At 36.9% G+C, this 61,084-nt stretch overlaps 2 protein-coding genes across 12 annotated transcripts in view; one reads left to right on the top strand and one right to left on the bottom strand.

Moving 5' to 3' along the window:
• Positions 1 to 22,808: 22,808 nt before the first annotated feature.
• ABRA (actin binding Rho activating protein) lies at positions 22,809 to 32,909 on the top strand. Its single transcript, XM_017528997.2, has 2 exons — positions 22,809 to 23,535; positions 32,310 to 32,909. The coding sequence occupies exons 1-2, from the start codon at positions 22,877 to 22,879 to the stop codon at positions 32,785 to 32,787; spliced, it is 1,137 nt and encodes a 378-aa protein (XP_017384486.1). The 5' UTR covers positions 22,809 to 22,876; the 3' UTR covers positions 32,788 to 32,909.
• An 8,635-nt stretch (positions 32,910 to 41,544) lies between these two features.
• Positions 41,545 to 61,084, bottom strand: part of OXR1 (oxidation resistance 1) — a 479,036-nt gene continuing 459,496 nt past the window's right edge. For 8 of the 11 annotated variants that reach the window (XM_017528983.1, XM_037738704.1, XM_017528989.2 and 5 more), the window contains 6 exons: positions 56,028 to 56,108; positions 54,057 to 54,182; positions 53,112 to 53,264; positions 51,299 to 51,394; positions 47,710 to 47,783; positions 41,545 to 43,413 (listed from right to left, as the gene is read on the bottom strand). In XM_017528983.1, the coding sequence (XP_017384472.1) occupies positions 43,278 to 43,413; positions 47,710 to 47,783; positions 51,299 to 51,394; positions 53,112 to 53,264; positions 54,057 to 54,182; positions 56,028 to 56,108 (666 nt within the window). In that variant the 3' untranslated portion in view covers positions 41,545 to 43,277. The remainder of the gene's footprint in view (positions 43,414 to 47,709; positions 47,784 to 51,298; positions 51,395 to 53,111; positions 53,265 to 54,056; positions 54,183 to 56,027; positions 56,109 to 61,084) is intronic. The other 3 variants (XM_017528986.2, XM_017528987.1, XM_017528996.2) reach the window with 1 other exon arrangement.

The following is a 61,084-nucleotide window of genomic DNA, read 5'->3' as shown; positions in this document are numbered from 1 at the left end:
CACAGATCTTGGCTTATATCTTGAATTGTATTATAAGATTTGGTGCACTGCTATTTCCTTTCCATATTTCATGGATGTCCCACCTGTAACCTGAGAGTCCCAGAGGCACCCAGGAGCCTGAGTGAGTATGAATCCCACACGACTGAGGTTTCAAATGACAAGTTCTGGACATGCTTAAGACACATTGGGTGTACAGAAAATGTCTGATTGAAGTTCACTATGGTTGTAGGTTAGCCCCAGAGGTTACTTTTAGCTAAATAAGTAGTCAGTCTATGAGAAGGGCACCTTTTCGAACCACAGCATAGCTGCCTGAAGCTGGTAGCTAGAAAAGCAACGAATAAGAACATATTCTGCCTGTTGCTATGAAATGTGAAAGGAGGTAGCTGATAGCTCAATTTGCTCCAAGAGACCTTGAAGAATAGAAAGGTTAAGCAGCTCAGCTTTATTTTTAGACTAAAATGAAACTGAGTTGTTTCGCAAAGCTTAGTCTAGTGGGGGAATGTAATAAGAGGGAAAAATGAGATCATATTGTCCCTCTATGAACTGAAAAGTCAGGCTGTGGTCTTAGGGTCTGCCACGGTATCAGAATTGTCAAGGTTTTACCAATATCATTCAGTTGTGGGACCTGGAAAGCCACTTGCATAGGGAGAGAAAGGTCATGGGGAGTGTGTATTTCACTAAAGCAGAGTGCAGGTGCCCCTGGAAAATAATAAAATAAACCTGGTCATCACAACATATACATCTGTGAATGTGGGCTGGCCATTACCAACTAAAATAAAGTTTTGCTTGGAAAATGGGGATTAGGGATGCAAAAGAATTAAGCTCATAATGAGAAAATAATCGGCTTGACTCCATAGAGAATACAGGTTGAAATAAACCTATCCTAACATGGCATTTCTGAACAAGCTTTAAGATGGACACTGATGTCTAAATATTTAATCTTCAGTCTGCCTCCCTGTGAACTAGTCTTGACTTTGGAGCGATTTAGATATGTTGGAAAACTAAGGTGAATCTTTACTACATGAAATGTTGCTTTAACCTTGTCACATTATTGCAGCAAAAAGATGAGTGATTCATTTATAGATATTTGAAACTTCAGTTACCAGTCATCCCTCACTTAAAGAAAAATAACTCACAAGGTTTATCTAACTCAATTCACAGACTGTCTTTGTTTAACTCCCCGAGAAGATCAAACTGTTCTTTATTCCTGTGTGTTTGAAGCCAGCTTTTCATACCAGCAAGGTTTGCTTCTATGCAGCCAAATCCTGGCATTCTCCAAGAAGTCATTCTGATAAGATTTTTGGTCTCATCAGATTACCATCTTAAAGCATTCAGAGGGACTCCATTCCTATTCTATCTCCCTTTCCTATCTCAGCAAGCGATTTTTAGCAGCTCCATTGAGGTATTCATTTTTCCAAATATCAGACCCCATGAAGAAGTTTTCCAGGTTGGAACTTTACAGAGCAAAGGCAGATTAGTTGACATTTTTAGATTTTGACATGAAAAAATAAGGAAACACGCTACAACAGAAAGAAGAGGAAACACATCACAATTCTTTGTAATACTGCTCTAGGTCTTAAAAAAGTGAATCACTGAAACTTGGCCAGCATCACAACTAGTTTTTAAACAGTGTTGTCCATGGGACAGCCTGAGCACTGAGCTGAAGCTTCAAGGTGTCACTATGCACCAGGTGTGGACCTTTAAATGCTGAATCTGGGGTATCCAGGTGGGGTGTTGAACATGGGTACATATTTTAACACTTTAAGCAACTCTGCTGGCTGTGACTGTGTTTACCTGAATCATATTATTGCTATTTATATCACATGCTGCCCCCCAGATTGTTTCTTACAAGATACAACAAGAAACAAGGATGAGAGTATAATCTAGATTCTGTACCTTTGTTGTGATTTCTTATGTGATTGCACAATTTACTTAATCTCTTCATGTCTTAGTTTCCCTTCCATAAGATACTTTTTCCCACCCTAGTCAAGGCATTGTGAAAATACGAGACGAGACTGAAAACTTTCTGATGGAAAATCTGTCATCTAAAAATATTTCTATTACTCTCTAGTATAGCTTGCCATTAAAAAGTTCTTTAGGAATTTTTGTCTTATAACTTTCCTAACACAGTCCATTAAAAATGCCTACATACCAAAGAAGGTCTACCTGTTATCATCAATATTATCATCATTATTATATTGTGTGTGTATTAGATATCTTCAGCCTCTAATAATGCTATGAAGAAAAGTTTATGTTCACTTTTATCACTATCACCAAATCAAGTTCTTTGTTTGTTTTTGGTTTTAGAGATGGAGTCTCGCTCTGTCGCTGGACTGGAGTGTAGTGGCATGATCTTGGCTCACTGCAACTTCCACCTCCTGGGTTTCAGTGATTCTCCTGCCTCAGCCTCCCAAGTAGCTGGGACTACAGGTGTGCACCACCATGCCCAGCTAATTTTTGTATTTTTTTTAGTAGAGATGGGGTTTCACCATGTTGGCCAGGATGATCTCAGTCTCTTGACCTCGGGATCCACCCGCCTCAGCCTCCCAAAGAGCTGGGATTACAGATGTGAGCCACCACATCCAGCCAAATCAAGTATTCTTAAGTAGGTTAAAAACATACTCCATCATGGCTCTTGTCACCAAAAAAAAAAAAACAAAAACAAAACCCATAGTTAGTGATGTTGATTTCTTATATTAGGAATCCAGGGACTTATAATACAAGGATGTGTTAGGTTGGTGCAAAAATAATTGGCTCACGTCTGTAATCCCAGCATTTTGGGAAGCCGAGGTGGGTGGATTACCTGAGGTCAGGAGTTCAGGATCAGCTTGGCCAACATGGTGAAACCCCATGTCTACTAAAAAATTAGCCAGGCGTGGTGGGGAGTGCCTGTAATCCCAACTACTTGGGAGGCTGAGACAGGAGAATTGCTTGAACCCAGTAGGCAGACGTTGCAGTGAGCCAAGATGATGCCATTGCACTCCAGCCCGGGCAACAAGAACAAAACTTAGTCTCAAGAAAAAAAAAAAAAATTTCTGTTTTTGCCATTAATTTTAATGGGATAAACCACAATTACTTTTGTAAGAACCTAATGAATACATATTTATGTATATGCAGACACCTATAACCTGTATATTAATTGAAACGTGACTTATAAACATCAATACTGGCACATTAAATTAATTAGTGAATATGAAATACATACATGTACATATGAATAGTCTATTATATTATGCACATCTGAGGACAACATATGATTTCACAATTCAGCCACTTCAGCAAGCAAAGTTGAGAATAACACATTTGCATTAGCAGCAAAACCTAAAGCTTTAGTGGATAAAAGAATGAAAAGTAAAACATGTACTGCGAGAGATAAACCTGCTTCTTTATCATATCCTTTAGTGGCTTAAGAAAGATTTCTGTGGGAAGAAAAGGTTGTGGGAATTTGGTTGCACATAGCGAAGGATGATTTATGAAAGTTCAATTATAAAGTGACCCCATCTGTGGTATTTGCCAAGAACCAAATGTAGAGTAGAAGAATAAGCACTCCTAAATGAATATTGAGCTTCAAAACAAAGAGTAATATCACAGGAGGCTGCCAAATACAAGTATCTTGGAAGGGTATGATAATTAAATATATCTAAACAGAATTCTAAATACAACATACAAGGTCATTCCAATGAGAAGGTAACCCAGGCATTGACAAAGAATGACAGGGATACTAAGAATGTAGGTGACTGGTTCATGCAGAGGCTAAAAAATTAAGTGTCAGAAGGAAAGATTGAATTCATCTTCCATTCTAATTTTATTGTCGTGACAGCAGTTGTACTGCCACTCAACGGCTCAGAGACCTGCCCTCGCTTCTGCATTGTTGATACCTGCAAGTGGTGATGTATAATCAGAAGTAACACTTTGCAAGTCTCCAAAGTTTCTGTCAAAGAGAGAAAAAGGAATTTTTCTTGATTGCCAGGTTAGGAGGAGTAGACCCAGAAAAAAGACACGAGAGCTGAAATTTGCCCTAAGAGATGTCCATCCTCCACCTTAATTTGTCTTTTGACACATAGCAAATAGCTTATGATGTAAGAACCCAGGCATGAATCAAGATGCATGACTTCAATTCCATTTATTGAATTTCCTCCATGACATGCACAAATCCTTTCCTCTGCAGCTCCACCTAACTGTCTATAAAATGAAGGTAATGGTACATTTTCCCACTTTGGACTGTAACCAACAGATGCTTCAATAGATTCTTTTAGGTGGAGAAGCCTGATACAAATAGTGACATAGACTTTAGCAGTGCTTACCTAGATCTTTAGTGAAGCTAGTTCAATAGTCACATTTAGGTTTCATGTCCTACAAGCTCATATGCACGAAATGCAACATAATTTTTTAATCTTCATTCATTTTCCCACACTACTTCAGCTCCTTTAAAAAGCAGTTTTTGAAAGGCAAAGAATTAAACCATGTAATTCTTTGTATCCGATAAATGCTATAATAATACAATTTATTGAGTACATACCATGGGTCAAGCACAGTTTTAGGTATTTTACACATATTACTCATTAACCTGTAAAATAACCCTATGGCTGATAATAATTTATCCTCTTTTTATATTTAGACAAAACTGTCAAAAGCAGATAAACAAATTGCCCTAGAGGTACTGGTTTTCTATTGCCTTGGAACAAGTTAGCATAAGTTTAACAGCATAGAACAGTATTCATTTATTAATTTATAGTTTCTGTGGGTCAGAAGTCCAGGCATATCTTAACTGGCCTTTTGCTTGGAGTCTTACAAGACTGTAATCAAATTGTCAGTTGAGCTACGTTCTCATCTGTAGGCTCAACTGGGGAATAATCTGTTTCTATGCTCCATTAGGTTGCTGGCAAAAATCCTGTCTTTGCAGCTATATGGTGAAGGGCCCCACATTTTCCTGGCTATTGGCTAGAAGTCACCCTCGGGTCCTATAGGCTACCAGCAGTTCCATGTAGGTTTCTCTAACACAAAGCCATTTATTTCATCAAGCCTGAAAGGAGAGTCTCTCACCTCAAGGAAGGTCCAGTCCCTCTTTTAAAGGCTGTTCATGTCTGGGCATGGTGGCTCATGCCTGTAATCTCAGCACTTTGGGAGGCCGAGGCTGGCAGATCTCAAGGTCAGGAGATCAAGACCATTCTGACCAACATGGTGAAACCCCGTCTCTGCTAAAAATACAAAAATTAGCTGGGTGTGGTGGTGTGTGCCCGTAATCTTCACTACTCAGGAGGCTGAGGCAGGAGAATCATCTGAACCTGGGAAGTCAGAGGTTGCAGTGAGCCGAGATTGCGCCACTGCACTCCAGCCTGGTGACAGAACAAGACTCCAACTCAAAAAAAAAAAAAAAGCTGTCCACTTGATAAAGTCAGGCCTGCACAGAGTACTCTCACTTTAACTCAGAACCAACTAATTTGGGAGGATTAATTATATCTGCAAAATCTTTTCACCTTTGCCCTCTTCCATTGGGTAGAAGCAAGTCACAAGCCCGCCTAGGCTAAAGGGGATGGAGTACACAGAGGCATAAACAATAGGAGGCAGGAATTATCGGAGGTCACCCAGGATGTTTCTGTGACACTAGGTTAGTGCTCCTCAAACTTTAATGTACCTACAAATTATCCAAAGATTTTGTTAAATGAAGATTCCCATACAGTAGATCTGGGATGTGGTCTGAGAGCCTACATATCCAACAAGCCCCCCCGTAATGCTAAGGCTACTGCCTTGTCTGGGAACCACCAACACCACATAAAGTTGGGACTGGAACCAGTAGTTTCAGCTTCAGGCCAGATACTCTTAACTACTTCCCCTATACTTGTCAAATCTCCCAGGACTTCATCTAAGGTTGTTACTAATAATGGATATCGTTTTATTTTTGTTCCACATTTATCCTAAGGTAGTCAATGTGGTTGACATCTGATTGTCTTTTTTCACATCTATGGGGTTTAACAGAACAAGCTTTGCACAGTCAACAAGGCCTTTGAATCAAAGCTCAGGCATTCTCCAGTTGCCCCTAATGCCCTCTATCCCTTTCCTTAGGCAAGTGAACATCTGCCCCGGGCTAGGTGACACTCCCTAGGGGGAAGACTTGCCTGCTCTGGAGGTCCCATGGTTTTTTTTTTGTTTTGTTTTGTTTTTTGAGACAGAGTCTTGCTCTCGCGCCAGGCACCAGGCTGGAGTACAGTGGCACGATCTGGGCTCACTGCAACCTCCGCCTCCCGAGTTTAAGCAATTCTCCTGCCTCAGCCTCCCGAGTGGCTGGGACTGCAGGCACACACCACCATGCCCAGCTAATTTTTGTATTTTCACCATGTTGGCCAGGATGGTCTCCATCTCTTGACCTCGTTATCTGCTCGCCTCGGCCTCCCAATGTGCTGGGATTACAGGCGTGAGCCACCGTGCTTGGCCAGTCCCAGGTTTTACCTGCTGAGTGTTGAAAAATCGTGGCTTTGGATGAAGAGACCTTCCAAACAGGCTTTGTGTGAGCAGCATGGCTGTTTATTCACCTGGGTGCAGGTGGGCTGAGGCCAAAAAGGGCATTAGCAAAGGGCAGTGGGATAGGAGTTGGTTTTATAGGCTTGGGTAGTTTTTTGGGGGGTGGGGGTGTTGCAGAGTAAGATCAGTTACAGTGGTGGGGGGTAAGGGCAAGGGAGTATACATGACCACAAGTTCAGTTACAATGGCAGGGTTGGGTGAGAAGTATTTACATTATCATAAGAACAGTTAAGGTGGCAGGGTTGGGTGAGGAGCTTTGAGGCTGGGCAATTAGGGACAATGGCAAACGCAGGTAGGGGTGGGAGACATCAGCCTAGGCAAGCAGGACTTCAGACTTTCAGGCTCCAGGACTGCATATAGAGACCTGACACTGAGGAGTATTGGACAAGTGTCTTAAACCATCACCTCCTTTCCCTAGATGTAGGAAATTTCTTCTTTTCAAATTGATTTTTCATCATATATATTGGAGATATATGTACAACATGATGTTTTGACATACGTATAGTAAAATGATTACTACAGTCAAACAAATTTACGTATTCATCAAAAGAAGTTTCTTCTTGATTTAGAAATCGGATCTCTTAGGGACTTTTCATTTGACCTGTTTTTACCAGAAAAACATTTCCTTTTTTTAGAAAATAAAAGAAGTGAAGGTTTTAAACACTACTTGGCTTTTGAAGAGAATAAATATTTACTTTGAAGAAAAGACTTACAAGGACTTAAAACATCTTACTTAACTAGCTACCAACAGCTCCTCCCTGGACTGTATGTAGGGGAGAAAATCATTCTCACCAAAAGAGTAAGGAAATGTTGAATCAAATTTTCCCTTTCAGTAATCTCTCCCAGACAGGAAGCTGTTATCTGACTTGTTTTAAAAGTGCTGCGTATACCCTTGCAATTTAAATTTAGCTCTGAGGCAGCCTCTCCTTTCTCCCTGTGGGGTACAAGTGGTGCTAAATGGCAGACAGATGTTAAACAAAGATACCGTCCCACACAGCTTCCTTTGACTCTCTAAGTAAACTCCAATCTCTACTTTTTAAGAAAATTGCAAGATAAGACTGTCAGAGGGCTTGCAATTAACATGATTCAGACCTCCTGCCAGTGTCCTAAATCCTAAAATAGTGAATTACCAATTGTCTGCTAGCAAGCTGCAAGGCTTTCAAAGCAAAGCCAGTGTTCCAAGGTTGGAGTAAGCCCTCAATGCTTACCTTAACACTGGGAACCTGAAGGCAGAGGAACCAAGATAAATACTTCCTTGTATAACTTATATAACTACACATTGAAAAGCGGGAGTCCTCCTAGTCTCTACTGTTAGAGATTGCTAACCACAATGAAATAATATCTTCACATATTTATTGAGCTGCTCTAAGAACTTTTCGTTCCATGCCTCATTCAATCCTTACAACAATCCTGTCAAACGCTTATTTACAACTTCCATTTGGATGGATAACTCAAGCAGAGAGAAGTCAAATAACATGCCCAAAGTCACACAGCTAGCTGCTAGGTTGAATTTGATCCAAAGTAAAGAAGATTAAAAGCACAATAAGATGACAGGAGAAAGAGGACAATTGCTTTCTTCTGAAGTGGTTGAGTGATGTTCCCCTAAAAGACATGTCCACATTCTAACTCCTGGATTCTATGAATGTGACCTCATTTGGAAAAAGTGTCACTGCAGATATAATTCATTGAAAGATCTCAGGATGAGACTGTCGGAAAGTTTACATATGTGTTTATTTATTTTTGTATTCCTGCACAACCTATTTGGGTAGCTATGTAGTAGTTCATTTCACTTTTTCCATAAGATAGAATTTAGGTAGTTTTCATTATTTCAAGAGATGTTGTAATGCCTGACTGTGTACAAATATCATTTGAATCCCTTGGACAATTTCCTAGAAGAGGAATTTCTTGGTAAAGACGTCTGAATAAATTATTTTGACAAATATTGCCAAATTGCCTTCTATTGGGGTTTTACTACTGTCTGCCTCCCCAAAATGATGAAGAAGAGATCCTGTTTCTCACAGGTTACCAACAGAATATGATGTCAAACAAAAACGTGTGGGGTTTCTAGCCATTGTGATTAGAAAAAACATGATAATCTCACATAATTTTAAATTGTCATGTCTTATTTCAAATAAGTCAACATTTTTCATGTATTTAAAAGCCATTTTTATTTCTTTTCCAATAAACTTTTACTTATATATTTTCCCCAATGTAACTTGTAACCAACTGGGAAGTTGGTCTTTCTCTCATCAATATTTATGTACTTTTTACACATGATGGAGATTATTCTGTTTTATGAATTACAATTTTTTTTTCTTGTGTGTTGTCTTTTTAAAACAATTTTCTTTTCTCCTTTCTCCTTTTTTGTTCTTACAGATTTTTAACATATAGTAACATTTACCAATTTTTTTATGGCTTCTGGATTTTTAGTCATATTTTAAAAGACTATACTCACCCCAAATTTAAAAAGCAATTTTATTTTCTTCTAGTAGGCTTATTATTTCTGATTTTATATTTAAGTTTTTGATCTATTTAGAATATATGCTGGTACACAGTGTGAAGGATGAATCCAACTTTTCTTCCAGATGGCTCTCTAGCTTTTGTTTGTGACCATTTTTTGAATGGTGTATTTTCCCTAATGATTTCAGATGACACCTCTATCATATATTATGTTATTATATGTCATTGGGTTTATTTATTAATTTTTTATCTTGTTCTGTTTTCTGTTTGTCTGTTCATATGTCAATATAATACTATAAGATAATTTAGCTTTCTTCCTTTTAATGTTTTCTTTTTTTGGTTGTTTCATTTTTTTATGCAAACTTTAGTATTGGTTTGTCTCTTTCTAAGGAAAGAAAAAATTGATACTTTTCACTGGAATAAAGTTTAACTTACCACAGACAGAAATAGTGTTTCAACTATGTAGAATTCTACTATCCAAGATTATGGCTTTATCTTTTCTTTGTTCGATTGAATTTAGTATCTTTCAGAAGTGCTTCAAATATTCTTCATACAGTTTTTGAACATTTACTAGTGAGTTCATTCATAGGAATTTTATTTTTATTGTTGATATTGTAAATGGTTAATTCCTTTCATTATATAATCTAAATGATTTTGTCAAATATATGGATAATATTTTCTGCATTCTCATTTTCTACCCTCCTATTCAACTAAATTCTCTTATTGATTTTAATTTTTTGGTTTATTCTTCTTCTTATTATTATTGAGGCAGAGTCTTGCTCTGTGGCCCAGGCTGGAGTGCAATGGTGCGATCTCAGCTCACTGCAACCTTCACCTCCCAGGTTCAAGCAATTCTCCTATCTCAGCCTGCCGAGTAGCTGGGATTACAGGCATGTACCACCACACCTGGCTATTTTTTTTTGTATTTTTAGTAGAGATGAGGTTTCACCATATTAGCCAGGCTGGTCTTGAATTCCTGACCTTGTGATCTGCTGCCTTGGCCTCCCAAAGTGCTGGGATTACTGGCGTAAGCCATTGCACCTGGCCTGGTTTATTCTTTTGTTTTTGTTTTTGTTTTTATTAGAGTGTCTTGGGTTGATATTACACTCTGAAAAAAGTTTTCATCATTGAATGAGTTAACTTTTTCTGGACTAGCCATTTAAATAAGTTTCCATGGCAAAGGAAGAAGGACCAGAGTAGCTTCCAGGTGTCAAACTAAATAACCTTCCACTGCAACCACACAGATAGCTTTTCCACCAATATGACACATCCATGTCATGCATTGTGTGATTTTACTGCCTCTGCATCGTCAAATCCACTGCTTTTCAAAGGTGACGTCCAGGAGAATTTTTATCTTGAGTCTGGCCACCAGATTTCTTCACTCACTGTAGCAAACAAGCCATGCAGCCACTAGAGGGTGGACCTCTTCCTTTTAGAAAATGTGTTTTGATAAAATCCACTAAAATCCATCACTTCCAGGACTTCTGAGTCCTGCTTTTGACTTCCTTCTAGATGAACTCTAACCAATCTGTTAGTTTTAGTGGTCATTGTTAGAGTCTGCAGATTATCTGTGTCCTATTTTACTGAAGATGGAATTTGAGAGTTTTTTTTTTTTTTTTAATTCTACTTATTATCTTTGTATGGTTTCCAGAAGAGGAGAAAAATCTGGTATATAAACCCATGTTCAATAGGCTATCTCAACTACTTCTCAAAATGACACCCCTGAACTGAAAGGGATACTTCTAGAACAATCAGTTTCAGGATTGGGAGTAGATGATAACCAGATATGAAATATACATGCTTATGTGCAGGCTGCATGAGTGTGGCATAATTATGATTGGCCATTTCCTTCTGGTTTTACAAACTTTCAGTTTCTACCATGAATCCTTCTCCCTCAATACACACACATAAACACACATATGAGTGTGTGTGTGTGTGTGCGTGTGTGTGTGTAGAAAAGGGCGTGTACAAAAATATCCAATACTGTACTATAAAGTTAAAATAAGTGAGAGGTAAAAATCCTCTTGGATTTGGCAATGAGGAAGTCACCTGTGTGACCTTGATCAAATTGAGTTTGTAGGCAGAAACCAGAATTTTTAATGGAGTGAGTTGAAAGGTGAGCAGGAGGTGATAAATTAAGGAGTGTAGACTACTTTTGCAAAACTCTTGGCTATTCAGGAAAGGACAATTTTATGAAATCAAATAGAAAGTCACTGCTGAGAAATTCTATATTTAGATCCTTGTAAGAAGCTTGTTTAGAGACTGATGTCATAAGCTTGTAAAGTCCTGCCCTTCAAAGTGGGGGTAGGGAGGAAGGAGGAAGGAAGGAATTTGTGTTGGAGCATAGTTGTTAACAGCCCTAAACCTAGAGCCAGAGTGCCTGGGTTTGATCCCTCCATAACTCTTTTTTCATACACACACACACACACACACACACACACACACACATATGTACATAAAAGGAAATATATATATATGTGTGTGTGTATATATATATATTTTTTCATTTTTTATTTTTTTGTTTTTTGGAGACAGAGTCTCTCTCTGTCACCCAGACTGGATGGCAGTGGTGCAATCTCCTGCTTACTACAACCTCTGCCTCCCAAGTTCAAGCAATTCTCCTACCTGAGCCACCTGAGTAGCTGGTATTACAGGCCCCCACCATCACACCTGGCTAATTGTTTTAGTAGAGACGGGGTTTTGCCATGTTGGCCATGCTGGTCTGGAACTGCTGACCTTAGGTGATCCACCCGCCTCCCAAAGTGCATGAGCCACCGTGCCCGGCCCCTCCCTAACTCCTGTTGGCATATGATTTGGCATGACTTAGTCATTCTGATCCTAAACAATGCCCTAATCTATGGAGTACCTCAGATCTTTTTCCAGTAGAATTTCAATCCCTGTCCACTGGATACTTTCCCATGGATGCCCTACAGGCACCTCTGAGTCAAAATGTCCAAAATATGATCTCATATTTTGTTCAATCCCCAAGCTTGACCCTACTCTTTGTATTTTCATTCTTTGTGAATAAAACCACCAATGACCTAGAAATCCAGGCCAGGATGAACATATTCATCCCAAATGCCTTCATCTCTTTCATATCTGACATCTAATTGTGACTAGTTCATATGAATTCTTTCTTAGTTTCACCTGTAGGACTCATGTCCTCCATTCCAACTTTACGTAGTACCATTTTAGAACTGGTTCTAATTATCTCCTACCCAGATTGGTGCTATCACTTCCTAATTCTTATCTCAGCTTCTACTGTTGCCCACACATCATTCCTGAATCATCTACACCATAAACAAAGCGAATGTATTAAAGTTCTATGTTCATCCTGCCATTCTGCAGGTGAAAACCTATATTTCTTATCAGGATATTAATGTTTCTTAACAATCTGATCCTAGCTATGTGACTCTCCAGCCTCAAACCATACTGTATCTCCTTACTCAGTCTCCATTGCAGACAGACAAAAGAAAAGAAGGCACAATTCCACCCCCAAAACCCTATTCTACAGAAAAGGAAGCATTCCTCCTAAGAGGAGAACTTCCCTTGTTTAGAAAAAAGATTTTAACAAGTCTTTTGAATATGTAGAGGCAAGGATGCCAAGTCTGGTGGGGAATAAGGAGGTTAAGGGGCTAGAGCATAAGTCCCTAAGCCGGTGCCAATGTGGAGATCAGTATGACTGGGGAAGGACAAATAATGGGGTGGAGGAGGTGACAGCAGAGATAGAAAGTCAACAAGGCGGGGGAGTTGCAGGATTTTACAGACCATTATGAGGGTTTTGGCTTTTACTCTTAAGTTAAATGAAAGCCACAGAAAGGTTTTGAACAAAGTAATGTGATCCGACAATGTTTTACATGATCTGGCTAATGTTGGAAGCAGCCTGTGTGGATAAGAGTGGAAGCAGGGAGACCAGTTAAGTAGACTGTGCAATAATCCATGCAAGGCTTGATGTGGCCTGAGCTATGGATGGCCAGGGTGGGTGGGGTGGAAGATGGTAGATGGTGAGAAGTAGTCAAATTCTGGATGCATTTCAAGGCAGATTCAGGATATATTTGCACTGTATCTGGGATACATTAGAAGAAAAGGAGTCAAATATTATTATAAGATTTGTGACCTGAGCAATGGACAGAACAAAGTTGACTCCAGGCTGAAAAGAAGAACACTATGAAAAGCTCAAGCTGGAAAGAAGATTGAGAGTTCATTTTTGTGCACATTAGGGTTGAGCTAGACATTAGACAGATATCTTACAGAAATACCTAGCACGTTGTTTAGTATACAAGCCTGAATATAAAGGACAGGTCAGTGTGTGGGAACTGTCATCATAAAGATGGTATTTAAAGACTGACCCCACCAAGGAAGTGAGTATAGATTGAGCAATGAAGAAAACTGAGGCTCAGCCCTGCCTGCTCCAATGTTAAGAAGTTGAAGAGAGCAAGGAATGACAAAGGCTGAGAAGGAGCATCCAATGATATAGAAAGAAAGCCAGAGAGAGCTTTGACCCAGAAGCCATGTGAATAAAGCATTTACAGAAAAGGTAAGTGTTCTGATGTGTCCAAATACTGCTGATAGGACAAGTAAATTTAGGACCAATAATTGATCATTACATTTAGCAATGTGGAAGTTATCACCGATAGGACAAGAGGAGTTTTAGTGAATCATGAAGGTAAAACCTGTTTGGATTGGGTTCAAAAAAAATTGAAGCAGGCAGTACACACAATTCTTCCTTGGAGCTTGCTGCTGTGGGGTGGGGAGAGAGGAACAGGATGGACCATGGGGTCAAGGGAGTGTAGTTTTTAAGACAGAAGAAATTGCAGTATTTTTGTCTGATGGGAAAGATAAAGATAGGTTGAAACTGTGATGAAGGAGAGCAAAAAAGACCGATTACAGCAGTGTCCTGATGGGGGGAGGGGATGTGCCAATGTAAGGATGCCCTTCGTTAGAGCTCTGACCATTCAGCCATAACATCAGGACTAATGGCAGGCTCCATGGACACATGCAGGAAGGTGGGTAGGCTTCAGAGTGGGAGTTCTGGGGTGCTCTTGGTTCTATGTGAAATGGACAGCAAACTGACTAGGTGAGAGTGATGATGGTAGAAGCAGCATTGAACATTTAGAGAAGGGAAAATGTAAAGTAGTCATCCAGGACACTGGAAGAATGAACAGACAAGGGAAATACAGTACTGAGCTGAGCAGCATCTGAGGTTGGAGGTCAACAATTGTAAAGTGAGACAGCAAATTTCCATGTTTCTCTAGTCATTTATTCAGTTGTGTGAGTGTGGGCATGAAGGATGTGGTACCACAATGGGGGTGTTGTGCTGTGCAACTCAATGAGAAAAGAAATCAGAAGTCAGCATAGTGCAGGTTTAAGGCGCTCCTCAGTATTATGAGATACACATTTAAGTTAGTGCAGCGTGGAGTTAACTGGGCATAATGAACCAACTTAGTGTTACTAACATAGCGAAGGCTAAGCAACTGCTATTGAAAGAGAAGTGAGTTTGAGTCATAGTTACAAGACCGGCTTCTGAGACACCATTTTTTCATTTTAAATTAGGTATGCCAAACAATTATGTGTTCATTTCCTGAATTAAGTCAATGTGAGTATATTTTGATAGACCATGGGATCTTGTGGCATTTGTTCCTTGAAATTTTCTTTAGGTTCTAACAATGTATGTTAAATGGCTGTTGTTTATAACATAAAAGTTTACAATGCGTTATTCATACTGAAGTTTAGCATGATGTCAATGAATCTAGGTCATTTATTTACAAAGTGGCATCATTACCCTCAATAATAGCATAAAAAACAACATCATTAATAGCTTCCATGTGGTGCTCCTTTAAGGGTACTAAGCACCAGGCTTGTCATCACAGACATGGACTCATATAAACCTGATAGCAATACGTTGTGAGGAGGAGGTTGATATGACTACTATTTTCAGGTAAGTCAATCAAGTATCAGAGAAGTTAAATAACTCCTCCAAGGGTAGACGCCTTCTAGAAGAATATCCAGAATGCAAAACCAATCTTCCTGAACTTACATCAGGCTACACTCTTGAAACCTGCATGTCAAGTGTCTGCTAGACCCACAGCACTCCAGCAGCTGGAACCGTGGTTCTCAACCCTGCTGCTATGTTTAGATCAAGCTGGTGCCAGAATCCCATGCAGGACTCATCTCCAGAGACAGCATTTTACTATCTGTAGCTTTGAACGTGCCACAGTGATCCTAAGGTGATTTAAGATCTCAAATTCTCAGTGATCCCCAGTGACTGGAAACCACTGAGCTCTATATTCCAGGAGGTTCTAGGAGAGACTCTGTGTACAACACTCCCAAGTAATTGAGACCTTATCTGACCTCATCCACCAGGCAGAGAGAAACCTTTTAGACATAGCCTTAAAAGCCACACCATAAATTACCTTAAAATAAAACACTATAAATAAGTTTTCCCTTGGTGCCTCCAGTCCCTACAGGTGACCCTACATGACTTTCCTAACCTGAAGACTCATCCCTGCCCTGGGTCTGGTATAACTTTGTCCTTGGTCAAAGAGAGTTTAAGCAGTCTTAGTTTGCTACTCCCATGACTTGACATCAAAATATTAATAGTAACCATGTGTCAAGAGTCAACATCTGCCAGGCGTGGAGCTAAGTGCTTTACACGTATTAACTCATAATCCTCACACAGGCCCTATGAGCTAGGTGCTCTGCTAGTGCTCATTTTACAGAGGAAGAAACAGAACCTTAGAGAAGTTAAATAATACACCCCAGGTCACTGTGCTAACCAGCAGAGCCTGGATTTTTCCTGGTTCTGCTTGACCACGTGGTCCAGGTTCCTGGTTAATCTTGCTACTTAACACCTCTGCATGCAAGTCCCAGAGATTCCCTAATTCAATACGACAACTTTGCCCTCTGGCCACAAATCTTCTTCCACTGCCCTCTCCCTGGTGTCACTTAACTCAGAAGCTTCTGGATCACCTCTCAGTGACCTCACTCTTGGCGACTTATCAGTTTCTATGTCGTTTTGGTGTTCTTTGCAATGGCTCTCAGATCTCTTCTTTCAGAGCTTCATTTGTTTCTTTGCAAGATTATTTTAGTAATTCCTGTGAATAGTCTTCCTATCCTAGTCTTACCTTTTTCAAATCCAAACCTTACTTTGCTGGCTCTAGATTGATCATTTTGATAACTCAAATTTGATACCACATCCAGGCTTAAAATCCTTGAGTGATTCAATGAGCCCTACTTGATAAAACACTAATTTCTTAGCAAGATCCTCACAAAATAGCTCCAACTTACCACTTTAGAGGTATCTCTTACCACTCTCTGTTCCTTGTCTTTACCCCATAAACACTACATTCTCCAAAGGTCATAAATGGAGAGCACACAAGCAGGATCCAGCCCAAAGACATGCCCCTCAATACCAGTGCACACGTGTGTGTGTGCATGCGTGAGTGCACAAGTCTTATCATTTAAGTAAGGAATGGGAGCACTCAGGTAAAAATACACATCTCTTACTTCTTTGAAATATTATTTTACCAGCTGTCCACAATTCTCACCATGCCCTGTTGTGGCTCCAACCTAACTCACTTTGCATCTTTAAGTGACCTGCCTGACATTTGAGACTGTGATCTCTACTCTGGACCATTAGAAAGCCTCTAAGTATACCAGGTATCTTGATACCTTTGTAACATTTTTTGTAGTATTTCTAATGTAGCTGTCTCCTAAGTACTAAAAGTAGTTATATGGATGTCTTCTCCTGGCTAGATTGGGAAAAATCATGAAAGTAGATTCTGTTTTGTTCCTCTTTATATCCTATCCCACCTTGTTTACTATCAGGCTTCACCCATTGTATACATTCCAGGAACATTGAGCATAGCAAATTCTATTGCAGTAAAAAGCTCTTTTTACTCTCTCTATTAAAGTCTTTTCATGATCAACTGTATGAAACTAAACAAGTTACTTGTTTACCAAACAAATAGGTCCAAACAAGTAAAGGACTTATTTACTTAAGGACCTCATATTAAAAAAGATTAATAAAATTATCCTTCTCAAAAAAAATTAGGAAACAGAATTCAACAACACATCAAAAAGATTATACATCATGATCAAATGGGATCAATCTCTGGCATACAAGTCTGATTAAACATATGTAAATCAAAGATACATCACATTAACATAATGAAAGATTACCACATTATTGTCTCAACTGATGCAGAAAAAGCATTTCCTAACTCTCATTACCTTTTCTTGATAAAAATTCTTAACAGTTTAAGTATAGAAGGAAAGTTTCTCAACATAATAAAGGCTACTTAAGAAAAATCCACAGCTTACATTGTAATCAACAAGGAACAACCGAAAACTTTTCCACTAAGATCCAGTGCAAGGCAGGGATGCCCACTATCACCACTTCTATTCAACATAGTAATGAAAGTACTGGCAAGAACAATCAGACAAGAAAAAAAGAAAAAGGCACTCAAACTAAAAAAGAAGAAGTAAAATTATCTCTGTTTGTAGATTACATTATCTTATAGGTAGAAACCCCCCAAAGTTTCGTAAAAAGCTATTAGAACTAATAAATGAATTCAGTAGTTGCAGAATACAAAATCAGCATGCAAAAAGTAGTAGCATTATCTATACACAAATAACAACCTAGCTGAAAAAGAAATCAAGAAAACAATCCCGCTTATGATAACATAAAGAATGAACAAAATAAATTTAAACAAAGCAGGTGTAAGATTTTTACAATGAAAACTATAAAACATTGCTAAAAGAAATGGAAGAATACACAGATAAGTGTAAAGATATCTCATGTTCATATATTAGACGAAGTAGGATTGTTAAAATGTCTATACTACCCCAAGAATATACAGATTCAGTGCAATCACTATTAAAATTCCAATGACACTATTCACGGAAACGAACAATACAATTCTAATGTTTTTAAGGAACCACAGAAAAACCCAAACAGCCAAAGCTATACTAAGAAAGAAAAATAAAGTTGGAGGCATCACACTTCCTGAATTAAAATTATACCACAAAGCTATAGTAATCAAAACAGTAAGGTATTGGCATAAAACAGAAACAGACCAATGGAACATAATACAGAGCTCAGAAATAAATATAAATATATACAGTCAATGAATTTTTGACAAGGTCACCAAGAAGACACAATGGGGAAACACTAGTCTGTTTAAAAAATGGTGCTGGGAAAGTTGGATTTCCACATGCAAAAGAATAAAATTGGACCCTTATGCCATACACAAAAACCAACAGAAAGTGGATGAAAAACCTACATGTAAGATCTAAAAGCATAGAAATCCTAGAAGTGAACATAAAAATAAAGCACTTGGACATTCACTGCCCTTGGCAATAATTTTTTAAAAATATACTAAAAGCTCAGGCTACAAAATAAAAAATAATAAAATGGGACTATATGAAACTAAAAAGGCTGAACAGCAAAGGAAACAACACAATGAAAGGGCAACCAATGGATTGGGAAAAATATATGCAAATTACATTCTGATAGAGTTAAGTATTTTAAAGTTATAAATAAAACACAAGTCAATGGCAGAAAGACAAATAACCTAATTTAAAAATAGACAAAGGACTTAGACAGTTATCCAAAGAATATATAAAAATGGCCAATAGGCATATGAAAATGTGCTCAACATAAATAATCACCTCAGAAATGCAAACTGAAACCACGATGAGATAACACTTCATATCCATTAGGATGACTATCATCAAAAAGTCAAGAGACAACAAATGTTGGCAATGATGTAGAGAAAGGCACACTGTTGGTGAAAATGTAGAGTGGTGCAGTCATTACGGAAAACAGTATGGAGGTTCCTAAATAAATTAAAAATAGAACTACCATATGATCCCACAATCCCTCCTCTGGGCATATACTCAAAGGGAATGAAATCATTACCTCATAAAGATATCTGTACTCTCATATTCACAGTGATATTTTTCACAATACCAAAATATGGATACAACCTACATGTTTGTAGATGGACAAATGGATAAAGAAAATGTGGAATATGTATATATGTGTATATGTATGTGTGCATATATATAACATATTTAATATACACATTATATACGTGTGTGTGTGTGTGTGTGTGTGTGTGTGTGTGTGTGTGTATAAAGAAAGAATGGAATATTAGCCCAAAAAAAGAATGGCGTCCTGCTATTCGGTACAACATGGATGGACAAGAAGGGCATTTTGTTAAGCAAAACAAGCCAGATACAGAAAGAAAAATATTGCATATTTTTTTAAGAAGGTCAAATATACGGAGTATAAAATAGTGGTTACAGGTGTCAGGTTGGGGGATGAAATGGGAAAGTATAGGTCAAAGGATACAAAGTAGTAGATACGTAGGATGAACAAGTCTAGAGATTTAATGTACAACAGAGCACTACAGTTAATAAAATTAAAGATTTTAAAGTAGATTTTAGCTGCTCTTATCAAAAAGCAACAATGTGAGATGATAAATATGTTACTTTGCTTTCTTCTAGTAATCATTTTGCTATGTATATTTCATAAAATCATATTGTAAACTTCAAATATACACAATAAAACTTAGCTTTAAAAAAAGCTATTGTGGCCAGGCACAGTGGCTCATGCCTGTAATCCCAACACTTTGGGAGGCCAAGGCAGCTGGATCACCTGAGGTCAGGAGTTCGAGACCAGACTGGCCAGCGAAACCCTATCTCTTCTAAAAATAAAAAAAATTAGCCAGGCGTGGTGGCACATGCCTGTAACCCCAGCTACTTGGGAGGTTGGGGCAGGAGAATCACTTGAACCTGGGGGAAGAGTTTGCAGTGAGCTGGGATGGTGCCACTTCACTCCAACCTGGGAGACAGAGTGAAACTCCATCTCAAAAAAAAAAAAAAAATAGCTATTGTTTCATATAGCTTTAAGCCAAAGTATGTTTCTAAAGTCTCTTTAAAAAGATTATACAGCTGGCTATGAGAGTTGGCTCTACCTAACTACTAAGTGTATCATGCAGAAAAACATATAAATACATCTCCTTCCTCTTTCTAGTATTATTCATATGATCAAAAAATAAATATTATTTTCAAGATACTTTCCTACTTATGACAAACTTCTTAGGTGATAATGACTTCATTAATTAGGTTTGCATCTTCAAAAACAGTTTCAAGATTTCATAGAAAGCTCCATTTGTAAAACACCTATTTTATTTTTGTCTTTGAGATTTTATTTTATTTTATTTTATTTATTTATTTTTGAGATGAAGTCTCACGCTGTTGCCCAGGCTGTACTGCAGTGGCACAATCTTGGTTACTGCAGTCTCCGCCTCCTTGCTTTAACCAATTATCCTGCCTCAGCCTCCTGAGTAGCTGGGACCACAGGTGTGCACCATCATGCCCATCTAATTTTTTTGTATTTTCAGTAGAGACAGGGTTTCACCATGTTGGCCAGGATGGTCCCGATCTCCTGACCTCGTGATCTGCCTACCTCAGTCTCCCAAAGTGCTGGGATTACAGGCATGACTCACTTCACCCAGATGAAATTTTATTTTCATTTCTAATATAAGTTAAACAGGAAAATCTGGAACTCCCAAGAATTTGAATTTCGATTGAGACAATGAACGTAACATTTCTAGAGTAATCAAAGATGTATGAGAGGTTGCATACAGACCTTGCTTTAGGGAAGAAATGTTGTGAGGAGGAAAATCATGTTACACTCTCTTCTGTAGAGTTTTGAATGAAGGACTGCAGTTGCCACGGAGGCTAAATCTCAGAAGGAATGACCAGGTTCTTTTAGAAGCTGCTTCTGTTTTTCAGCAAAGACCATCTGCTGACATCCCCAAACCCCAGTAGCTGACTGCAATGCCAGTCAAGACGTGAAAGACTGTTAACGTTTGCTGTCTCCATTTCTTCTCCCTCTACCAGGACTGAATCTGGGGCAGGTGTGGACAGGGAAGCAGAAAAATCTTGTTGAAAGCTGTGAATTATCCTGATTCTGGGCTAAGCATATGAGTGTCTTAGAGGAGCTCCTTTCTTTCCTAAGGCCTTCCAAGTGGGATGAAGAGATTCTGATAAGAACCAAACAGGCTGCAGTGAATCTGCATTGCTAGGAGTAATGCCAGAAATTTCAAGCTCAGATTGAAATCTTTGTTTGTAATAGTTTTCTTTCCTTGTGAGCGAATTTCCCCTTAATTAATCAGGAGGGATTATTCTTCTCAGCATTGCTGGCCCTCAGTAAATGTTATCAGATGTGGTTGAATTCTAGAAACACCTCTGACAGATTTGTAGATCAAGTATTAAGTCACTTCCCAATGTTTTTTAATCCTAAGAGGTAAATAACCCACATGATGAAAAACTATCAACTAGTTTTTCCAAAATAAGTGTCTATCTGAAATAATTAACGTTTATACTTTTCTGTGCTCTTAAACAGCAGTTTTCAATCAGTATGGTTAACTGCATGCAAGACTGAAGGAAAGAAAATAGTTTTAAAGCCAACAGAACTGTTGAATGAAAAAAATTCTGTCTTACTTTAAGAAATTTTTCATTGCTGAGCCCTGGACATTTTTACTTGGTTTAATACACTGCATAGATGTTTCTTTTTCTGTCCACATTCTTGTCTTTCCAGTCCTTTCAAAAAATACTATCTTTCAGTCTCTGGAATTTGAGACCAGCCTGGGAAACATAGGGAGACCTCATCTATACCACAAACAAACAAACAAACAAATAAAAAACCCCGAAACAATTAGCCAGGCATGGTGGCTCAGGCCTGTAGTCACAGTTACTTGGGAGATGGAGACAGGAGGATTACTTGAGCCCAGGAGGTCAAGGCTGCAGTAAGCCATGATCACACCACTACACTCCAGTCAAGGGACAGAGCAAGACCTTATCACAGAAAAATGAAACAAAGAAACAAAAACACAACAAACCAAAAACCAAAGGGCAGGGTTAGGCAGGGGAAGGCAGGGGTGGGCAGGGGTGGGGACAAGAAGTGAGCTACCAATAGCACTCATTCATTCAATCCATAGAATTTTGTCCTTAGATGATCTTTTAAAACAAAATATTTGAAAAGATGTGTTCCAATAATAATTTTTAAAATTCAACGTGTATGCAGGTTTTAAAGACATTTTTAAATGATTGGACCAAAATTTTGACTGTCTTCTTGTATTTTAGTATGCATTATCTATACAATAGTTCAAAGCTGGGACCAGAAAGTAATTAGTCTCTATCTTGACTTTGGTCTTTCTCTTATTTGGGCTTCAATTTTCTCATCTGGAAAATGAAGGTTGGATAAGCACATTTTCTGAGATCTATTTCTAATGGAGTTGAATGAAAAAGAAAAAAATGTAGGATCTTTGATAACTGGAATAAAAGGAGGCAAAAGCTTTGAATGACACAGATGTGGATTTGAATCTCAGGTATTTTTAGTTGCAGGAAGTTAGATTTTATTTTATTTAGCTACACAGTGGAACTAATTAGGGGTTATACCTGTTGGGGTTAAATGGGAACAATCCTATAATCTTCCCAGCATAATGTGTACACATATTGTATGTACCTAGAAATGGCAGGACCACATTAAGGTCAAAAAATCATAAGGCTGAGCACATGACTCAATCCAGTAATTTCCACTTTGGCACTTGGAGGAGAAAGAAAGTGAGCGTATCACTGTCCCTTACCAGCAGAGATGTCCCTCTGCTGTGATGAAATTGGAGCTGTCATGATTTATAAAAAGAACACCGTCAGGGCAAAGGCGCCACATCTTGGCAAGAAATGCTTCACATAGTTTCCATCGTCACCAAGCTCTCCTTCCCACCCCACACCCTGCTTCTATTTAAATCCCAGGCACTCTACTAGGCCACACTCATTTTAGCCAGTGCCCAGGCTATCAGCAGAGAAAAGACAGGTGGGTAGCATGGCTCCAGGCGAAAAGGAAAGGGAGGAGGGCCCAGCCAAGAGCGCCCTCCGGAAGATACGCACAGCCACCCTGGTCATCAACTTGGCCCGAGGTTGGCAGCAGTGGGCGAATGAGAACAGCACCAGGCAGGCCCAGGAGCCTTCAGGCTGGCTGCCGGGAGGGATCCAGGACCCACCCCAAGCTCCTAAACCAATCACATGCCCTACTCCACACCGGAAAGCTCAGAGTGTCCCAAAGTCGCCACCCCAAACGCCAGAAGGACATGGAGATGGACAAAGCTCAGAGAAAGCCCCTGAGGTTTCTCACATCAAAAAGAAAGAGGTGACCAAAACAGTGGTCAGCAAGGCTTATGAGAGAGGAGGGGACGTGAGCCACCTCAGCCACAGGTACGAGCGGGATGCTGGTGTGCCTGAACCAGAGAATGACATTGACAGAATCCTCCACAGCCACGACTCCCCAACACGGAGGAGAAAGTGTGCCAACCTGGTGTCTGAGCTGACCAAAGGCTGGAGAGTGATGGAACAGGAGGAGCCCACAGGGAGGAGTGACAGCATAGACACAGAGGACAGCGGCTATGGAGGAGAGACCGAGGAGAGGCCGGAGCAGGACGGAGTACAGGTGGCCGTAGCTAGAATCAAGCGCCCCTTGCCCTCCCAGTAAGTGATCGCATCCTTCCCACTCCCTGTATCAGGATCACTACTGAGTCCCAACCAACTCTGTAAATCCAGGCAGCAGGCGAGGTCCTGCCAGAGTTAGAGTGAGTATCTCAAAGACTGGGGAGGCAGTGAGTTCCGTAGAGGAGGCATGTCCCTGAGCTGAAGGTCAGTGCCAACCTTAGACATGGGCCTTTTGGTCAGGGCCTGCGCTATTTTATTTCTCCGTTTTGTTTTGAACTGAACACCCAAATCTTAGCCTCAACGAAGATGAAGCCATCAGAGAGGGATGCCTGTTTTGCGCGAACTCTTTAAGTCATTTCTATAATGAGTAACAAATTGGCTTATTTCCTTAGAGATAAGGGTGGTTTCTGGTAGACTCATTGGGAAAATTTTACCTTGTCCCAACTGTCTATGCTATTATCAGGAGATATGTCTGCTTCAGTAACACCCATGGAATATAGATCTCTATGACTCTAAACAGGTGGCAGGCTGCTGTCTAATTTGAGAGCAGGCTCTGAATGAAGTCAGACAGACCCAAGTTCAAATCCCAGTTCTGCCCCTAACTAGTCCTTTTTAAAGTTGATTTCCTTGGCTGGGCACAGTGGCTCACACCTGTAGTCCCGGCACTTTGGGAGGCTGAGGAGGGCAGATTACCTGAGGCCAGGAGTTCAAGTACCGGCCTGACCAACATTGGTGAAACCCCTTATCTACCAAAAATGCAAAAAATTAGCTGGGCATAGTGTTATGCATGTGCAATCCCAGCTACTTGGGAGGCAGAGCATGAGAATCGCTTTAACCCAGGAGGATGATGTTGCAGTGTGCCAAGATCATGCCACTGCACTCCAGCCTGGACAACAGAGCAAGACTCTGTCTCAAAAAAAAAAAAAAAAAGCTGATTTCTTCATTTGTAAAATGACAGCAACAGTCAGCTTTTGGGAGAAGTTCTGTTGTACTGGGAAATGTAAATGAGATTAGGGCTACCAAGCACAGAGCTTGTCACATGCTCAGTACATGAAAACCATTATTATTCACATAGATTTGGGTACTTTGCAACTTTTCAAATTTTCAAAAACAGTTTGTCCTATTTGTAAACAAAGAGAAATAATTAAAATATCTGGATGCTAGATACGCATACACACACTCACACACACACTGATGCAAACTGAAACATTTATATAGACAAGACACATGCTTTTTTTCAAGACAGTAGCTCCACATAGTAGAAAGTCAGGATTTCTTATTCCACAGTGCAAGGGTATCAAAATATAAGAAACAAGTATCTGATGTCATTACACTTATAGACTGACTCCCATTGGGAACAGTTCGATGTATAAGTGTGTTTTTGAAGTCTTATGAAACAATAAGAAAATAAAGAAAAAATAATGGTTACCTAATTTGACAAAAAGCTGTCCTTTTTTTTTGAGATGAAGTCTCACTCTGTTGCCCAGGCTGGAGTGCACTGGCACGATCTTGGCTCACTGCAACCTCCGCTTCCTGAGTTCAAGTGATTCTCTTGCCTCAGCCTCCTGAGTAGCTGGGATTACAGGTGCACACCACCATGCCCAGCTAATTTTTGTATTTTTAGTAGAGACAGGGTTTCACCATGTTGGCCAGGCTGGTCTCAAACTCCTGACCTCAGGTGATCCACCCACCTTGGCCTTGCAACGTGCTGGGATTACTGGCATAAGCCACCACACCCGGCCTAAAGAGCTATCTTATAGTTTGAGACTGTAAAGGTGTTTTGAAAGAATTAGAACTGCTACAGTGCAAGCTTTCAAGAAAAATAAAATGGCAAATGGGTAATTACAATAATCCGTCATGTGTTTAGTGTGTGCTGTAGGTGTTTAAATGCTTTGTCTCTTTACTTCTCATAATCTTCTGAGGTAGCTATTCACTCATTTCAGGAATAAAAACACCGAAGCTCAGAGGGGAAGTTTGCCTAGCAAGTTAATGACAAAGTTAAGACTTGCCCTACTCCAAACGCAAGTTAAAGACAAAGCTAAGACCTGCCCTACTCCCAATGCAATGTTTTACAACCAGACGTGCTAATTCTCATGCAGTGTCTTGAGGATACATTCAGAGGTCTGGATTTGTGCTTAATATAGGAGTTCATGATCAGAAGTAACTATGCTATCACAACATGAGGAGCAATATTCCAAATTCTGACCTGCGGATTTCGGGACATGTGTGCCACAAATGGAGTAATGGAGTCCAAAAGAATAAAGCCTGAGGGGGCACAATGACAAGATCTTTCTTTTAGCAGGTTTTAAATTAACCAGAGGTAGGGAGGTGACAGCTGGGACCGATCCTGAATGCATAGCAGAGCTAGACATTTTGGGGCACTTGTCTAAGCACTTTTCAAATATTTATTTATTTACTCCCACAATATGTGCATATGATAGGTTATAATCATCATCGCTCTTTGATAGATGGAGACACGAGACGAAGAAATATTAGGGAATTTGTATGAGATTTTATAGTCCATGAGATTTGAACGCAGTCATTCTGGCTCCAAGTCAACTGTCTCACCTAAAAGTGGGGAGTGGGATATAGGACTCTTCTCAGGGTTCCCCAAACCAGTCCGGTACATGGACACCTTCTTAGCATGTTGAAATGCCTACGCATTGAATAAGCGATAATTTGATTTGAATCATGGTTACTTTGGTAATCCTGAGTCTCTGTATACTCATCTAAAAAACAGATGTGATATCTGATAGTTCACAGGGTTATTTTTATCTTTTGAGAAGAAGTCTTGCACTGTCACCTGGGCTGGAGTGCAGTGGCACTATCTTGGCTTACTGCAACCTCCACCTCCCAGGTTCAAGCCATTCTCCTGCCTCAGCCTCCCAAGTAGTTGGGATTACAGGTACCTGCCAACACACTCAGCTAATTTCTTATTTTTAGTAGAGATGGGGTTTCACTATGTTGGCAAGGCAGGTTTCAAGCTCCTGACTTCATGATTGGCCCACCTTGGCCTCCCAAAGTGCTGGGATTACAGGAATAAGCCACCGTGCCTGGCCTTCATGGGGTTATTTTTATATTACCTATGTAAAGTGATAGACTCAGAGGAGGTCGTTAGTAAGTTGTACCCATTATAGCCCTTCAAGATGCTAGGAGCTTGGCTCTGTAGGTTCAGTGGCAGTGGCGGCTAAATCTCTTCTTTCCTTCTTTGGTTCCTTTCCCTCAGTCTTGGAGTACGTAGGGTACCAGAATGTTGTATGCAGCAACAGCAGCTCTTAATTCCAGTGGTAATCCTAGCTGTGCTCAGGAAACTTCAGCAGAAGCCTCGTGGGAATTTTTGACCAATGAGACTCTCAAATATTGCTTGAGAAATGAAAGCAGCATTACCAAGCCAATTTGGAAAGACTTTTTGTTCACTGATTTTTAATTATAGGCACCATTCTCTCCCTGTATCTGCCAATAAGGAGGCAGCTATGTATCGTGGATATTTAGGTGGAAAGTTTCTTGGTGGTTAAGATATTCCATGGATAATAGAAACAAACAGATCAACTGGGAAAACAGTAGATAAATTCTTTACCAACAGTGGTTTTTCCAACTGGGGTTTTACTATAAAAATGGTTTACATTTTGTCTCACTTTAAAAATATTTAGTCTTTTGATTGTGTGTGACTTGTTCAATCCAGTTCCTTTGGACAAAAATTAGATCTTCCTCCCATAAAAGTGCAAGACTAACGTACCAATCACTTATCCATCCTGTGCCCCATGTTTAATTCAGTGAAAATAATAGCAGTTGAGCAGGAGACTGCCATTTTATAAATAAGGAAACTGGCACACAGATACATTACGAAACGAATAATCCAAGTCACAGAATGAGGAAGTGGTGAAGTTGGGAAGGCTGATGCCAGTGCTTGTGTTCTTAACCACTGCACTAGACTATCTCTCTCAGTAGAGAACAGGCTCAAGGAATAAAGTGGAGTTCAAAATGTTGGCTTAATTAATAAAGTCGCAGTAACTCCCAAAATTCAGGGGTTTGGTGCAACTGTATTGAAGGACTTCACAAGAAACAAAGACAAAATTATGCTGTCCTTCTGCATATGCCCAATTCTAGGGCCACGAATCCTTTCCATAAACTCTGAAGACAGTTCAGTCTGCAAGGAGAATCACAGGCCCGGCTCTCAAACGGAGCTGATAATGACAGGCAGCAAAACTGCTGAGCAGAAATGTCCATATTGCCTTTTGAATGCTGTCACCCTGCTTCTGATAAATATGCTCCTCTTGATGTCATGCTCTCAGTAATCAAATGGGCTAAACTGTCTGTAGGGAAGGACAAGCAAACCAATGCAGCATTTCTCTGAGACGTCCGAAAGGGTACAGACGTTCTTTGCTTTACTGACGGGAGGGTGCCTGTGTGAGGAGGTGAAATGCTCCCTCTACAGGAACATCTATGGAGTGGAAAATGAGAGCCCGTCTTCACTTTCTCCATACACATTGGAAACAGAAGAGAAAACCTCTAGGCCCCCAGGCATTTTGAAGCTAGTGATTCAGGTGAAGGGCAACCACTAGAAAATGTTTTCAGTGCCAGTGAACTTATTGGATTTGAAATATATCTTTTAGAACTCTTATTTCCTGTGGATTTTACTACATATATGATAATTTACCCATATAATTATTACTCCAAAACACAGAATTATGATAAAATTGGTTCCCATCATCTCCTCATGCTGTTGAAGAGCCTCATTGAGATAAAAAATAAATTTCAGAGTTTATTTCAGTAAATGAAGCTAGACTTTCCTAGATAGATTATTGGTAACATCTAGTAGAATTAGTTATGTTGAACACAGCAAGACAGGGGATAAATTTTTATTGACTATAAGAAATTTTGTTTACTAATAATGAAGAAACTCAGAAGATGGGTCTGGATTTAGTATTGCTATCCTAAAATATGGGCAAGATGTTAGTCTTTAAATATTGCTTTGCTTTCTTTCAATTTATGCTAGGTTATCTTTCTAAAGCTCAATCTAAACTATCATTCACATTTTCCCCTGAAAAATTTAAAAACAACATAATCTGGTATTGATTCTTATTGTATTTATTGAACAAAAAAAATTTTAGTGTATAAGGCTTTCTAACCCTGACTTAAACACAATATACTTTCAGACCTTTTAAAAATTGGAGATATAAAAACAATAGAGAAAATTAGATGCCATTAAGATGAATTTCCTTCTTCTTTTTCTAGCCCTATTTTCTAATTCTTCCTTATAGGACCAACTTTCTTTGGTTTTCTTCCCTCGAATTAAAGGGCATTACAGTTTGAAAATATAACAAATAGACATTAATATTTAAATGGTGCTTCTTTTAGAAGATATGTATACCATATATATATATACACACACATATATGTATATATATATGTATATGATATGTATATGTATATATATGTATATGTGTATATATATATATGTGTGTGTGTGTGTGTGTGTGTGTATATATATATAAATGGAGTCTCACTCTGTCATCCAGCCTGGAGTGCAGTGTAGTGGCACCATCTCGGCTCACTACAACCTCTGCCTAACAGGTTCAAGAGATTCTTCTTCTTCAGCCTCCTGAGTAGCTGGGACCAGTAGTTGCACCACCGCGCCAACGAATTTTGTATTTTTAGCAGAGACAGGATTTCACCATGATAGCCAGGCTGGTCTCGAACTCCTGGCCTCAAGTGATCTACCTACCTCAACCTCCCAAAGTGCTGGGATTACAAGAGTGAGCCACTGTGCCTGGCCTAGAAGCTCTTCACAGATTTATTAGCACACACTAATCCCAGCTCTTATTCCAAATGACGCTGAGTTTCAGCAGTTAGGGAATCTAAGTTGTTAATTAAAAATTAGAAGGAAAAAAAAAAGCCTACACAAAGACTCAGAGTCCCATGTAACATACAGTTTAAATAAATTACCTCTGGATGCAATTTGAGTATTTACCTTTTTTTTTGCTTTGCTTTCTTTGTTACAAAATCAGTACAATACCAACATTAAAGAGAATTTTGAAAAATGAAAAGTACTGTTACCTGGATACCAACGTAATTATTTTCAATTGTGCAAATGGTATTGAATGCTTCAGCGTGGTGCTTATGCATTTTACAGAGTTGCGATTGTACCATAAACCCAAATTTGTGTTACTCTATTTTCATTATGAAATATCTAATAGGTACCTTAAAAAGTGCCTGACACACAGTAGGTATCATAAATAAATAATTCAAACCATGGGAGGGACATAAAAGTGCACAAAAACTCTTTAAAGGCAGGATGTATTAGGATTTACACAATAGGGCAGAACCACATTTGGTGCTCAGGAGACAAAGTATGAGTTAATAAATCACACTATTCACTTGAATTTGAGATATTTCAAGCCTCTTCTCTGGCAGGACACTTCAGCTGTTAAATCTGGCAAGAATTTTAGGCTCTGCCAAGATGGCCACAGACTTGATATTGAGGAACATGCCTTTGATCAGCATGGTGATCAGTCATTGGGAGGCCGAGGCAAGTGGATCATGATGTTAAGAGATCAAGACCACCCTGGCCAACATGGTGAAACCCTGTCTCTACTAAAAACACAAAAATTAGCTGGGCATGGTGGCATGAACCTGTAGTCCCAGCTACTTGGGAGGCTGAGGCAGGAGAATTGCTTGAACCTGGGAGGCGGAGGTTGCGGTGAGCCGAGATCCCGCCACAGCACTCCAGCCTGGCGCCTGTCTACAGAGTGAGACTCTGTTTAAAAATAATAATGAGATCAAGCAGCCCACACTGAGGGCAGCTGAACAGGGAAAGCTGATGGAGAGGCAGAGGATCAACTGACGAGGGCTGAGGGAAATCCATTGCACTTCAGCCTGCTGAGCTCCTAGCACTTTTTCATACATATATTTTATAAAGTTGCAATGATTGTGAATACGGTTGTTGTGTGCTGTTTTTTACTAATTACCTTCGTCATACACTTTTATCTATATATGTATAAAGGATAGTAGTGTTATATGTAGTATTTCCAATTCCAATTCTATCCTCCTATGAAACAATGTAGCAAGCATAGGACTTTGGGAAACACCAAGCATAAGAATTAATGAAAGTTCGCCATCTAGTGGATGTCATTCGGTTTTTGAAAACAATCTGAGGTTGTAACAGCCCTGTCTATATCTGTTTGGTTCCAGCTTTTGGGGAACCAGATTTCAGGAAGTGAGTTTGGATGGTGAGGGACACACAAATCTGATTGGCTCCTGGGTTCTGAATAGCAAATTGTGAGTTCGGATAGCTCAGGCATGCCATTCACACAAGTACTTTCAGCACAACTTGAACATCTCCAATCCCAATGCTTCCAGGCATGAGGCCACTTGGTGTTGGGGAGAAAAAGGAAAGGTGGGACACTTGCAAGGGTGAGGAGTACAAATCTCTTTCAGAGAGTCCAAGAGTTTTTTTACCTGTGAAGGCAAAGAGACTGAGGGAAAAAGTCTAGGCAATTGGAGATAGAGTCTTTTGAAGTTCTAGGATACAGATGCAGGATGTGCAGGTTTTATTGTATAAGAAAATGTGTGCCATGGTGGTTTGCTACCCCTATTAACCTGTCATCTAGATATTAAGCCCCACATGCATTAGCTATTTATCCTGATGCTCTCCCTTCCCCCAACCTCCCAACAGGCCCCAGTGTATGTTGTTCCCCTCCCTGTGTCCATGTGTTCTCATTGTTTAGCTCCCATTTACAAGTGAAAACATGTGGCATTTGGTTTTCTGTTCCTGTGTTAGTTTGCTGCCCCATCCTAGTATTAGGCTGCATTCTCATGATACTACTACACTCTCCAGAGTTGGTTTTTTTATTGTTTTTTTTATATAAGAAAATGCATTCTGAATTCCTAGGATACATACATTTAAAATGCAACATATTCCTTTATTAGACACCGTATGGGCCTGCTGAGTGGCATCACTGCATAGTAGAAAGGGCATTGACCTTCGTCTCAGGCAGTCTTGCATTTGAATCCTTCCCCTGCCACCTATTTAGGGCAGTATTTCATAGTTATAGACAGGTTCTGGAGCCAGCTTACCTTTGGTTCAAAGTCTAGTTCTACCGCTTAACGGTTCTGTGACTTTAAGCAGTTACTTCATCTCTCTGGCCTCAATTTCTTCATTTGTGAAGTAGGAATTACTATCTCAGGGAATGGTTGTGGGGAATATTAATAAAAAGTTTTTAGAAGAATGTCAGTACATAGTGTTCAGTAAATGTTACTACTGCTAGTGTTTTCTGTGTACAACTTAGTATTCCAAAGTTTCTAGTAGATCATTGATACTAGTCTATATATGCCATCATTGAAACATCCACATATGAAAATCTGTATGACTAAATATTAAAATGCATGTGTAGTGGTATAGTCCTTACCTGTGGGAAATAATTGGTTTCAGAGGTCCTCTAAGAACTAGGTTCCCATGAAAACCTACACAATTCCAGTTCTAAAATGTTACTAATACTCAACTGTAAGACATACACACTTGTATTAATTTTGTGTTAGGTTTTTTTCTTAAAATGGAGCTTAATGTAACTATAATGCTTAAAATATTGTTCATAGAGAAAACAATCTAGAAACTATGCACCAAACTAAGAATAATGGTGGGACTATGTATGACTTTTCTTCTTTCATTTCTATTTTTTTATATTGTTTATTTTTGTAGTGAAAAAAAATTATACTTATGTTAAAAGATGCGTATGCGTGGGAAGTACAAAGGGAAAACAACATTTGGTGTTAAAATATCTGTATCTTGATTGTTCACCCTTTCTCTACTTTAGGGTAAATAGATTTACAGAGAAACTCAACTGCAAAGCCCAACAGAAATACAGCCAAGTGGGCAACTTGAAAGGGAAATGGCAGCAGTGGGCTGATGAACACATACAATCCCAGAAGCTCAATCCTTTCAGTGAAGAGTTTGATTATGAGCTGGCCATGTCCACCCGCCTACACAAAGGTGATGAGGGCTATGGCCGCCCCAAGGAAGGAACCAAAACCGCTGAAAGGGCCAGGCGCGCTGAGGAGCACATCTACAGGGAAATCATGGACATGTGCTTCATTATCCGCACGATGGCTCGCCACAGACGAGATGGCAAGATCCAGGTTACATTTGGAGATCTCTTTGACAGATATGTTCGTATTTCAGATAAAGTAGTGGGCATTCTCATGCGTGCCAGGAAGCATGGACTGGTAGACTTTGAAGGAGAGATGCTATGGCAAGGCCGAGATGACCATGTTGTGATTACGCTACTCAAATGAACTTTCAGAAACAAAAGCCAAATTTGGCCCACTGTTGTCTTAATGCTAAATGCTCATGTATGTAAAAAGAAAATGCAAACTCTCTGTAATAAGTTAGTAAATATTAAACAATTTTTACATAAGTGACTTTCTTGCATTCTATTTCTAGAATGAGGAAGTTTGGGGATTTTGAGAAAGCACACACAAAGCATTTCAGAAAGCACATGTTATTAACATATAGTAATAGTATTAATGGTTGAAATTCCACAGGTTTTTTTTTTTTTTTGAGACAGGTTCTCTGTATGTCACCAAAGCTGGTCTTTTAACTCCTGGCCTCAAGTGATCCTCTCACCTTAGACTCCCAAGTAGCCGAGATTATAGGCATGAGCCACAGTACCCAGCCACTTATATTTTTAGGCAAAATATTTAGCTATTCATCGCAGAAACTACAACAGATTTTTAATTAAACATTAAATCTAAGAAGAATGCTGATTTTAGATAAATATCAGCAGAACATATAATAATGTGTCTTTATTTGGAAAAAAGAAAATTCCATTAAGTTTGGTAAAACTAAAGTTTTTCAGAAGCTTGACTTTGTATTATTGTGTATATCATAGCATCACTTACAAAACAGGCACATATAAAGTTAAGTTGTGAATATGTTGCTGAAATTGTTGAAGTTCCTCTGTGGGCTTGTATTCTAACAGGTTTCCAGTAAGAGTTCACCTTCCTTCTGTGTGATTTGCACAAATCACATAAAACCAGTCAGTTGTTGTCTTAGCACCAACAAAGAGGGCAACGTTCACTAAAAGTAGAGCAGAGGTGAGAGATTCAGTTTTACTTGCCTTTGTAGGATTTCTTGGAGTTTATTGTTTCATTACAAAACATTTATATGTCAGCATATAAATGAGTCATGCTACTTGCATTTATATCAATGCGCAATGGAGAAATACAGAAAATCTATGAAGTGGAATGTTCAGTATTAGACGAAGCCCATAGAATCATTGGTGAATCAAAAACTGATTTGAGACAATTTAATTTTCCTCGTACTATAACAAAGAAAACTTTATGAAATATCAAAAAGTCATAAAACAGCTATATTAGTTCTGCCAAAGTAAAAAATATACAGTTACTGTGATGGCAAGGAGAAAGATCATTTGACATAAATGTGTTGTCTATTTTTTTCCTTAATAGATTTAATGTGTCTATATGATCTTAAAAACAAATGGAATGGAATGTGAGACTGCAATTCTTACTGGATTCAATGAAAGTTACTAAAATGCACTGACAGTATAGCACTTTGGTGTTAAATGTAAAAGGTAAAAATATGATACCTCAAAATAATAGGTATTATTGTGCTATAAGAATTATGTTTGTTTTCATGTATGATTCTCCTTCAAACTGAAGGTTCTGATATTAAGAAAGTATGTGTATTTTATTTCCATACCATATTTATAAAGCTACAAATTAATGACCAATATTTCTAAGTAGGGTTTCACATAAGATGCACATTTCTATTATAAGTGAAACCTATGCCAAATTTTAAAGACAAATAGCACAAGAATAAAAGATGTTTTCTTATATTTTCTGTTCTTGTTTTTATAGTATTTATGGGTTATATCCCACACACTTTCTTCTGTTTGAAATACAATAAAATTATAGTGTGTAACTTAGGTTACAATATCAGTAGAATATTAAAAATAGATGAAGGTTTCGAGAGTCTCTTCATAGTCAATTCTGAATAGTAACAATTTATGCAGGCACAGACAAAGATTATTCAAAGTTCAATTTGTTTGAGTGTGAGGATGGAATAAAAGGCCTCTTTTCAGACAGCCTCTAAGACACTAACACTCTTCTGCATAAGGTCTTGCTGTAAAATCAGAAAGCTACATTCCTTAGATAAAAACACCTGCTGAGAAATAGGCACAACTTCATAAGCACTTTGTAGATAGACATCATCATAAGAGGTGTCTTGTGATACCAGCTTGTGGTTTGTAGACGTTTTTCTTACTTTATTGTATATTATTCTTTTGATGTTTTATTTAAGGCCATTTTTCATCTTAATGTTTCCTGAACTGGGATCCAAAAATATCTCCTCAACCAAATGATTATTATCCTAAAAACTCCATGAAATGAATGTCCACAGTTGAAAAACTTAGGATATTTTGACAAAAAATTAAAATAAAAAATAAGAACTCAGGTGGCAAATGAGGTAATGAAAATCCTCATATTTTTATAGTCACCAAATAATATACGAAATTACATATTTTTATCATTGATAATTCTAAATTCTCAATAACAGACAATATACAATTAATTTCTCAATCCTCAGGATTTTCCTTTTCCAACCTTTTCAATCTAGATGTTTGGAGGGTTTCCGTGCTGTACTTTATTACCCCTTCTAGCTCATAACTTGAAGTTGTGTAAGCTCACCTCATCACTCTGCCCACTTAACACTATAAGGGGGGAAGTTCTGAGCGTGGGCTTCTTTGTTCCCACACTGTTGCAAGATGAGGCTGCAACTATATTCTTGGTTTGCCTTCTGCTTTTTCCTTTCCCCTCCCAAGCTCTACTTCCTTCTTTTTCTAATCACTACTAACTGATAAAATGTAAGAATACCCAGTGCTGTTTCTCATATGACATAGAAACAATTCTGTGTAAACTAGAATTGTATGTCAATGGGAACTCATACACTGGAAAAGATGGTTGTACCTTCTCTATTAAATCACTGTTCAGGGCTTATAAGAGGAGCAGACCATCGAGTCCATAATGAAGCGATCCCTTAATGTAGATGCCCCCAGGATTCCTATTAGAACATTCTAATCTCACTCACAGTACCTAGGATATATTTTTAGTATAGGAAGCACACAGCCAATATGTTACTTAATTTAAAAATGTGCTCTATGACCTAACCTCTTAGCCTAGAGGTTTTGAGAGTACTGTGATCCATTCACCAGCTAACATTCCCATAAGGATTATCTAATTACACTGTGTGCCCACATTTGGGGGCCATGTAGTATCTAACAAAATTACATTGCATTTACTTTTTCTTTTTTTTGAGACAGAATTTTGCTCGTTGCCCAGGCTGGAGTACAATGGTGCGATCTTGGCTCACCGCAATCTCCACCTCCTAAGTTAAAGTGATTTTTGTGCCTTGGCCTCCCAAGTGGCTGGGATTAGAGGCATGTGCCACCCCAGCTAATTTTTGTATTGTTAGTAGAGACGGGGTTTCTCCATGTTGGTCAGGTTGATCTTGAACTCTCAAACTCTGGTGATTTGCTGGCCTCAGCCTCCCAAAGTGCTGGGATTACAGGTGTGAGCCACCACGCCCAGCCGCATTTACTTTTGGACCAATAAATCTCACTCCTAAAATTTTCATGGAAGATACAATTCAAGCAACATAAAAATATATATGCATAACGCATTGTGTCTTTTTAACCTAAAATACTATAAACAACCTAAAACATACAGGAAATGATCAAATCAAGTATGGCATATGCACACAATACATGTAACTATAAAAGAAAATTTTTTAAGAAAAATAGAATTTTCAGTGTCCATATATGTGTATACATTATACACAAAATCTTTTCTTTTTTTTTTTTTTTTTAGACAGAGTCTTGCTCTTTCGCCAGGCTGGAGCGCAGTGGCACGACCTCAGCTCACTGCAACCTCTGTCTCCTGGATTCAAGCGATTCCCCTGCCTTAGCCTGCTGAGTAGCCGGGACTACAGGCACATGCCACCATGCCTGGCTGATTTTTTGTATTTTAGTAGAAAGGGGGTTTCACCATGGCCAGGATGGTCTCAATCTCCTGACCTCATGATCCACCTGCCTTGGCTTACCAAAGTGCTGTGATTACTTTGAGCCACTGCGCCTGGCCCATATACACGAAATCTTATACACACACACATACACACTGTATTATACATGTGTGAATGTTTACAATGTTTATATATACACTCTATATTTTAAAAATAGAGGGTAACCAGAAATAAAATCAACTTCCTGTAGGGGTAGGTGAAAACTAAGTTGAAAGACACAGAAGAGGGATATACTTCTCAGAGTATACCTCTTTATAGGGTTCTGACTTTTGGAAATGTAAATATTATACATGCAATAAAGTAAAATTCAATAAAAGTAGGAGAAAAAATAAAATTGGAAACAAAGCAAATAAATTGAATTCTATTTTATATTATTAAAATAAGCACACAGGAAGAAAAAAGAAGTGTACCTAACTTTTGAATACTTTTTGATTAAATACTTTGTCTAAAGGTACAAAAGAACTACAAAGAAATATCAAATTCTACTTAATTTTAGTGTTTGTGAGACTATAGGCATGGCAATTCTGAAATTATAAGGTCTGTATTATAAAATTAAGCAAGCAAGTAAATATACTGATGTCCTTACTGTGCGAGAAGTAAGGCATGAGGGAAGACCAACAAGAACTCTGTGATATGAGACTGGAAGTAGTGGTATCGGTAGAATTCATGCTGTATTTAGTTGTCTCCTGAAAGGCCCTAAAGCCATACCACCCTAGTAGCAACAAGTGCCCTGATTTCAAAATATGCTTCTCCTGCAAAGAAAATATGGTGCCTTTCAGAAATGGCTGATTCTAGAATTGGTACAGGAAGTACAGATAAATCTAAAACATTTTTGTTACATGAGGAGTAAGCAAGTGCTCAAGAAAATCGAAAAACTCACAGAAGACCGATGGGATATCCCCCTTGGTTACGTCTAGGATAGAAATTGATTATATAACCTTTTGAATTAAAAAAAGAGAATTCATTCGTTTATACTGATAATACAGATTCATAAATGATGGAGAAAGGAAACCTCTTCCTTATAATAAATGGCAATGGCAACTAATGTATTTGGAATTAAAGAGTTTAATAATATGCATCTCTCTGTACATAACTTACTAATTACACAAGGAAAACTAGTAGCAGGGGAAAAACATGACAGACACTATCTAATTAAATAATCAAAGCCAATATCACCAATAAGGGGAAAAACATACATTATGTGAACCCTGATTTGATGCAGAGGACAAAACACTTCTGTGGTTTTCCTATCAAAAATGCATAACCAAAATTTAAGCATCAGAAATAATTCAGCCAAATCCACATCGAACGACATTCTACAATCCTAAAATTTTTCAAACATACAACTGTCATAAAATAGTGAATAATGGACTCTTCCTGGTTAAAAGAGAATTTTTTTTTTTAAAAGGCAGACAAACTGAATGCAATGCAGAATCTTGGATTGGGTCATGAATCAGTTAAAATAATGCTTGAAAGGATATCATTAGGGTCATTGGTGAAATTTGAAATGGACTGCCTATTAGATATTGTATTAACGTTAAATTTCCTGAATTTGATAATTGTACCATGGCTAATTAGGAGGACATCCCTGTACATAGGAAATGCATACACATCTTTATAGTTAAAGTGTAACAGAATGAGATGCAGTAAAATAATAGGTAGGGTGTGTATGTATATAGGAGGGGAGAGGATGGAAAGTGAAGACAACAAGCACATAGTTCTGTAAACATTCCAGCACATCTCTTGGTAAACAAATGTATACATTACTGCTTGGTACATACCAACAAAGTAAATTTGCTGGTCAAAGTCATGTGTATACTTAGCTTTAGTGGATACTGCCAGAAACATTTTCCAAAGTTGTTCCATTTCACATTACCTTTTAAAACAGCTTTCATAGTTTGGGTTTTTACATTTAAGTCTTTAATCCACCTTGAGTTGATCTTTTGTGTGTGGTGTAAGGAAGCTGGGGTGATTCTTCAAAGAGCTACCACTCACCCTAGCAATCCCATTACTGGGTTTGCTAGTAGAAACACAAATACACCCAGAGAAATATAAATCTTTCTACCACAAGGACACATGCATACAAATATTCACTGCAGCACTATTCACAATAGCAAAGACAATGAATCAACCTAAAGGCCAATTAATGACAGACTGGATAAAGATGTGGTTCATACCCACCATGGAATACTATGCAGCCATAAAAAGTGAGATCATGTCCTTTCTAGGAACATGGATGAAGCTGGAGGCTATTATCTTTAGCATACTAATACAGGAACAGAAAACCAATACCACATGTTCTCACTTAAAAGTGGGAGCCAAATGATAAGAACTTATGAACACAAGGAAGGAAACAACAGACATGAGGGTCTACTTGAGTAGGGGTGTGGGAGGATGGAGAGTAACAGAGAAGATAATTGTTAAGTACTAAGCTTAATACCTGGGTGATGAAATAGTATGTACAACAAACCCCTGTGACACATCTACCAGGTAACAAACCTTCACATGTACCCCAAAACCTAAAATAAAAGTTGGAGAAAACAACAGCTTTCACTCTTATTGGGCACATTCTCACTTTTAATGACATCTTTTGATGAAATGCTTGTTTTCATCTAGTATAATTTATTTTTTTCTTCATACTTAGTGCTTTTTGTGTCCCATTAAAGAAATACATGCCTATTCTAAGGTCATGAAAATATTCTCCTATATCAACTGATGTCTCTATTGTTTTACTTTTCACAATTATTTTTCAATCTCTAATTGTTTGGGGTATAAGATGAGTCAAGGCTTTTTGTTCCATATAGATATCCAATTAATCCACCACCATTTATTGAAAAGATCATCTTTTTAAGAAATCAGTTTGTTTCTGAACTTTTGACCAATACACTGTCTTTCTTTCTCAGCTTTCTAAAAAATCATGATTATCTAGTACTAAGACCACATATTCAGTTCTTCTACGTTGCCTTAGCTATTCCTTGATTTTACATGTCCACATAAACTCTAGAATCAGTTTAATTTCTATAAAAATAAGCCTGGGTGAGATTCTCACTGTCACAATAATTTAAGAGAACTGACATCTTTTAACCAATATTGTCTGCCAATAATGAACATGGTATAGATCCTTCCTGCTTGGATCTTCACTTTCTTGTTTTATATCTAATATTTTCAATGGTATTACAAATGATATTACATAAATTTCATATCTGTTTGTTTACAAAAAGTGAAAGTTGTTTTTTGGTTTTTAAAGTTCATTTTTCAGAATAGTATATAAAATGTCTCACCCCCAAAATGTTTATTCTCCTGTTTCTCACATCATACTATAATAAAGTCCATGACTAATTTCATTTTGCAATCTACTGTTTTTATTCCTCTGTGTACCTTGTGAGACACTGACCACCACCTGTGGCGGTCTGGCCTGCAGACTCTGACCCATGACAGATGAATAAACTCACTTTTACACCATTACAGTGATTCAAGTGGGCTAGGGATGGTCACTGGCTGCTTTCAGAGGGCAAAATGCCACCAATCGACCAAGACTCCCTCTCCATCATTACATTTATTCAGTAAAAGATTTCATAACAGAGGTTCTAAGTCAACACACTTGTGGATAATTAACATGGTTAAAAAAGTGGTCATACGAAGGATAAAAGCTTTAGGTTCTTGGCCCAGAGTAAACACTATTAATGGGTAATTCCCCTTTGAACTCCCCCGAGAGACCCATCCAGCACAAAGTTTACATGAATAAATAGAAGAGAGACAAAGGGATGTGGGGTAAACAGACTTAAATTGGGAAAGCCTCTTATCATCACTATCCTCTCCCTAACTAATGTACCTGCTGTCTTCGGCCTGTCCCAATAAGATCTTTCAGCCTTCCAAAAGATTTGAGACTAATTATAACCTTTCCTAATATTTCTTTAACAATTTGCCAGCCACCCCGAGTGAATCTCAACAACCTTGAGCATCTTGATAAATAATACAGCTAAACTCCTAAATCAAAATCCTGAGAGCTTATCCATAACTTTTTCTGATATCCAATCAATAATCAACTCCTGTTCAATCTACTCATAAATCCCTTCCAAATCCATGCTTCCTTATTACCATTACCACTATTCTTATTCAGGCCTAATTATTTTTTTTCTGGACTTTACATAAGGCTTGTTTTTCCCTCATCTCTAGTTCTTCCCTCTACTCATCTATTTTTCACAGATATTTTCCTACAGTATATACCTGATCATGTCATTCCTCCTCTCAAATGTTAACTGATCCTATAGGACAAAATATACCAAAATTTCTTGGCATTGCAAACAAAAACTGTTTATGACAAGAGGCTTAGCTTGTTATGCATTCTCTACCCAAAATGAAAACAATGTGACTTAAAAAATAAAAAATAACTAGGCCAGGTGCAGTAGCTCAGGCCTGTAATCCCAGCACTTTGGAGGCCGAGGTGGATGGATCACGAGGTCAGGAGATTGAGACCATTCTGGCTAACACAGTGAAACCCTGTCTGTCTCTGCCAAAAATAAAAAAAAATAAAAAAAATAAAAAAATTAGCCAGGCGTGATGGCATGCGCCTGCAGTCCCAGCTACTCGGGAGGCTGAGGCAGGAGAATTGCTTGAACCTGAGAGGCAGAGGTTGGAGTGGGTGAAGATCGCGCCACTGCACTCCAGCATAGGAGACAGAAAGAGACTCCGTCTCAACAACAACAACAAAAAATCAAATAACTTGTACTTTCCCATGTGTCAAGCACCCTCTCCCATCTATCTCTATTTTAACAACTGTAGTGCTCCCTCTAAGTGAACGCATCCTTCTATCACTATTACTGCTAACACCATGACCACCACCACCACAATGCAGGCTATTAGAAGCATTTAAAAGAAACACATAAAAGACAGTAATAGGCTTAATCAAAGACTTGTTAAAATATGAAAACAAGTATTCAATGAATCCAAACTTGTTTGTATTTCTGTATTTGATTTTATTTGGTATATGCCACTATGACTTTATTGTAGTTGAAATCCATTACAGGATCTTTTTATAATGATTAGTCAACTCCACAAAGACAATAATACTGCTGTGGAAGACCAAAGGGGAAAAAAACCATTATGTTTATTTACAATAAACCTAAATTGTAAACATTTAATCTATATATTGTTACTAACTTATAATGAGACAAGGAAATGATGTCCTGTATTTCTATTAATATTCAGCAGTAGCATATTATAATAGAACATCAGATTTTCTTTTCCATTAGCATTATGCTTTCTTTAAATAATTATCTAAACTTTCAAAAGAACTAAATTTGTAAGTGCTATACAACTAAATCTACTTAAGCCAACATATTTGGCTTATAATTTCATTTTTAGAATAACTTAAAGTGCTATAAGCAACCTGGCAATCAACACTTTCTATAAGAACAAAACTATCTTTAAACATTAATTTACAAGATATACAATGTTTATCTGGAATAGCTGAAATTTCAGCACAAAGTCACTGTCACATGTATAACAGCAGGATTCTTTTTTGCATAACATGAAGCTTTAAAATTAACTGATGAATTATTGCCACAATGGCTATTATTGGTTTCCTACAAAAGAGGATAAGAACTACTAGTGTATTCTATCTTTTCATTTTTTTGAGGTCACTTGACAGTAAGTTTGCATATTCAACAAGTCTACTGAGTTACAATATTGTCTACTATAATCATTGCCCTTTATAAGAGCAAATGCTAACGGTAATTAATAACATATACCACTCAAAGAAAATCACAAGCTTTTTTTTTTCCTTTTGAACAAGAATAACCTATATTTTGGGAGCTGGTGTGCAACAAGGCTAAGACAACCAAACTATAAAACAGTATACCTGACATAGTATGTTGAAGAAATATGCATCTGTTTCATAGTTTTTGTACTTACGATAATGCCTTACTAAGCTACACATATGTAAATAGTATGTTTTCTTGCTTAATATATTAAATCCAATAGAATCATTAAGTTCTCATTCTCCTTTGTGATTTGTAACTTTATCAGATAATTTAATGATGAAAGCATATGCCCAAACCTGCAGATCATGTGTACTCTCATCTATTACAACCAGAATTCTCCTCAAATTCCATTTTTCTTAAAAGCAAATTGAAAATAACCTGCAACATCGTTAAAGAGAATGTTGTATGAATAAAAACTAGATCTCAGTCGTCTATGAAGTATGTATTATTTTGGCATGTGATTTTCCTTCATAAGAATAAGATGAATATGTCCAAATGTCACCTGTGCCAACTTCACAGATACATAAGTATCTAGTCTTCATTTCCTCAATGTCCCAATTAGATTGTTTTAGTAAATGAATCAATATAGTTAAAAAAATAATAAACCAAAACAAGTTCAACAAAAGAGCACCATCCTACTAGGAGACTGAGATAACGTGAAAATGAACTCATTTGCCCAAATTCTAACAAACCCAAGCTGTTATACTAGTACATGGACCCAGTCCATGGTGTTAACCTAAAGAACTCTCGGACAGGAATAGGATTTGAAAAATAAACTCCAAAATTATACCTGTAATAAATAGTGATACAGACTAATTTTAAAGCACAAGTGACATGTTACGCTGTATTGCTTCTTGAACTTTCCAAACAATGCTTGTCCATGTCAGGTTTGGGCCATTCTCCCACTAAAACAGAGAGCACTGTATTTATTCAAAAGCCCAGATTTCAATATCTTGGATAAAGAAATCTTCCTTCTTAGAAAGTGTACGATTCCCAAACGTTTTACAAGAATGACTTCTTCCATGGTAGAGATCTCCATCAAGCCAAAGGGCAAATTCTCCTCTGCAATACATACATAATAATCTGTTAATATTTATGCCCTAAGTTGTAAAATAATTTAAATGAGACTTTGAATATCTAACAAGCCTAAAATTATTAATTTTATCAAATCCTTCCCTATTCCTTTCCACATTGACACAATTTTGGTTTATTCTGATTCCATTAAAAATTTATTTATGATACAGACCAAGGAATATTGTCCTCTAAAATAGGATTAGCTTTTGAGACAGGTTCTACACTCTGTAATTTTTTGCCTGGTATTTTTGGGTATATTTTTAGTATTTTATTTTTGTGTGTGTTACATGTGTATCTTTTTAGTACGGTTTTAACATATTTAACATGACTTTCTGAAAGGCACAAAAACTCAGTATTGTCTAAAATAAAATTTGGTGATTAACGTTAAGAACCTAGCAAACAACTCTGGTTTCCTGTGTAGAAAGTTGTTTTCAAAAGAGCTCAATTTGAAAAAATTTTAAATGGGTAAATATGAGATGCTGAGATTCAAGCAGAAGAACTAAGATATAATCTAGGTATAACAGGAACTTAACAGATAGATTATAATGTCCCATTTATCTAATTATCTAATCCATAACCCAGGGGGGAAAAAAACAAGTTATGAGAGGACTTCTTTCCACTCTCTAGAAAATGTTTCCCTACCTAACAGAAAAAGCGAGGGGCCAAAGACTAATAATTAACAATATTCAGAGAGATATCCCTTGGGATACTCTAAATCTAAACTAAGACATCAAGTCAGCAGAATTGAGTCAGAGTTTAGGAGGGGAAGACTTTTTTAAAAAATATGGGCAGTTATATTTCAGTGAAAGGAAAAACTGGTCTGGGATCAAGACTTGTCTGTCAACTCAGTGGCCATTATTTATGTCAAACTGAGTTAAGTCACTTAACCTCTCTGGGGTAGAATTTGTCAACTATATAAAAACACAAAGAAAAAAAAAGAAAAGCATATTACGTGATCTGTAAAGACCTACACAACTCTATAATTTGAATGGCTATAACCTCTGACCTTCAGGCTTACCATCAGGAGTCACATGGGATCACAGAGTTAACTGACTTGTATGGGAGAGGAACTGATCTGTTTTTAACACTATCTTAGAACAAAAGAACTATTTATTTATATTCTGTAATAAAAAACAGCATCAAATATACAGTTAATGTGTATTAATTACATAAATTTTAAGTCTAGAGATGTGTTTCTGTTTAAGTAGAGAAGGGTGGCTACAATGACCATGTAGGATGGTTCCTTTAAGAGTTGGGGCTGGGCGTGGTGGCTCACGCCTGTAATCCCCCAGCACTCTGGGAGGCTGAGGCAGGTGGATCACCTGAGGTTAGGAGTTTTCAGCCAGCGTGGCCAACATGGCAAAACCTCATCTCTACTAAAAATACAAAAATTAGCTGGGTGTGGTGGAAGATGCCTGTAATCCCAGCTGCTTGGGAGACTGAGGCAGGAGAATTGCTTGAACTTGGGGGCAGAGGTTGCAGTGAGCCAAGATTGTGCCATTGCACTCCGGCCTGGGTGACAAGAGAGGAACTCCGTCTCAAAAAAGAAGAAGAAAAAAAAGAGTTTTTACTTCACAACAAAACAGAAAAGACTGATCAGTATAGTCATTCACAATGACCAGGTACCGAGATCAGCCAGTGTCATTCAAGAAGAAAGCTGATGGTACAAAAAACTGTAATGGTATAACCAGTGATGAGATTCTGATGGACCTCTTCTACAAATGAAAATGGGACTTTGCTAAGATACAAGATCACCCTGAAAATCATATGAATCCAGAGTCTATAATACAAAAGCACTGCAAAAAATGGATGGTCCCCAAAATGCCACCTGCCCCATGAGGAAACCATCATTTTTTAAGGTTCAAACTGAAATTAATATTTGACTGATTTGTTTGACTTTAAATGTGCATTTATCATGTTTTAGGCACTGGTGCTGGAAAACACAAAGAAAAATTAGAAACTGACTTTGAATTAAAAAGTTTATTGTCTTATGACAATAGACTTCTAAAGTTTCTAATACTAATGGCAACGATATGCCTTTAAAGAAACATCTGAACTTATGTGCTTTTTAAAAGTGCAAATAGACTATCATAGCCAATCTATTAGGAGATTATGAAAGGGTCAGATTTCCTTGTAAAATCCTCTTTTGCTAAATGTGAAATGTGAAAGGGTTAATAAAAATGATTATACATTTAGTTGTAATCTCAGATGACTACATCTAAGAAGTACCTCAAAACTGACCTTCAAGACTCATTAACGACACTGATGCTGCATTAAGTTTTATTACCAAGTATGAATAGGTTATTCCAAGGTAACCTTAATTTTCTGAAGCCCTAAGTAGAAGCTTTCAACATTTTCGTCAATTTTGTAACAACACATATAAAATTTGACTTGTATATTCATTTTAGGACTATGAGTACCTCTGCATTTCAAAGAGGTATGTGATATCCAAATATTTAAGTAAATGCATTTAAGAGGTTACAGATCTGTCCCAGGTGAAATACATAGAAAGCCAGAAAGGGTATTTTTCTATGTGCAATGCTTTCAAAGATGACTCGTATAAGTTTCTGAAAAGAGAATGGCTAAGGAAGTAGAAGGAATAAAAGTAGTCTTCTAAATCTTTAATGTCTTACAGTTCATGCAGCCAATGATACTGCAGGCATAATTCTTACTGATATCAGAAGAAAAAAGATTATGTTGGATGAAAGAAAATGAGTAAAGGTGGCTATCAGTTTAGGTGGCTATCAGTTGTTGAGTACTTACTATGTGCTAGATACTATACGAGGATTTGCATAAAAATTGTATACTTGTGAATTCCTTACAATCTCCCTGTAAAACTGATTTAATCTCCAATTTATAGGTAAGAAAGTTTAGATTTGTTAAGGAGTTTGCTCAAGTTACTACATATAGCATATGCTGAAGTGAGAATCTGAATCAGATCTATCTGACTCCAAAGCCTACATTAAGTCCACTACATCATTATTTTTCTTTTGGGGTGCCTTTCCCTTTGAATTCTAGAATATCAAGTCCCTGTAGTTTCTCCCCTCTGAATCTGTACTCCCCTTCAAACACTGAAACCTCGTATTATTTTATTATCAAATAACCCAATAATTACTTTAGCTTGGTGAAATCATACTGTACAATAAATCTAGTTCCAGCAGACATCTAATGACATTGTGTATATCATTTCTGAAGGCTTAAAGCACCCATAAAATCTTGAAATTATAAGCCACTACCTTGAGTGGACTTCTTGGAGAGCTAACAGAATCACATATAAGACTACTCTTTAGGGGAGGGCTGAATGACAACACCACCAAAGGTATAATTGGACCATGTAAATATATGCTGAGTCCAACAACTAAAAATAACAGAGAAAGCTACAATAACCATGATCACTTTTTATTCACTCAAATTATATCCTCCAAACACCTACTTACAGAGAAGTTGTAAGAAAATGTGTTAATAATAGAATAACTTGGGATGATGAATATTCTTTGGTGGTCTAAATAAATTATCATTATATATCCTAAACTGTGGGATACAAATAATGTAACACTTGTACAAGTCTGAAGATTATTTAGCATACCTATTTCTAATACTGAAAGACAGAAATACCAAAGGAAGGAGTTGATGCTTGCTAAGACCATGCTAGGTGGGACCAGAAAAGGCTACCTCCAAACTGTAAAGATTAAAGAAGGCTGAGATACCAAATAAAAAACAAAATTCCTCACAGTACTTGCAATGTCAAAATAATTAAATTATTGTTTGATTCATAATTGTTAAAAACAAGCAAGCCAAAAAATCCTGAAAACTTGACGGATCTCTAAAATTTTATGCAGAAATATCCATTTCTATTATTGTCTAATATATCATTCTAAATGGTCTCCCGAGTTAGAATAACATGAAAACAATTGGACCTGTGCTATACATTGGGAGAAATATAATAATATTCCATCATAATTATTTAAAAATTAGAGAAGTTCAAAGGTACCGGGATATTTCCCTTTCTATTATCAAAGAGCCACTGTGCTCTAAAGAAAAAGATGGGCTTTAATAAACAGTGAATCAACTAAACAGTATTTTAAAATGAAGAAACAAACACCCCAACAATAGTTTCACATTCTACACTTGACCACATTCTTGCAAATATATTATACTCTCTTTCTCATAATATACAAATTTGAAATCTAATGTCAAAACGTTCTAAAGAGAACTGAATTTATAATCCAAATACATTTTTAAAGTTCTTCAAAAATCTCATAGTGAAATGTTCAAGAGACTTACCCTCCACCACCAAAAGCTAGTGAATCCATGTCTCCTTTGATAAAAAACATATTATCTCCTGTCCATTTAAAGACCTATATAAATTTAAAAAAAGCTTTAAATATATAGATGAAAATGGTTATTATACAGAGTTAACTATCCAAAAAGAGTTAACAAAGCACAGATTGACAGTATAGGAATAACAACACCACTAAAAAGCTTGGCACAGAAGGATCTGTTGGTTTGGGTTTCAGTGTTTTTATGACTAAATTTGAAAGCACACACTCTAACATACAATGCTGAATTCCAGTTTCTGAAATCTTAACTTTTCACACATTTCTTTCTCCTGACTCTACAGGCACCAAGAGTTGGATGGTTAATAGAAAAAATGGAAGAAGAAAATGAGTTTAAAAAAATCAGACATAGGTGCCATTAACTTGAACCATTACACATAAATGTATATTAATTTGATAATATTTTAATATAGGGCCAAGGCCTTTCTTTGGATATATATTTACTGATCATGGTTGTTAAATAAACCATGCCCATAATGTGTATTTATGACTTCCAGTTTCAATTTCTTTAAACAACAGTGAGAACTTAAAATCATTTGATAAGTCCAAGGGCAAACTAGACATCAATATTCTTAAGTATCTTTTTCTAACCTTTTATGGGTGTTTTACCTAAACCTAACATAGTAACAATTTCTAGCAACTTTATCAAGTGTTTCAAAAGTGTTCATTGTAGTTATAAATAAAACTTTCTTTTAGTACTCACTTTTCAGTTACATAACATTTAATTAATTACATCATTACAGTTATCAGGTAGCAGTAACATAAAAAGTTTGAGAATAGCCACAAATGCACAAATGATGCTTAGAAAATCTGTAATAACTACAAGTCTTCAATTAGCTGTTGTTATCAGTTGACATATTTTATTGAAGTAATGAAAAGCATTGGTTATTCTGGTGAGCTAGTTAAGTACAAGTTTGTTAAAAGAATCTCTATCATGTTACCAAATCATTCCATTTTGTTCACTAGTTTTTATAACCAATGGTGTGGTTTCCTTTTCTTGATATTAAAATAGAATTTTATTTCTTAGGGAAGGTTTTACATGCCAGACTCCAATGTGCCAAATATACTAACATTGCACTCAAGGTTTTAAAAAAAGTCACACATTCACTAAAATTCATTTATGCCTTTACATTTTAGATTTTATTGGCATTAGAATGTATTCAATTTATCTTAGTCAAGCCACAGTAAAGCCACACAGGTAAAGTAAAAGAAACCAGTTAATAACTTTTTATTTAAATCCAAATAATTGATTTTTTTATGTTTTCAAGACTTTCATCATTAAGCTTAGTCATTAAATGTTTCTAGAAATTTCAGAACAGTTTATAAACAGAATAGTAATGATAATGTATATTCCCCACTGAGTCCATAATTTGTGTTTGGTGCCTCCTCAAGTATTACATATAAATGATCTTCATTTAATTATTAAATGACCAGGTCATATTTTATGATTCCTCATTCTATCTACAGGCAAGTTGAAGTTCAAAATGGTCAAAGAAAACTTAAATTACCGGGAGTAAAAGGCAAAACTAGGATTAAATGCAACTGTGAATGACTCCAAAGTCCATGTTTTTTTCATTTATGCCATCTCTTGCTTTTTCTTTCATGTTCAGGGGTACATGTGCAGGATGTGCAGGTTTGTACACAGGTAAACGTGTGCCACAGTGGTTTATTGCAAAGATCATCCCATCAGCTAGGTATTAAACCCAGTATCCATTAGCTATTCTTCGTGATGCTCTCCTCTCCCCACTTCCAACCCTCACCCCTGACAGGTCCAAGGTGTGTGTTGCTCCCCACAACATGTGTCCATGTGTTCTCACCATTTGGCTCTTGCTTGTAAGTGAGAACATGTGGTGGTTGGTTTTCTGTTCCTGCATTAGTTTGCTGAGTATAATGCTTCCACTCCATCCATGTCCTGCAAAGGACATAATCTTGTTCCTTTTTATGGGTGCATAGTATTCCATGGTATACATGTACCACATTTTCTTTATCCTGTCTATTACTGATGGGCATTTAAGTTGATTCCATGTCTTTGTTACTGTTTTTTTTTTTTCCTTTTGAGATGGAGTTTCGCTCTTCTTGCCCAGGCTGGAGTGAAGTGGCATAATCTAGGCTCACCGCAACCTCTACCTCCCGGATTCAAGCGATTCTTGTGCCTCAGCCTCCAAAGTAGGTGGTATTACAGGCATGCACCACCACATCCAGCTACTTTTGTATTTTTAGTAGAGATGGGGTTTCTCTATGTTGGTCAGTCTGGTCTCAAACTCCTGAACTCAGATGATCCACCTGCCGTGGCCTCCCAAAGTGCTGGGATTAGAGGAGTGAGCCACTGTGCCCAGCTCATCTTTGATAGTGTGAATAGTGCTGCAATAAACATTTGTGTGCATGTATCTTTATATTAGAAGGATTTCTATCCCTTTGGGTATATAGTCAGTAATGGGATTGCTGGGTCAAATGGTATTTCTGCCTCTAGGTCTTTGAGGAATTGCCACACTATCTTCCACAATAGTTGAACTAATTTACATTCCCACTAACAGGGTAAAAACATTCCTTTTCTCTGCAACCTTGCCAGCATCTGTTGTTATTTGATTTTTTAATAATAGCCATTCTGACTGGTGTGAGATGGCACCTCATTGTGGTTTTGATTTGCATTTCTCTAATGATCAGTGATGCTGAGCTTTTTTTTTGTAGGTTTGTTGGCCACATGTATGTCTTCTTTAGAGAAGTGTCTTTACCCACTTTTCAGTGAGGTTGTTTTTTTTCTTGTTTGCTTAAGTTCCTTGTAGATTCTGATTATTAGACCTTTGTCAGATGGACAGATTGCAAAAATTTTCTCCCATTCTGTAGGCTGTCTGTTCACTCTGATGATAGCTTCTTTTCCTGTAAAGAAGCTCTTTAATTAGATCCAATTTGTTCATGTTTGCTTTTGTTGCAACTGCTTTTGGCATTGTCATCATGAAATCTTTGCCTGTGCCTATGTCCTGAATGGTACTGCCTAGATTTTCTTCTTGGGTTTTTAGAATTTGGAGTTTTACATTTAAATATTTAACCCATCTTGAGTTAATGTTTGTATATGGCTTAATGAAGGGATGCAGTTTCAATCTGCTGCACATAGCTAGCCAGTTCTCCCAGCACCATTTATTAAATAGGGAATTCTTTCCCCACTGCTTGTTTTTATCAGGTTTGTCGAAGATCAGATGGTTATTGGTGCACACTCTTATTTCTGAGTTCCCTATTCTGTTCCATTGGTCTATGTGTCTGTTCTTATACCAACAACATGCTGTTTTGGTTACTGTAGCCTTGTAGTATACTTTGAAGTCAGGTAATATGATGCCTCCAGTTTTGTTCTTTATGCTTAGGATTCTCTTGGCTATTTGGGCTCTTTTTTCGGTTTCATATGAATTTTAAAATAGTTTTTCCTAATTCTGCAAAGAATGTCAATGGCAGTTTAATGGGAAGAGTACTTACTCTATAAATTGCTTTGGGTAATATGTTATGTCATCTCTTTATAAACAAAATATTGAAATAGTGGTCCTTACCTCAAACTCTGGACAGAATGTAAAAACAAAGGTCTCTCCAGTACCATAAAAGCCATCACTCACTTTAAATGGCTCAGATGCTAATGCACCAAAAACCTAAGGATAAAAACAGCATATTCAATGACATGACTAATACTATATTTCAGTAAGCATTATTTCATCATATATGTTTAAATAAAAATGCAAAAAATAGAAATTTGGTATAGTTTTATCTAATTGTATTTAAAAAGGGAAAAATGGCCAGCTGTTAAATGATGTACATCATTGTCAACTACAAAGCATATTGGTTTTTCAATGGAAAAACAGATTTTTTCTTAGTTTTTAAATTTTAGGATGTTTTTGAAAGTAATTAAACATATAATTTTAAAAAGTGGTTAACACATTTCAGGAGGACTTTTATGTACAATGTATGTATAATATGGATAACATGATGCTATGGGGTTGTGGCACTTAATAAAACAAGTCCTTCAGTATAGGTAAACATCTATTACCTCTAAAATATCCTTTTTTTTTCTTTATCATTATACAGTAAATTATATGAGGGCAGGTGTTACTTGTGAATTGTTTTGCCCTTTAACCTAGTGCATGACCTTGTACATTACAACACACAGAGTACCCTAATGAGAAAACTGATGAATAAGAGACTTGACCTAGTAACTTCCGTGTTCTGGGTCAGAAATGGGAGTGCAGAGAGTCTGATAGACAATTTGTACAGTCACTGTCTATCCTAACATTCTATCTTTATAGTCTTAATTTTTAAAAGATTTCCTTATTGAAAGGTTACTTTACATATACATTATACAAGAGTACACAAAATATAAATGTACAGCTCAATTTAGAATTATCACAAGTCAACGTCCCATGCAACATTCATCAGACCAAGAAACAGAACACTACGAGTTCTAGAAGCTCTCTTTGTGCTTCCTCTCATCAATAGTCTCACTGAACTGAAGGAGCTGCTAGCCTAACTCCACTATAGATTCATTTTGCCCACTGATAAACTTTCTATAAATGAAATCATAAGAAAGTTACTCTTTGGTGTTTGATTTCTAATTCAGTATTATGTTTGTGCCATGGCATGTAGCAGCAGTTCATTAATTTTTGTTGGTGCAAACACTTTTTCTTGGATATGTATGTGCCTTGGGCAAGTTGATGAACTTGTTATGTCATAGTTAACTCATCTTTAATATAGAGATAACAGTATCAATCTCATAGGACTTTGATGATTATATAACATAATGCATAAGTGATTAGTCACGTTCCTGACACATAAACACACTAAAGGTGTTAGTAGTACTAGTGTTTTGTTGTGTTTTAATATTGCCATTTTAACTTCTCTTTAGTTTCCAATTATATCTGACTCAAACTTATTGTTTGCAGAACAAACCATTACTCCTATTTGTGCTTTTTTTCTTGCTATCACCTTCACACGATTAACTTTAATTAAAACTTTACCCATTATTCAAGATTCTGTTGATTTCTACCTTTTCCATGAACCTCATTCTTATCTCCTCACTTTTTCTAGGTTATTACTAAACCTATGATATTTTTGCAGCATTAGAGATACTGGTGTGTGTAAATGTTCTTTTCTACCACACTATAATCCCTTTAAAGGCAGTAATTCTTAATTATCACTCTCATATTCATCCTCTGTAACACTCAGCATTGGCCTGCAAATTAAAAGTACACAATAATTATTGGGTCAACAACAAAATGTACTAATAAAGTAATTTTTATCAAAGAAATATGCTAAAAGTTACTGTTACTGTAACCTCTTAAAGGATAAGCAATCTATACAGTTAGTGTTTCATACCTGTCCATCACTGTCTTTAATCACCATCAGCACTGGGGTGTCTAAACCTGTCATTGTTCGATAAAGAGTTTTCAAGCTTGTGCCATGCTTTCCAGTACCATAAACAAGAGTCCATGGATAGCCAATCGTTCTTGGTGGAAGATGCTTGGTAAGCTTTAAAAAACAAAATGTTAGTATTTACTTGATAACTTGTTGTCCACTATGTAGAATACTAATGCCAGCTGGAATTTAATGTTGCTTATAAAATGTAGGCTACAAAAATAAATTAACCGTAGAAATTATTATACTCAAAGATACTAAGATGATTGAAAAATATTACATGTTTCTCAGCATAAAATATTAATTGTCTATTAGGAAAACAAAGAATAATCCTGAACCAGACACAGATTAGAACAGAGATAAGAAACATGGATTACTTACTGCTTTTGCCTTCTATATTGAATTAACAAAAATACTAGTTAGATTATTAGCTTGATTATTAAAACACTTCTCAAATAATGCGCTAGGGAGATAGACTGTCCAAGTTAGGAATCAAGCTTTGATACTTTTTTGCTTTGTGACCTTGAACAAGTTAATTGGTCTATGCTCCCAATTTTTTAACTTAATTAAAAATGTGCATAATAAGAGCATAAAATTTCTGCAGCAGTTGTAACAACTACGTGAAATAATCCACATAAAGCAAGTAATGAGCACACAACAATAAAATAAATATTGGCTATCATAGTGTCTCACCTAAATTTTTATTTATTTTAGTGTCTGCTTACCTAAATCTCCTAATACCTTCTATTAACACTAGTTGCTATGTTTTGCTTACTTTTTCTTTTCATTGGAGTGGAACAGTAATAGCGTTAATACTGTTGCTTCAGAAAAAACTAAAAAGAGGCTGTTTTACTCTTGTGGGTGTACACTCACATTTAGAAATGCACACATGTGAGCATGTCATACCTTTTCAATTTGATCTGGCAGTAAAAGTTCACTGGGATCACTTAGGTTTGGTCGAAAAGATTCAGACTCCAGGTCTGCTTTCACTGGAGCAACCTGCTTTGAATTTATGTCTTCCCTTGTAGTAATCTAAAAAAATAAATAGCAATAGTGTATTAATGTAAACTTGTGACATGCTTTCAAAATTGTCAGACTTTTCAGATAAATAAAGCTTTACATCTTAGAAAAGGTGGCTAAAGCTTTAACCTTAAGATTTTATAGGGCAAAAGATGCCCCATATCTAATATCTATGATGCAGCCAATGTAGAAAAGGATTTTATAACAATATAAGTAGACGTTTTCTCATCCACTACATGAGGAAGGACTGGTAGGAATGATAAATCCCCATATTTCTGTGTAAAGGAGATAGTTGCATGCATCTTTAATTTAGCCCTTGAAGGGCAAAGTCAGCTAGCTAGCTTGCTGTGTGTATCTGTCTGTGTGTGTGTGTACACATGCTATTTAAAATAGAATTTTTTTTATGCTAAATACAAAATTTGTCAAAGATAAAAAAAATTCCTGGGTGCCAAAATTTTAATGTAAAGAATAGAATAAAAAGTATGACTTTATTTTCCATGGCGTGTGTGTACATTTATTTGCTTCACTGAAAAAGTTATTTTTAAAAAATGCTTTCAATTTTTAACTTTCTAAACATTTTTTTAAATATACTTGGAACAAACAATAAATTTTGCAGTTAATTTGTGCATAAATTTATTTTAAAAATTAGATGACTCTGTTGCATTACAAAGAATATATGCTTTTGCTTGGTAGAAATGATTTCACTGCTATTCTTAAAATGATAAAAATGTTAACTAAAAATAAAGCTTACTACTGCACAGTATATTCTATTGGTGCTTACTTTTTAATATTAATTTTAATATATAAAACATAACATTAGAAAATAAAAGAAATGAAACGTTCTTTATGAAACTTTTAAATTGGCAAATACGCAGAATTCTATTGGAGCAGATAACTAAAATACAGCAATGCTCGGCGACTGTGATTCTATATGGGAATGAAATCTTGCTAAATTATTTTGTTCCTTTAACAGGTTTCTTAACAAAGCTGAGCAGCATATATTTGCAACCAATACTTGTTCTAGAACTGTATTGTTTTTTGACAAGAAGCTAAATACTCATTCTTTCATATCATCATGTTTCACCCTTCTTTTGATGATGTGAAAGGTAAAAAGAAAAAGAAAAAGAAAAAGAAACCCAAGGTAGCATTAGAAGCATTAAAAGAAAAAATTCAGTAGGTCTAGCAAAGCCATGAAAGCATATCTAATTATGAAGAGGGAAACATACTATAATAGACAACACTGAAAAATGAGTTTTCAATTACATTGTTTTCTTGTTTCTAAAANAAAAAAAAAAAAAAAAAAAAAAAAAACAGAAAGATTGTTTCACAGAATTTTAAATAATTTAACCAGTTCTGTGTCTAAACTATACTATTCCAAAGTAGTTCTAATACCAGCCAAGAATGCCTCAAGAACAAAACAGTCTGAGATATTTGATGTGATGCTGATACAAATGAAATAGCCTTAAAGAAAATATTTAAGCCTTGCTATTCAAAATCTTTTAATTTTCCTATAGTACTGTATCTTTCAGATTTTGTTTAGAAAAGATTCAATCTCAAAACCAACACCATTCTTCCAATGTTAAATGAATAAAAACTCCTCACCGCTGAAAGAAACACACAATACTGAGTATAATTCTGAAGTGACAGAACATTCTTCAGAATATTTTTCAAATGAAAACAGAAAAGATAATCCCATAGCTCTTCAAGGGAATATAGCAACCTTTAATGCAAAAAGGAATTTTATTTTAGTGCTGCAGTCAAAGCAAATTCTTTGAACGTGGGATTGGCCATGACAAAAGACACTAAAAATCAGGAGTATTTAGTCTCTGGAGGAGTTTAAACTACTGAAGGGGGCACCTGGAGGCGTCTGCAGAGTGTGCGCAGTTCTTCAGTATTTAGAGCATCGATCCTGCGGTGATACTCAGCCACTGACACTACCTAAATATGGAGACAGGAAGACAATAATTCTACTGACAGTTGAGAAAAACAGAAAAAAAATTAATAATAATAAAGAAGAGGAGAAATTAAAATGGGAAAAGAGAACTATAATTAGGATTTCTTTTCCCACTCCATGCTGAAAATTCAAGAGATTCATATATCAAACTAGATTTTGATCAAACTAGAGTGAAATACCCATGAATGATTTTCACTACTACATCCAACTGGTTGGTAATATAAGGTTTACTTTATGGACTATTCTATATAGACTCAACTTAGTAAATAGAAATTATAGTTTTTTTTTATACAGGAAACTATAGAAAACAACAGACTTTGCTAACATCAAAGATAACAGCTGAAAACTAAACAATCTTGCAGTTACAAAGAAAGTGGTAGTTTCAACCACTCTCTCCAAATCAGGTGAGCTCAAGCATTATATCCTAATGGCCACGCTGGAAGAACTTCTTCTAGGCAGAGGTGACACATATATCTATCTATATCAGAAAAAAAGAGAGGAGAAGAGCAACAAAATATAGAAGTACATTTAAAAACCTAAGGGAATAAGAAGTTCTAGAAAGTAGAAAATTAGATTTTCTAAAGTATGTCTAATCAAAAGTACTTTCTAAGCATGTCTGCTTTATCCTTTTAAATGACTTTTTTTTTCTAGTTTTTGCCGCTTTTTTGTGTTATTTCTTTATGGATTTTACTGTGTCACTTATTTGTGACTAAAATTTAACAACTTTCCTACATTCTAAATTCTGAAGGAAAACTTTCTATCTTCTGTAATTGCCTAGACCATGCTCTTGCACAGTATTGAATTTGAAAGCCACAAATGACAGATAAACACAATAACAGAAAGCCCACAAAAACAGGTAAATTTACTCAGGTTGACACAATAGTTACACCTTTTTCAGATCATGACATAATTCTAAACACAGTTAGCATACTACAGTGAATACTGTGGTGTCATAAACACGTACTGATTTTCCTGAGCTATGACTAGTCCCCCTTGTAATCCATCAAACAGATGTGCAAAGTCTCTGGCCACAAAATGCAGTTAAACCAACTTGCTCATAAAGAGTTTAGATTTCAAACAGAGCTTTATAAGGTGTTTTATTTAGCCAACCAAAAGGAACTGGCTACCAGTAAACATCAAGGTAACTATGAAAAGCGATGTAAATTTGTTGAAAGTTCTGAATGACACGAGAATAGAAAAAAGGAAAAGAGACAAGACAGATTTCATTCTGGCCATTATTATTATATTGAATTTTGCGAAGCAACAAAGCATACAACATGGTAGCTGACTATGAACTTAAAAACCAGAAGCAGTTATCCTCTCTAGCTTTGTGGGGAGAGGGTTTAAATAAACCTGGGTTCCATACCACCCAACTATCAATTTCATTATAAAATAATGAAAATGATAAAAGTCATATCAAATCTAGTTTTTAAGTGAATTACATGAGGAAATGCATATTAAGGACTGAGTATAGTGCCCAGAACATATTAATGAGAGTTCCTATCATTAATGTGACTTTTATTTGAGTACTTTTTACTAATTACCCTGAAGACTAAAGATAACGGCTGAAGAGCCTCCTTATTAATTTTTGGTTTTTATTCTGAATGAAAATATTTCAGGTTTGATATCTCAACTATTTTTAATATTTTGATTATTCTGAATTTAATTTTTTATATTTAAGTATTAGATAAAATAATGAAGGACTTTCAATTATTCAATTAAGAGCAACAGGATTTCAATAAAGATTAAAGAAAAATTAGAAACTAAAAATTAAAAAAAAAATCATGGGCTTGCTTTTCTATGCCCAGCAAAACAGGTCTCTACTACTAATTAATGGTCAATTAAATTTTTCTTTCTTTTTCCATGGCCTTCAATACAACAGTTTCATAGACAAGAATTCTCAAATGATATAACTTATCTACTCCTCTGCTTTCCTTCTGTCCCTCCAGTTAGCATTGATCTTATACCTATTTTCTAAAACTCCTTCATTTATAATATTAAACACACTTCCTGGGTGGAAGTGAAATTAATTTATGCTCACAAAAGAGATCATTAATAACCTAATCGTATTAGCATTGCTGAGAGTAGGAGTTACTAATAAGAGAACAATAAACTGCCATGATAAGGCTAAGCTTATCTTAATAACACTTGATAAAGTCAGTTTCTTTCATGTCATCAATCTACTTTTTCAAATTTATTTTTTTCAATTTTATTTTTTTCTAGGACTTAAAAACTTACTGCTTTCTTAACCGTAAACATTTACTCATGTCCTGATGGGTGAAGATACAGAAAACTGTCAAAAAAAAAAAAAAAAAAAAAAAAAGCCTATGAGTTAATAGAAAAAATGGATTTGAATTTGAGTACAGGAATATACTTTCTTATCTCAAAATAAACAGATAAAAGAACTAAATATTCCCAGTATGTGTGAGGAAACTGGAATTAGTCTTAATTTTTACACCCTTGACAAACCATACTCCATGTATAGAATTTGTTACTTTACCCAAAAGATTAAACCTAAGTAAAAAATGAATACAATTCTCCAAAATATCCCATATTACACTCTGAATTATTAGGGATACACAGCTGAGAAAACCAAGACCTTCCAATTAAAAGTGCATTCACTGGCTAAAAAATCGTTTCTTTTTTTTTTTTTTTTGAGACGGAGTTTTGCTCTTGGTACCCAGGCTGGAGTGCAATGGCGCGATCTCAGCTCACTGCAACCTCCGCCTCCTGGGTTCAGGCAATTCTCCTGCCTCAGCCTCCTGAGTAGCTGGGCACCACCATGCCCAGCTAATTTTTTGTAGTTTTAGTAGAGACGGGGTTTCACCATGTTGACCAGGATGGTCTCGATCTCTTGACCTCGTGATCCACCCGCCTCGGCCTCCCAAAGTGCTGGGATTACAGGCTTGAGCCACCGCGCCCGGCTAAAAAATCGTTTCTTGATGAATAAAGTATCTGAATATACTGCTAAGTCCTACCTGTAGGAACTAAGTACCTTGACCTATACTCTGCAGAATTAAGTACCACTCTCTAATCTTTTCAGTATTTGACAAAGCACCCTCACACAGAGAAAGTATTTCCCTAAGCCTTGATTTCTACAGAATTACCAATAGAAGGGTAGGGGTAAATCCACCCATCACTATTACACATGGACTAACAAAAACAGAAACTAGAGAAAATTTGTAGTTGCTGCCAATCCCATAAGTAAGAACATGTTCATCTCTTAGAAACAAAGAATAATACCTGAGGCCTAAAAGTCTTCTTTCCCCAAGATTACTCAAAAACAAACCCCAAATCTCCCTTCTTTTAACTGTCTTGTACACTAACAAAAATCTGGTAGTTATATGCCATTGTGCCATTTTTATACCTTCTTGGTAAAAGGAAATGCAAGAGAAAGAGAAATACCACCTAATCAATGCCACTTATACTTTCTGGTACCCAAAAATATGTTAGAGAAGGAAATATAATTCTGAGCTTCTGTAGCCAACAAAAAGAGAATACAACAGCATCCTTGAAGTCACATAAGCTGTTGTTCTAGTAGATTTTATCACATATAGTAGTATATATTATATATTTTATATCATAAAAATATCTTATATTTTATCTTATCATGTAGTAAAGACTGTTGTCTTTACTACAAAATAAGATGTAAATTATGTTAAACTTTGCCTCATTTTGCCCAAATTAAAGCTACATCTTTCAAAAATAACATTCCATTTTGAGACCAGCCTGGGCAACATGGAGAAACCTTGTCTTTACAAAAATACAACAAATTAGCGGGGCCTGGTGACATAAGGTGGAAGGCTCACCTAAGCCTGGAAGGTTGAGACTGCAGTGAGCTAAGATCAAGCCATTGCACTCCATCCTAGGCAACTGAAATCCTGTCTTTTTTTTTTAAAGACAAATCCAGAATGAATTCCCATAGTGAAGTTTGATTTGAAAAAATCTGTATTTAAAATCACTTCCTAACTGTCGTTCATTAATACTGGGAAAAGGAAAACGGGAAGGAAGAGAGGAGCCATATCTTAAACTATACTAAAAAAAAAGTGTATTGCAAATTATAAATCAACCATTTAAAAAGGTTTTTTTTTTTTTTTTTTTTTTTGAGACGGAGTCTTGCTCTGTCGCCAGGCTGGAGTGCAGTGGCGCAATCTCGGCTCACTGCAACCTCCACCTCCTGGGTTCAAGCGATTCTTCCACCTCAGCCTTCCGAGTAGCTGGGACTACAAGCGCGTAGCACCACACCCGGCTAATTTGTGTATTTTTAGTAGAGACGGGTTTCATCATGGCGAGAATGGTCTCGATCTCTTGACCTCGTGATCCTCCCACCTCGGCCTCCCAAAGTGCTGGGATTGTTACAGGCGTGAGCCACCGCGACCGGCCCTAAAAGGTTTTTTAAAAAGTATAACTGAGATGCTAAGAGATGAAAGAATATGGAATCAAATTAAATCTGAAGCATAGTAAAATAAAATTAGAGCAGAAATCAATAGATTAAAAACAAAATCCATAGAAAAACGCCAATGGAACTAGAAGCCAGTTCTTCGATCTTTGACAAGATCAATAAAAATGATGAACCTCTACTTCTAGCCAGGATAAACAAGATAGAGACAGAGAGACAGAGAAAGAGAGAGAGAGAGAAAGAATGAATTAATATCAGAAATGAAGAGGGACCATCATTACTGATCCCATGGATATTAAAAGAATAATGAAGAAAAACAATAAACTGTACACTCATTAATCTGATAATCTAGATGAAACAAACCAATTCATTGAAAGATACAAACCACCAAAAGTCACACAAGAAACAGGTAATGCATGCCTATTATCTCAGCTACTCAGGAGGCTGAGGTGGGAGGATCACTGGAGCCTATGAGTTCAAGACCAGCCCAGGCAACATAACAAAACCCAAAATCAAAAAAAGAAAGAAAGATATGTATTTTTTTTAAATAATCAATAATTA

This window comes from Cebus imitator, unplaced genomic scaffold, assembly GCF_001604975.1.
Source record: "Cebus imitator isolate Cc_AM_T3 unplaced genomic scaffold, Cebus_imitator-1.0 Scaffold56, whole genome shotgun sequence".
NCBI lineage: Eukaryota > Metazoa > Chordata > Mammalia > Primates > Cebidae > Cebus > Cebus imitator.
Note: the sequence above shows the minus strand (reverse complement) of the source record. Positions and strands in the feature narration are given on the sequence as shown.

Bases quoted from the DNA above. Each gene is read 5' to 3' on its own strand.
- ABRA (XM_017528997.2), top strand. From the start codon at position 22,877: ATGGCTCCAGGCGAAAAGGAAAGGGAGGAGGGCCCAGCCAAGAGCGCC. The intron at 23,536-32,309 runs GTAAGTGATCGC...TCTCTACTTTAG, and splicing joins AAGCGCCCCTTGCCCTCCCA to GGTAAATAGATTTACAGAGA.